The sequence below is a fragment of the Ictidomys tridecemlineatus genome, chromosome 8 (assembly GCF_052094955.1).
Source record: "Ictidomys tridecemlineatus isolate mIctTri1 chromosome 8, mIctTri1.hap1, whole genome shotgun sequence".
In the NCBI taxonomy this organism is placed as follows: Eukaryota; Metazoa; Chordata; class Mammalia; order Rodentia; family Sciuridae; genus Ictidomys; species Ictidomys tridecemlineatus.
Genome location: NC_135484.1, coordinates 73,328,347 through 73,400,435, shown reverse-complemented (window position 1 = coordinate 73,400,435; position 72,089 = coordinate 73,328,347). Strand labels below are relative to the sequence as shown.

Genomic DNA, 72,089 nt, shown 5'->3' with positions numbered 1-72,089 from the left:
CAAGCAACAATAAGTGTTGGCAAGGATGTGGGGGAAAAGGCACACTCATACATTGCTGGTGGGACTGCAAATTGGTACAACCAATCTGGAAAGCAGTATGGAGATCCCTTAGAAAACCTGGAATGGAACCACCATTTGACCCAGCTATCCCACTTCTCAGTCTATACCCAAAGGACTTAAAATCAGGATACTATAGTAATGCAGCCACATAAATGTACATACCAGCTCAATTCACAATAGCTAAACTGTGGAAGCAACCTAGATGCCCTTCAATAGATGAATGGATAAAGAAACTGTAGTATATATACACAATGATATATTACTGAGCATTAAAAGAGAATAAATTATGGCATTTTCAGATAAATGAATGGAGTTGGAGAATATCATGCTAAGTGAAGTAAGCCAATCCCAAAAAACCAAAAGCCAAATGTTCTCTCTGATAAGTGGATGCTAATCCATAATGGGGGACATGGGAAAAACGGAGGAATTTTGGTGGGGCAAAGGGAAGGCAGTGGCAAGGAGGGGGCATGGTGGTAGGAAAGATGGTGGAATGACATGGATATCATTACCCTAGGTACAGGTATGACTGCACTTATGGTGTGATGCTATGCTGAGAGCCACAGCCGAGTCGGGACCACATGCTTTGTAGCAGCTCGGTTATTTGTGCCCAGCCAGACTACGGCAACGCTACATTGTGTACAACCATAGAAATGTAAAGTTGTGCTATAATTGTATACAACGAATCAAAATGCATTCTGTTGTCATATATACCTAATTAAATTTTTTAAAAAGTTTTATGGAGTTCTAACCATGTCCCAGGCATTGTGACAGTACTTATCATGCACAATTCTCACTATAACTCTGTAAAGTTGGTATATAATAGATGCTCAATAGTTATATAAGTAAATTAATGAATGAATATTATTATTGTCTTCATTTTATAGATGATACAATGTAGACTTATAAAAATTAAGTAGCTTTCTCATGATCATAAAACCAGTAAGCAGCAGAGCAGGCACAAAGAGCTTCCTAACTACAAAGCCCACGCTCTTAGCCAACTCATGCACTGACACGCCTTGTGAACACCCCCAAGCCATCTGTTTCTCTGTCTCTCTAAGGGCTCAACCTTGAATGTTAGCTCATGATTCAAAGAGATAGGACAAGTGAAAAATATTCTATGACATTTAAAATCGAAATTCAACTACTAGATAGGTACATTACATAAAGTTTAAAAAGATACTCAAGACTGAATCACTTTATTGCTTGTGGAAGTTTTAAAGCATACTCTTCAAACTGCATGATACTACTTTAATCTCAGGACGAGGTCTATGTCCCCTTACTGTCAAGCTAGATGGGTTTATGACTACCTAGGCCAATAGAGTAGGATAAAATTATACTCTGATAGCCAAGTCTAGATCAGAAAAGAATCACCAGTGTTTTCCCTAATCCTCTCGGAATACTTGCCATGAAAGAGGTCTACCTACCGTAAGAGCACCATGCTGGAAAATACAAGTGTAAATGTTCTGATGGACAGCCCCAGATAAGCTCCCAGGTGACAGCCAGTATCTACTGCCATGAGCCCATTCAAATAAGGCCTTCAGAAGACTGCAGCTCCAACTTTTGATAGCAACTTTTGATAGCAAAAACTGCCTACCAAGGATGTTCTTAAAATGTTTTCCCACAAAACTGTAAGCCAATAAGTGGTTGTTATAAATGCATATGTTCTGGAGTAATTTCTTATGGGTCAATAGTAAACAGAATATCACTCCACCATGTTTTAATTCCTCTTGTTACTTCAAGCTGCTAACCTTGTTCCAGTTTCCTCAATACCAGAAAGCTCCAGCAATTAGATCCAACTATCATTTAGAAGTCTGTAGGATAAATTTCCAAATAAAGCACCTCTAAAAGATAAGAAACTCACAAAACTGAATCAGAAGAATATAGATATATTTCTGAAATTTAGGTAGATTGATTTTTACTTTCTGAAAAGGAATAAATGACACATTGTTTGGAATAAACATACAGAGGAGCATAAGTGGACTCAAGTCTTATGTACTCCATAGGAAAAAGGCTCCTTCTCAGACCATCCTCCTTCCCAAACATATGTCCCATTTGAAGGTGTCTTATTCCATTGTCACTATATTTCCCCAAACTCAGCTGTGAAAATTTCTCCAGAGGTACCCACGGACCACACCCTTAAGAAGGTACCCACACATATGCCCATCCAAGGATATTCCAACTTTAGGATGGTACACACAAGTAGGACACAGGACTCCACACACATAGAAATAGGCATCTTTTTACTCTCCCAGTCCCAGGAAATCCAACTTTTGAAGGTTAGAACACAATCTACTTCTCAAAGCAAAAGTTTTCACCCCAATCAAGAAAAAATGTATCCTAATTTCCTTGGAGAGTCTCTTGAAAACATGAAACCTCTCTTGGATTGTGTTCTTCAGGTGCCATGTTGCTGGAAATGTCTTCATTGATCTCTGACCCACAGAAAGACTAATATGTGCAACCCACAACTATTAATTTGTTACTCCCTTCCTGATGGCATGGAAATTCCAAAATTTAAAAATATAACAAGTCCCCAGTAACAATGTGGACATCAGTGCCCAGATCTTGGTTTCTAACATCATTCTCCAACAAAAGGAATGGATGCTCCTTAGAAAAATGGCTCATTCTAGAACTGGGGTAGAAAGTATACGAGATAAGTCTAAAGTATATTGCAGTTCCAGAAAACAGAGATATACTCAAAAACCACAATGTACATATGTCAAAATAACAAAGGAATTAATTAATAAAGCTCCCGATGGCCAAAGCCAGAATGATTTGAACAACAAAGTATATAATATAGTATTATATTAGAGCCCAAAATATAAAATAAATATCCATAAGTCTATAATGATATAAATAAATGCTGAAATAAATAAGTAGGGTTGAAGGGGAAAAATTTCATACAGAATTTCAAATAATCTATGTGGATACTGCCCCCGCAAAGACTCCCCACCTCTTCAGTGACTTTATTCCAAAGAGTATAGTATGAAAGTGGGAGAAAAGAGTAAGCATGAAAAAAACCTAATAAATACCACCTCAACTAGGCAATCAAGGTTAATGTCAACAGTGATAAGTCATGGTGACAGCATGTAGCTTTAATACGATGTGCTGAGAATAGTGTTCTTTGTCTCTATGGTATTCCTCCCAAAAAACCATATAATCATGAGAAAAATTCAGAAAGTTTGGATTATATGCTACAAAGTACTTGACCAGTACTCCCCAAACTGTCAAGGTCATCATAAACAAAGTCTGAGAAACTGTCACAGTCTAGAGGAGACTAAGGGGACCTGACGACCAAATGTAATATAATAAACTGAATGGGATCCTGGGACAAAAAACGAATATCAGGCTGAAAAGCAAGCAGATTTTAAAAAGAACAAGTTGAAACTGAGGAAATCTAAATAAAATGTTCACATTAGTTAATAGTTATATATCATTACTGCTGTACACATTATATATACATTAGTTGTGACAAATGTATGGTGCTGATATAAGATGAAAACAATAGACAGTATTGGGTCTGGTGTTCATGGGAACTATCTGTACTGTAGTTGCACTGTTTTGTAAATCTAAAACTATTCTAAAATTAAAATTTATTTAGAAAGAATAAAAAGAATACCTGTTGCCATTCTACCAATTTTTCACAATATTTAAAATAGTTTATTTCATTATTCACTTATATATTTAACTATAAACTCAGTTAACATATCATTATTCTTAGATGTGGTAATTAAACCCAAGAGTCAAGTGCTGCACTATTCATTGAACACTTTGTTAATGTGTATTGTCTAATGTTTCTTGTACTTTGTCATCCTGTATACATACCCTATAATGAACTCTCATAATAAAACAGGTGCCCCAAGATAGCATTTGGTGTACTTATTATCTCTACCTAACTGTCCCCAGTATCTCATACTGCAAAGCTTACAGTTATAAAGCATGTTTTCTATCTTAATTATAAGTTATTGATGGCTTAAATTTACTTTCATTTTGATAAATCCTATAACATTTCCCTCTCCTTCTTGATTCCTGTCATTCTTCTTATAATAGAATGCTAAATGGGACATTTACTAAACTCAGTTAAAATGAATAAGAAAAGATGTCCCCATGTGGCGAAAAACAGAACTGGTTAAGAATCATCCAAGAAATCAAAACTGCAATCCTTAGCACATCACCAGAAGGAGAGAAAGCTAATAAATCACTTAAGGTTACTGGTGAGTCCTCGAACAGAATGGTCAGATATTATACTTTCAAACCCCAATCCACATTAGCAGAAACCTATCCCCAGCACTAGGCCAAAAACAGGGCTTTCAAAGAGCAGTGATGTGTACAATGAAACAAGGAGTCCCTAGTTGAATGCTTGCTGAGCAGCAGATGTATGTTAGTCTTCCCTGGTGTCGCCACAGGAGTTTAACCTGTGTCCTCCAGACTTGGAACGTACACATCCTGGGGACTGCCTCTTATCTGGAAAAACTTAACATGAGAGGCTGGCTACAATGGCCTTTGACAGCAAGGAACTTCACAAACTTCAAGGGAATGTTGATAGCTTGAGCCAGGGAAGGGGACTTGATTTCTCTTAAGGGTTAAAATGTTCCATAAGGAAAAAAAAAAAAAATGAGCACTTGGGCAGGAGCCATACAGAGAGCACCAATTCCAAATTATAAGCCCACCAAGTGAGGCAGGATCACTCTGTTACAAATGACCAGAGTTGATCTTGAAACTACAGAAACTATCCTACCAACATAGATATTTTTTTTAAGTCTGAAAACAAAATATCTTAATAGATCCTGTTTGAATTAATATTAATAGTTTTCTTAAGGCAAAGAAATTAAAAACAGGTAGCATTTTAAAATAAAAAGAAGAAGGGAATGTTATTATCATTATTATTATGCATCCTGCAACACAAAATGGTTTCTGGAAGACCAACTTTAACCTTAGAATCATACCAATTGATTTTTAAGGAAATGGAAATCATAAAAGTGTTTTAGAAAAAAGGTAGAAATCACCTTTTAAAATCATATTACTTCTTCCTGGAAACCAACTATTATACAAATATAAGTTATAACACAAATTTATTCAGGAAAAATAGCTCATTGGTATAGATCAAACAATGTCCATCAACCAAATAATTTGCTTACTATGCAAATAAACGTGTCAGTCTGTGCCATTGTCTATACATCAGTCATTCACAAACTTCAGAGAGAGCCCATGAATCAATACCCTATTGACTTGCCCATGAACAAAATTTACAATAGTCCTTGCCAAGATATACCAAGGAACTATCCCCCAGAAACTTGGGAACTGTATGTACACCACAACGGCAAAGTCAAGATCTGGGATCCCACACCTTTTAAAGTAATTGCACTAGAAATCTGCAAACCCCTACACCTAGAATTTAGTTGTAAACAAGACACACTAAGTATCTATAAGCCACAGCCCATGTGCTCTAATGTTTTTCATTTTGATGGTCACTACATGAATTAGTCTGCTCAGTCTGCAGAACAAAGTACCACAGACTGAAACAACAGAAATTCATTTTCTCAGAGTTCAAAGCCTAAAAGTCCAAGATCAAGATGCTGGAAAATTCTGTTTCTGCTTAGGGCTCTCTACCTGGCTTGTTGACAACCAACTTTTCATTTAGTCTTCAGATAGCCCTTCCTCTGTGCTTAAATGAAGGGAGAGAGACAGAACTCTGGTGTCTCTTTCTCTTTTTATAAAGACATTAGTCTTATCAGATTAGAGACCCACCCTTATAATCTCATATAACCATGCAACTGCTTGGTTACTGAAGCTGTATTGCATCTGATATTTTTTTACAGATGAATCCTATCATCTTTCTCCCAAACTTCATGTGTTGGAAACAATCCTCAATGCAACAGTTGGGAGCTGGGGTTTAGTAAGAGATGATTAGGTCATGAGGGTTATGCCTTCATGAATGGATTAACCTCATTATCATAGGAGTGAATTAGTTACAGCAATGTTTGTTATAAATGTGAGTTTGGCTCCCCTCTCTTGCTCACTCATGTGCACTCTTTTGCTCTTCTGCATTTCACCATGGGATGATGTGACAAGTAGATTCTTATCAGATGTAGCCCCCCAGCCTTGGGCTTCCCAGCCTCTAGATCTATAAGAAATAAATCTCTGTTCTTTATAAATTAATCAGTCCCAGGTATTCTGTTAGAACAACACAAAACTGACTTAGACACTACACCTTTCCAAAAAATGAGGTATGAGGGTATTATGGTTTGAATCTGTCCCCCAAGACTCATGTGTTGAAGATTTGTTTCCCAAAGCAGCAATACTCAAAGATGGGGATTTTAGGAAGTGATTGGATCTTAATACTCTGACCTCATCAGTGAATTAATCCATTAAGGGATTCAAAGCTGAATTGATTTGGGGGAGTAGAAACTATAGGAGGTAGTGTGCAGTTGGAGGAAGTGGATCCTTGGGAGCGTGCCCTTGGGAGCTACATTATGTGTCTTCCACACACACTGCATTCTGGCTACCATGAGCTGAACAGCTTTCCACCACCATATCCTTCTGCCATCATATTTTGCTTCACCTCAGGCCCAAAACAATGAAGCCAGCCAACCATGGGCTGAAACCATGAGACAAAGGAAATCTTTCCTCTTCTAAGATGTTTTTCATGTATTTTCTCACAGCAATGAAAAGATAACTAAACTGACAGAGGATCATACTCTGGCCTTCCTCTAATATTAGGCAATGCTGAAAACTTTCCTTTCAGTTCTGTGAATTAACAATTCTCAACTCTATGGAATGCAATATCTTATTCCAACTTGCCTTTACAACTGCCACTCTATTAAAAGTCATCTATGATATAACTTTAGACACAGAAGGCTAGACAGTTTGCCCTGAATCGCCTAAGGTAACTATACTTGAATCTAGGCAGTGGTTCTTAGCACTTTCCAATCTGGACTTAGAGTAACAAAGCAGAAAGGCTGAATAGCACCCTCTGAACTCCATGAAGTCTAATAATCCAAACAGCATTCCCCAAAGTGACTCAATACAGTATTAATATTAGTAGAAGATAGCTATAATTTGCCATTGAGCCTTTCTTGGAGACAACTCTAAAATTTTAAAAACAATACTAAGTTTGGGTTGTGGCAAAATTATACAGCCAAGTATCCCCTGCTCAATTCAATGGCGATCTTAATAGACCATAAGCAGTAAGTTGAAAAATGACTATGTAGGCTTACTTTCCTTATATGTTTATCCTCCTTGTCATGTAGGTTTCAGTGACCTCAAACTTGACTCTGAAATTGGTCATGTGACAGGTTTTGACTAATTAGATGTTAGTAAACAAGATTCCAATGTGTTTTGTTTGTTTTGTAGTGCTGGGGATCAAGCCCAGAGCTTTGTGCCCACTAGGCAAGCACTGTCCCATTGAACTATATCCCCAACAAAACAATGTCTCTCTGACATTGGTAGACTACTACTACCACCACTACAACCAGAGGCCTGAACTTGTCTACTAGATGGTAAAGGGTCAACCCTACCACGAAAGCCAAGAACCACCAGACCCCTTTGAATCAAAGCTGACCAATAGTTGACATGAAATCCAGCCAAAACCAGAAAAATCATGTAGAGCACATCTCAGTCCAAACTGCTGATGCAACAAATTTTGAGCTAAATAAATGACTGTTGTTTAAAACCACAACATTTTTCAGAAGTTTGTTATTCATTAAAAACTAACCAACACATCATGAGAATTCAAATAATAGCAAGTCATTTCCCTCACCCCTTGACTTTAACACCTGTGATTTCTGGTATAAATTGGTCATCTCTAGGTCTTTGTTTTTCCTAAATTACATGGGATTATAGGACAGCAATCTGGAAACCAATTCAGAAATTTAAGAGACTGACCCATAAGTGGGATCTCAAGAGAATAATTAATTTTCACCATCTGGGTTTTACTAATACTCAGCTTTCCTAGCTCTGTAACAAATTCCGAATGTAAGCACCAAGGTCAAGCATCTTTTGCTTGCAAAGTCTTTTGAAATCCAGACAACAATAAATTTTTTTAGCAGAGTTAGAGTTTTTCTTTGTTCTAGTTGTTTTAATACATCAGGCAGGTGGGCATACTATATCCACAAAAAATAACATTCAAATTTCAATCCAGCTCAGTGGAAATATGTTGGACAGTTACTTTGCATAATCATGCACTAAAGTCCCCAAATAGCTCTAAATTTTACACTAGAGATTCCAAAATTGAACTAAGGCGGAATCATAAAACTAAGGGTAGTACATCCAAAATAAACATTCACTTATGTCACTGATGAAGTCATTATGTTTTAATGCTATTACAGATATAATTATTATTATTATAGCATTTGCTTTTTCTATCTCCTATCACACAATATAATGTTTTGGAATTTTTAATACTTTATAAATATCTTGCTCAACTTTAAGGACACTTGAATAGATTTCTCAAAAAAAAAATTCCTGGCTGGAATCCACTTCATAGCAAAAATTATACTGAGTGATTTTTCTCATCATCCAATGAAGATGCAAAAATTGACAATGTAAGTAGAGACTCATCAAACAAATATGCCGGGAAGGATCATTGTAGCATTTTCAAAGTTAAAATTCAGCCTTTATTAGTTTTTGAGTTTTATTTTCTGCCATTTTATGCTTGTTTCGGGGTGGAGGTGGGCATTAAAAGAGAAAGCTTTAGTATTCTCAGTGGAATCTGAACTGAGATCCTGGACAGCTCCTTCCTGAAGAATGCATTTCCACCAGCATTTCAGAAACTCTAGTCATTTAACACCAAACTGTAAGGAAGTAAGAAATGTCCCCTTTCAAACATAGGGGAAAGAAAGAAAGAAAGAAAGAAAGAAAGAGAGAGAGAGAGAGAGAGAGAGAGAGAGAGAGAGAGAGAGAGAGAGAGAGAGAGAAGAAAGAAAGAAAGAAAGAAAGAAAGAAAGAAAGAAAGAAAGAAAGAAAGAAAGAAAGAAAGAAAGAAAGAAAGAAAAGAAAGGATAGGGATCTAGTAGATAAGTGTCTTAGCTTTCCAGTAAGGTTTATTTTTGTTCACAGATCTAGAGATTTCAATCCAAGATTGGTTGGACCTGTGTCACTTTGGGCCTACAGCAGCACATAGGTGGAAGCACATGGCAAAGCAAAACCTCATGACTGGGATGCAAAAAAGAAGAAAAAGGAAGAGGTCAGGTCCCACAGTTCCCTTCAAGGGCACATCCCCAATGACCTAACACCTCCCACTAGGCCCCACCTCTTAAAGTCTCCACCACATCCCAATCGTGTCAAACCTCGGATCAAGCAAGCCCTTGGGCCTCTGGGGGAACATTCCAGATCCAAATGATAGACAGGTCACTAAAAGGTGGTAGGTTTCTAATTACAAGCCAGTCATTTGGTTTTTTAAACCCTAGAAACTTGATGGAATAAAGACAAAATTTATAATCTCAAGTCAAATTGATCCAAAACTTTGTATTAAAACACTAATCATTTTACTTGTGTGCTGAAGGAGGAGGAGGCACTAAGGGAAGAAAACAGAGAATATTTAAGGACATATACTTAATGAAAAATGAAAATTGAATAAATTGAATTCCTCTCTCCCTATCATCTAATCATTAGATATTATTTAACAGCTTATTAAATTCTGGGAGGAAATAGAGTAAGACTAATTTATATTAGAAAATGATACCGACAGTCCTAAGAGAACATTGTGAAAAGTGCACTCCAACTGATCTGCAGTTAAAATGCAGTAACTTCCTGTTGCTTCTATAGTGAATTGGTCCTGCCCTGGTCACAGATTTGAGATCATATTATACAGATAATCCAATGAATATCAACTCATGAGAGCATCTTTCAGAGCTGGTGGTAAAAGAGGCCTGGTCTGTTCAACCTGGAATTTCCATGGTTTTACATTATATATGGCTCTGCAATATTACATATTGCAACCTCAATCTCTCAGGATATTTAAGAGTGAATAATTATAACACTTTTATCCATAATCCAGTAATTAGGTAGATGGAAAACAACACAGTGAGACTTTTTGGTGGGTGTGAATTTATTACAGAAGATATAACCTCTTCTAAACTCTTAATAACCACCAACCATGTGCTCTGCGTGCCTTATCTCAATTCTCACAAACAATCCTATGAGGTAGATGAGACATTGAGGATAAAGATTGAAAATTACTCACCATGGTCACACAGATTATAAGTAATTGAACCGGGATTTAAGATGAAAAGAAATTTTGCCAACTACTACATTCTAACCAGTACCTTTCTCTTAATAAAAGAAATAGTAATGAGGGAACTAGAAGACCTTTGATTTTGTAGTTGTAACTCACAGTTAGATAATTTGCTTTAGAAAAGGCAATTTAAAAAAAAATAGTTGACTTGTATTACAAATAAACTCCTGTGTGGTATTAGAGTTGATCCCTAGAGATATTTTCCTATGTCCTCAGTCACCAAGCTTTGATGCTACTAATCAATGGAACCATATGTCAGCTGGGTTTATGGCATATGAAAACTACCCAAGAACAAACAGGAGAAATAATATGGTGTTTCCAGGAGCAAGTGAGAGATTATTGATCATCATGCATGAGAGTTCACACACCTGCTTTGCTGTAGATGAGTGGGTGGGAGAAAAGAAAAACAGGTTGGTAAAACAAAGCTCATGTAAGGAGGTGGCCACTCTCCATGCTTTGGGCAAACTCAATTTATGAGTATAAATTTGTGCCACAGAGCTTGCCACCTAGCAACTGTACAAAACCATCTGTACTTACCTAGTAACTGCCCAGAATAACTGAATTCTTCTGTTTTCAGAGTTAATAATATGAGACTACACTAAAGGAAAATATAGGAGAAATTGCAGTGAGATAGAAACTTTACTAATGCTGGACTTAGCATTCTGGCAAAGCTTACTCTAATTAGACAAAATCGTACCTCTAGTATATTTTCCAGGATAGTTTTGAATTTACTATTATTTTTAATAATCATCACTTATAACTCCATTAAGCAAAGAAGCTGAAATTGGCCCTACTTATGGGATTGTGTACAGTCTTTACGGCAATATTCTATTGTAACTGCCCCTTCTCAGAGTTCTTCACTGGCTCCTCTAATTCTTCCCCATTGAACAATTGGAACTCTCAAAGAATCTGTCCTTTACCCACCTTTCCTTTCCTGTTCCCCTGTTCTCTTGACTTCAGTCATCCCATCTCAGGATCAATTCTGAGTCTGTGCTGCCAGCTCAAATATCTTTCTTGAGCTCCAGGCAGCTATTTCCATCAGTGTGTTAGACATCTTCAGTTATTAACATGCTTACTTATCTATTTTCCAAGTTATTAAAATGACCTAGACTAACATACCAGGAATAATCCCACTGCCAGGCCTTTGTATCTGCTATTTCCTCTGTCTGAAGCACCATTTCTCTGTATGTGCATGGTTCCCTCCCTGAACTCCTTCACATCTTTATCTAATATCAGTAAGTTTGTCCCAATCTCTACCTTCCTCTTCTCCATAATACTTACCACTTCCAAAACATATATTTTGCTGATTTATTTTGTTTATTGCCTATCCATGCAAGCTTCATGATATCGGACTTAGTTTTTGTCTGTTTTGCTCAAGACTATATCCTTGGTGCCAAAAACAGTAACCGATCAAAAAAAAAAAATAGGCATCCTATTAAGTGGAATGAATGAATGAATGATTGAATGAATGAACAGACAACTGCCTATCTTCACCTCACATAAAACTCTTTCTTTGCCTCAAATCTGCTTCCCCTCCTTCTCATATTTTTTAGTAGCATCTGCCTTCTCCCAATCATCCAGACCAAAAATCTCAATCACTTTTAATAATCTCTCACTTTATCCCTTTATTCAATAAAGTGTCAAATTATTCTAAGTGTTTCTAAATCTCCCTCACCTATTACTTCCCACCTATTCCATTCTGCTTTTTAGCCCTTGACCCCTGACCTCAGATGCCTATCACAGACAGGCTGTATAACTGCAAGCTTTCCTTACCTCCAGCTCAGTCTCTATTTTTCAGTTCATCCCACACACTGACCTAGGCCAAGGTTTCTAGAATGCACATTAGGCTATGTTAGACCTCTGTTCTAAATCCTTAGCATGGAATCTAAAGCTGTTCATTATCTAACTTCAAACAGCCCCACAGTGCTCACCTGTCCGTGTGCTCTGTGCCAGTCACATCGTACAACACGTATCCCAACATATCCCAAAGACACCGTGCACCACTGTAACTCCACTGCTGTGTTGTTCCCTCAGCCGTCCTGGCTAGCTCCCTTGTCACTTCTAAAAGTGTTCCCAGATATTTTCCCACTCACCATATTGATATGTCTTCTCTGATACTTACTCGTTTAATCCTAAATGTTAAATGCTTGTCTCACACCACAAGCCAAAATCTCCTTCTGAACTAGGAGCAGCCATCATTCACTTTTATATGACACATAGTGCCTAGTCTCGCGTTTTGTACATGGTAGGTAATAAGGAAGTATGTACTGATCTGCTGAATGAGACTTGAGTACACACTGAAAATTCCAGATCATGTGATCAGATAGGATTCCCAAAAAGGACTCAGAAAAGAGGCACAGGTTTAATTGGGACACAGCAAGGATTAATTTCTGCTCACTGTTCAAACCAGATTATAGGACATCATGAAGGAAAGTCTGCCTCTAGATCAGCATGGCCTGTGCTTTTTTCAAACACTTGTCAAGATTATATGGGCTGAACGAGGCCCCCCAGCCTCATTCATAGTATTGCACCTATCCACTCTCATTCTGGCTTGGGCAACTACAAAGCTATGAAATAGAGGTGCTACTCACATAAGCAAACGGAAATAAAGAAAAGAGGCAGGAAATTGGTGTAAAGAGCTCAGGGGATGCAGGAGGGATATTTCCATACAGTCCATCAGATTTTATTTTATCCTTTTTTGTTTCATCTTATTTCATTTGTTACAAGTAAATATATAAAATAGTGTGTAAATGCAGAATGTAATTATATCAACAAGGCTTTTTTTTCTTCTTAGTGTTTTCCTTCTTTGCCTGGCTCCCCCTCCCTCTACTATTCTCTTTGCCCTAAGTAGCACATGCTACTAGCCTAGTATTGAGATCTACCATAATTTTCTTTTTTTCTCAAAAAATCATGTGAATTAACTATTAACCATACACACACAGTGGTTTGTGTCTGTTTTATAAAAACTGGATTAGTTAATGTGCTCACTGGCATCTTTGCTTACATGCTTCAAAGCAATTGGAAGGGATCTAGCTCATGCTTTTCAGTGGCTGTATAAAATTCCATGATCTGGCTGCTGCATGGTGGGTATTCACTTCAGCTCTAGATTTCTCTATTATAAACCATATTATGATAAACATGATAAGATACACACACACACACACACACATATACACACACACACACATACATATATACATATATATATACACACACACACACATACACACACACACACACACACACACACATATATTAGTGTAAAGGCTATAACAATGCATATTTTCACCTCTGTTAATGAGAACACCCTTCACTGTGTGTCTCCACCAGCACTGGGTGTTAATGAGCTTTTCCATTTCCATCTGTCTAAGAGTTGTAAAAATGACATCTTGGTGCTACTTTAACTTGTGACTCTGGATGGTTAGTGAGTTTGAGAATCTTTTCATATATTTGTTACCTATCTGAATTTTCTGTGGATTGCCAGTTTATGCTTTTCTCTCTCTTTCTATAGGAGACTTTTGGCAACTTCCTTCAATTGGTAAAAGCTCTCTGAATGCCCTCTATTGCAACAAAAATATTGTAAATATTTTCCTAGGGCCTTCATTTGCATTTTAACCTAATAGTATGATTTGCCATATTTATATAACCAAACAGTCTATCTTTTCTCTAACAGTGTCTAGGCTTCCTGTTATAGTTAAGATATCTCCAGATTTTCTTAAAAGATATTAGTATTTTTATATTAAATTATTAATCCATTTAAAATTTTTTGCAGACTAATATGGAGATAAAAGTGAGAGTGGAATTTTTCTTTTTCCATATAAAAAATTAGTTGGTTGAAGCTAGGGATATAGCTCAGTTGGTAGAGTGTTTGCCTCAGATGCACAAGATCCTGGGTTCTATCCCCAGCACCACCAAAAAAAAAAAAATTAGTTGGTCTAGTGCCATTTATTAAATAATAAGTAATTTGTACTTTCTGAATAAATTTGACATTCCTATCATTTTTTCATTTATTTAATTTTCACTTATAATGAGATGTAGTTTCCATTCTAATTCATTCTGTCCCATGAATATGTTTGCATTTTTCTAGATCAATAGCATTTTATATCCATTAAAGTAAGTCCTTTCTCACTATTTTTTCCCAATTTAATTTATTTTAGAGCTCAGTTCTCCATAATAATTTTAAATTGTTTTATCTAATTCTCTAATTCTCTTTCTCCTTAAGATTCTTTTTTTTAATTCTATTTGGAATTGCATTAAATTGATTTATTAGTTTTGTGACAATTGACATTTTATGATATTGTCTTTCAATCCAGTAAAATGTATAATAGTATCAATCAGGTAAGTAAAATTGTATGCATTTTCATTTATTCCAATCTTATTTAACTGTTTAATCTCTTCTCTCTAACAATAAAACCTTGAAAATACTTTTGCTTTCTCCCTTCCTCCCCCATGACATCCCCAATCCTCAATGATATTTGGAAAAAATTTGAATTTTTATGAAAATTTTAACATTTTCATTTTTGGAACATTATTAGCACTTACTTTGCTATACTCATTTATTTATTTGCTAGACATTTATTGAGCACCTACCATGTGGTATGCATCATTTGAAGGACTGAAAACACATCAAAGGGAAATTTTTCTGATTTCACAGAGTTTAGGTTCTAGTACGGGAGATACATACTAGATCAAATAAACAAGTATATTCCATACAACATTAGAAGGTGACAAATCCTCTGGAAAAACACAAAGCATGGAATAAGAATGGAATGCCACAGCACTGGGCATTGAGTGGAATGTGCATAAAATGTTGAACAGCTCACTTAGGGAAGGCTTGAAGGAGAAAGTGGCATTCAAGAGAAGACCTGAAAGTGGCAAGGGAGAGAGCCATGTGATGTCTGAGGACAAACAATCCCAGCAGAGGAACAACAAGTAAGAAGGCACTGAGGAGGGCTCATGCCCATCCTACTCAAGAGCACCAAGACCTGTGTGACTGTGTCAGAATACAGGAGCATCTCAAAGGAGGCCAGATTAGTTGGACTTGAAGCTACACAGAAACCGTGGAGGTCTGGTCAGATAAGGCCCAACCTGTTATCAGGACCAAAATCTCACTCTGAGGAAAACGGCAAAGCCACTGGACAGTTCTTAGAAGGAGCACCATGACTTGACTTAATGTCTAACAGGACAATTAATCAGTCTGACTGCTGAGTTAGGAGGAAAGCATAGAGAGAGCAAATGAGTTAAGAAGTGATTGCAATAATCTAGACAAGAGATGATCATCATATGGTCAAGGAGACTAGAGATTACCAGTAGTCAAAATAGGATATATTTTTAAGACAACAGAATCAGTGGGATTAGCTAAGTGATTAGATATGGTGCATGTAAGGGGTGGGGGGAGCTCAAGGATAACTGTTAGGATTTTTACCTGAGCAACTAGAAGAATGAAATTTTACTAATTAAAACAACAAAACTAAGAAAAACAAGGTTCTGAGGGGTAGGGGTTGGTAATGGACATACCTATTAGATTTCCAAATAGCTATGCTGAGATGATTATTGGATATACCAGATTGGTATTCAGAAGAGAGTTACAGACTAGAGATACAAATTTAGGAGTCATTAGCATATTATTGATACTTAAAAGTGTATAACTGAATAATAGTATCAATCAGGTGAGTAAAACTAATGAAGAGGGATTGGGGATATAAAAGTCAGTGATAGAACTTGTTCTTAGCATGTTTAAGGCCCTGGGCTCAATCCCCAGCATCCAAAAATAAAAGATAATTGAGCAGGGAAAGTTCAAGGATATTACCATGAGAAACATCAAAGTTAAAAGATGGGAGAAATTAGGAAAAGCCAGCAAATGAAAAGTAGCCAATGAAATAGAAAGAAAACCAGAAGAATGTGGTATCTTTAAAAGCCAAATGAAGAAAGTATTTCCAGGAGAGAGAAGGATCAACTGTTCCAAGTGCTGTTAACATAATGAAGACAAAATTGGCCAGTGGAATTAGCAGTACAGGCATCATTGATGATCTTAACAAGAGACACTTTGTTCATGTGAACGGTGCTGGGGAAGATTTTGCAACAACATGGATAGATCATTATATTATATGAAATAAGCCAGGCATAAAAAAGCAAATACTGCATGATCTCATTCAGATGTGGAATCTAAAAATGTTAACTTCCTAGAATCTAAAAGTGGAATAATAGTAACAAGAGGCAGGGGAGCATTGGGAGAAGGTTGGTCAACAGGTACTAAGTTACACTTAGGAAGGAAAAATAAGTGCTAGTGTTCTGTTATGTGGCAGGGTGATTAGATAACAATAATGTACTGTACATTTCTGAACAGCCAAAAAGGGTGTTGACTATTTTTCATCACAAATAAATAATAAATGTTTGAGGAGACAGATATGCTTACCCTTATACACATACACACACACACACACACACACACACACACACACACAGCAGAGATTTGGACAGCCTCTGAAAAAGAAAGTGATGTATTTATTGAAATTGGACATGCATTTATGTCTACATTGTTAACTATAATTTCATTTGTATCTGGTTTTTTTAAAATTGTTCATTAGCAAGATGTAAAGGACATCTTCATTTCATGTTGAACACTTTTTTCTCAGTAGCTGTCTACTGAATAAGTAGGTATGAGTTTCTCAATCTAACATTGGCTGGAACCTCACTGGATAACATACTACCAGAATGCTAAACCTAGTACACCCTTTGTCCTCCTCAAACCAATAAACCATATATTTTTGAGTGGAACATCAACAATTTCAATTGTTTCCTGCTAAATAATGAAATGAAATAGCATTAATTCTATTTCAGAGTCCTAACTGCAACTTAAAAAACATTTGCTAATTTCTAATTAATTAGAGAGTGAGGAAAATGTGCCACATATAACAGATGGCACTACTATATGATGTTGTTATCAAAGAACCAATAGACCTTTCAAACTCAGATTTCAAAATTGGTCTGTATATAAAAAGAACGGTAGCAGGGAAATAATGTAATCCAAATATACCAGGTTTTGGTAGAAATTGTTTTCATGACAGAACTGCATATGAGATGGAGATCAAACACAAAATAAAAAGAAGCAGAATAAATATTGGAGGAAAACGTGTTTATAGCTGATGGATTTTGTGAATAAAGAGAAAAATGTGAATTCTCTTTTGTATCTCTTGCCTCAAGCCATTATGAAGGACAAACAATATTGCTTTTCAAAAACGAGGATTAGAGTTTCACCAACCTTGCCGCATATTTAGTTCTTTGATTACAGGTTTAAATACCTCTATGTTTAGAGTAAATATTTTCACCTATTTAAATTTAAAAAACAATGAAATCTATCATGCAACACATTAGCTAAAAACTCACGTAGCAGAGTGTGTGCAAGGAGAGAAAATTCTATTGACTAAAGTGCAGAATATAATTAAGGTGCTTCCTTGACCCCTCAGTAATAAAAAGGTGTGGTGAAGGGGAGAAAACTTACCACTTATAAATCTGTGAGCTATCTGCTGGAAACCAGACAATTAAAAACAGAAACTACTGTTAGCAGACACTGTCCTTGAATCTTTGCAGGAAGATCATTTAACATTGAAAACAAGAGAAACTATAGATATGTTATTCTTCTCAGTTTTTCAGCCAATATCAGACAGATATTGTTTAAAAATCTCTCTCAGGCTTGATACTTGGCTTGGGTTACCTAGCATGTGCAAGGCCCTGCTAGGCAATCTCCAGCACCAGAAACGTGCATGCATGTGTGCAAACACACACACACACACACACACACACACACACACACACACACACACATACAAAAAGTATAAAGATTATAAAATGCCAACAAATGGCTTTTTTTTCCCCTTTCTGGTTGTCTGTATTTCTAATTTTGTTTTAAAGATGCTGAACTACTTGTACACTTCTTAGGGTTAAGTTTGCAAAAATGTTTATACGTAGAAGAGGAATGGGTTGCTAGCCAAATTTAGAGTATCTGTACTGAAAAATTAAAGATTATTTCATCCAATTTTCCCATGTTACACATAAAAAAACTAAGGTAGAGAAAAATTACTTGTCAGTTTTGTTGACATAAACTGAATACAAAGACCATGTAAAATGATAGTTCTCAACCCTGACTGACTTAAAGGATTAAAAAAAGAAAAATCCATGCCTAACTGGCCCCTACCTCAGACTGACTGATTTAGGATCAAAGTTTCTGTTCACTAGAAATTACTGATTGCCAACACTGTCATCAAAGAACCTTAGAAGAATGGAACGGGGGGAGGGGGCACTATTATGTAAAAAAATACAAGCCAGAAACTTCAGCAAACATCTCGGCTGAAAAATCCATTTAAACATCCATTTATCCGTTAAGTGTGTGCTTCAGTTCATTCCAAAGTAGATTGTCAATAGGGGCATTGTGTCTGTCTCTTTTGCTAAGGTTGCAAGTGCTCCTTTTTTGCATGCTTAGGTAATTTCTATTTCAGACTCTTCAAGGTATAACAAGAGTAATATTTATTGAATGCTTACTATGTGCCAGGCATTGTTCTACATGTTTTATTCATTTAATTATCTCAAGCCAACATAGGAAGACAGAATAAGTGCTCCTTGTCACAAGCTAATAAGAATAGTTATAAATGTAATAGATAAATGATTAAGTTTATACAAAGATAAGTTACATAGTAAACTGCACAGGTGAATTGAAGGTTTCAGAGTGGTTTGAATAAAGAATAGAGGTGCTAGAATTCAGGTTTCATATAGCTGCACTGAACATGTTGAACTAAAAAAACAACATTGTGACAGACTTATATTCACTTTCCTAGCAATATATATATATATATATATATATATATATATAATATATATATCAACTGAAACAGTTCATTAGGATAAATATAACAATCAATATCCACAAGTTTTTTGGCTGAAAAAAATTTTAATCTTCAATATTGGAATACACCATTAAATATATTAGTAGTTTAATATGAATTCATTTTTTAAAGGCACATCATAGGTGCTGGGTAAAGTGGCACACACTTGAAATCCCAGCAACTCAGGAGGCTAAAGCAGAAAGATTACAAGTTCAAAGCCAGCCTCAGCAACTTAGGCCCTAAACAACGCAACAAGACCCTGTCACAAGATTTAAAAAAAAAAAATTAAAAGGGGCTAGTGATGTGACTCAGTGGTTAAGCACCCCTGGGTTCAATCCTGATACTAAAAAACAAAAATCAAACAAAGAAGGTTGGGTATGTAGTAGAGTCCCTGCCCAGCATGCATGAAGGCCTGGGTTCAATCCTCAATTAAAAAAAAAAAAAAGGAAAAAGGCATAATCATATCAATTGTAATAAAGACTCAGATGATAGTTCACTATGTTCAGATCAAAAGAATCAGATTCACAAATGATATATAAAATCCAAATGTTGGTTGCATTTTATAATAAATTAAATGTTATACGTTTTGTTTTAGCAAAATATCACATCCCACTAAATTAATAAACAGTATTTGACATGCTTTTATACATGCAGACACTTAAATATTAAGATAATAAATGCTTTAAGTCAACACTGAGGATCTATAAAAATTTGCCCTTAAAGAGGGCTAATGTTTTATTCCAGTTTGAGAAACACTCAATGACACCTAAAATGTTTTCCTGTTGTACTTCTCTATGACTCTTTTTTCCATCACCAAGTACCACATTGCTAGCCAGGCATCTTGCACAAGCATTTTGATGGTGACCACAAGCAAAAAAAAAAAGAGGATGTGGTTTAATCTGGGCAAAGCTGTCATCACAAAGGAAATACTAACACAAAGCAATCAGTGCTGAGACACACAGGTCATTTTTAAAAAGGAAAGACAGCATGTGTACATATTGTATAGAATCTAATTCATCCACTGCATTCAAAAAATATTATTCTAAAAGAATTATTTCATGAATAAAAATGAACACAGTGAGTTTTCCTAAAATGAGATTGAATGGAAAGTTAATTAATACAGTCTGTTCATGATACCAGGCTGTTTATCAACGACCTGCCATTGGAAAGAAATGTCCAGATCTATCTTATCTAAAATTTTCAGGGAGCTCAAGGAAAGTGGCAGGAAGCCTTCTTGCTTTGCTAGACATGATTGCTCATGCTGGCTCTATTTTTCTTCTTGCTATAATAGCTAGCAGTCGATCTAATTAATGCACATTTCCAATGCTTCTTGCCTTTGAACCTCTTTGAAAGTCTCTGACAAGAGCTGAAATTTTTACTCTGAAATGCAAGAATGTTGCTGATAAGTCTCAATATGTAACTATTTGGGGGGATTCACATGAGCTTCTTTAAAAAGTTGTGGTTTTCTATTAATGCAAATAAATCAATAAATTTATCAAGCTCAGCAAGTAAGAAATATTGCATCCACTCTCTTGTCCTACTTGGGTTAAATGGAAATATTGTGCAGAGAAAGAAAAATTCACATGACTAAATTCAGGAGGAATCAGCTTATTTACAATTTCTAACTTTTTAAAACCAAAATAAACAACAGAACAAAAGTCTTGTGAACTACTGAGGCTGGCTTTGTTAGTCTGGTTGTATGCTGGAAATTAGAAGCACTGAACAGAGAGACAGGGGGAAGGGGAATGTCTTTTTTCTTCTTAGTTTTATTCTCAGCATAATAAGGTTTTCTCTTTTCTTCACAGAGATATTTGAAGAATCATTATGTATAATATGCAAGAAATGCCTGCCACAACTTCCTTTCTAACCTGTTTCTATTGCTGACTGATTAAGCAGGAAAGGAATTTTTAAATAAAAGAATTTGGGATAGTTCAAAAGTCATGGGAAGGCTAAAGAAACAGTCCCTGAGCTACATTTTCAGTGACATTAAAACTCTAGGGCTGGGGTTGTGGCTCAGTGGGCTAGGATTGTGGCTCAGTGGTAGAGTGCAGGGCCCTAGCAAGTGCAGGGCCCTGGGTTCAATCCTCAGCACCACATAAAAATGAATAAATAAAGGTATTGTGTCCAAATACAACTAAAAAAATAAATATTTAAAAAAATCCTACACTTCTCCGCAAAAGATCTTATTTGAAAAATACCAGAGCAATATTTCCAAAGGCCAATGTGAACGTGCATTTTTTTTAACCAAAACCCAAACAAAAAACTTTGTGTTTTGCTTTGTTTTATTTTGACTCACAGTTCAAATTTTGGCTAATCTTCAATCACAAAGATGGCTTTTTAGGTGACTAATCATCCCTAAGCACAGCACAAAGAGCCTTGTTCAGGGACCAGACTACAAGATAGGAAACATTGCTGCCAACTGGTGAGAGAAAGAGAGGAGGGTGAGAAAAAGAAAGGACTGGCTGGTGTGTGGCACAGAGCCAGGAGGGGAAAGGGACCACAGGCTTATGTGCATTCTGTGTTGTCTTAAGTTGGATTCAAAACTCACAAGAAAATTTACTGCTTAAGAGAGAAAGGAAGGCAAAGAACCAGGAACAGAAGGAGTCAGGTAAGTAGGTTTTTCTTTGTGGCATTGGTTCCAAGAGGAAAGAAGGAAGAAAGGGGACAGAGAGAGAAGGAAATGATGGGTGGGAACAGTAAACGAAGATAGAGAAAAAAGAAGAAAATTTAAGAATCAGGATAAAACACTTCAGGCAAACAAAAACAAAGAGACCAACCAACGTACTACCTCATTAAGGAAATTCCTTTATTCAAAATGAAAACTGTCAGATAAAAGATCTAAGGTGCAAAAGACAAAGAAGTGTTCTACCCACTGGGAAGGTTTTTTTTTTTTTTTTTTTTTTTATTGGTTGTTCACAACATTACAAAGCTCTTGACATATCATACTTCGAACAATAGTTTCAAGTGAGTTATGAACTCCCATTTTTACCCCAAATACAGATTGCAGAATCACATAGGTTACACATTCACATTTTTACATAATGCCATACTAGTGACTGATGTATTCTGCTACCTTTCCTATCCTCTACTATCCCCCTCCCCCCCCCATCTTTTCTTTCTATCCCATCTACTGTAATTCATTTCTCTCCTTATTTTTCTTCCAATTCCCCTCACAACCTCTTTGATATAATGAGAGCAACTAAGAATAGAGTAGGGAGGAAGAGCAGGAAGAAAAGATTGACATTAAACAGAGGCACAAGATGGGAGGGAAAGAGAGAGAAAAGTGGAATTGCATGGAAATGGAAAGAGACCCTCATTGTTATAAAAAACTACATTGGGAAGGTTTTTCAAGGTTATCTCTAATGTGGTTGTTGTCTGTTTTCAGTTTGCACCCGTATAAAATCCATACAAGCAAATTAATTACAGAGAAGATAGAAACTCCCTTTCCTACATCTTTTCTTTGATGGTGGCACCAACCCTAAAAAGTGATAATGTTTTTGTCTTACTATCTTGGCTCCTGGCTAAGGTGAGACAGGGAAGCAATTTCAGTGGTTTCCCCTGGGCTTTTCCTGTATGATAGTTCTTAACTCATAGGCCAACTCCCAATTTGGAAGACTGGAAATTGACCAGAAAGAGCCTCAAATAGAATTCTGATTCATAGAAAATCTTAGCCAGGCTGAGCTAAAGTTATTCATGAGAGGAATCCCACAAGAACAAAAATGACCCAGTTCTGGTACCCATTTTCTTCTGAGTCATTGATTGGGAACAGCTCATGGGAAACCTGTCCTGGCTTGATCCAAAGGTACAACAGTGAGAGTTTGTCAATCATCTATGCTGCTCAAAATTGATTCTCCCGAAGAACATTTGAGCAGACCACCTTCCTGTCCACCACAGAAAAGAAATGGCATATATGTTCTAAGAAATGTGTACAATAATATCTATAGTGTAGTGTTTATAACCACTCAAAGGAAAAAACACCTCAGATATCCAGGAGGAGGAATAAATACATGGTGGCCCACACACATAAACTGGAATATTTGGCAGTGAAGAGACTACAATGCATTGACATAAACTTATCTCACAATGTTATGCCATAAAATTCAAATACAGAGCCAAGCATGATAGCACATACGTAAAATCCCTGCACTCAGGAGGCTGAGAAAATCTCGGTTCAAATCCAGCCTAAGCAAAAGTGAGGTGCTAAGCAACTCAGTAAGACCCTATCTCTAAATAAAATACAAAATAGGGCTGGTTTTTCAGTGGCCAAGTGTCCCTGAGTTCAACCCCCAGTACCTTAAAAAAAAAAAGTACAGAAAAAAATAAATACTGTATATTTTAATTTATCAAATTCAATTATAGGTAAAAGTAAGTTAAAAATTCTTAATGATATACATCTGAGTCGTAAAACCATGAACAAAAGCAATCAATTAAAAATGTGAGAATAATAATTACTCCTGGAGAGAAAAAAAGAAGAATCACAAAGAGCTTCTAAGGAACTTATAATATACAGTAAAAGTATCTTTCTCTAGTTAATGAGTTCATATAAGGGTGTTCATTTTAATATTGTTCTTTAGACTATACTTATGTGTTTTATAGACTTTTCCCATATATATATATATATATATGGTTATATATATTATATATAAATACATATATATATAATCATATATATATATAATTTTACAAGAAAAACATTAATATAACCATTTCATTAAGCATGAAAAAAGCATTTGAATTTTTTAAAATCCTTTTAGTGAGCTAGATATAGAATGAAACCTTTTCATACTAAAAAGACTATCCAACAGAAACTTAAAGCAAGCATAAAACTTAAGAGTAGAACATTAAAACATCCTCCTTAGGGTCAGGAGAGAGGCAAGCATGTACTGTTATTACTAGTCCTATTCCTGTATGACAGGCATACATTTTGTTTATTAATTTGAAGACATTTAACTCATTAATGAGTAGCTGGTACTTAGCATTTCATGTGTCTTGTTGACAAAAAACAGACTTAAGTTCCCACCAAAATGTGACCATGCATATTTTTAGGAACAATTGTAAATATGTAGTGCCAAAATATTTGCAATTGTTCTTAGTGCAATTGATCCTAAATTGCTTTCTAGAGAGTAGTTCATGCCTCCAAAAGAGTGAAATAATGAAGTAATATGGGAACAGTGAAAAGAGTGTAAACTGTGAAATCTGTCAGATTTGTGTTCCATTTCAGCTCAAGCACCTCCAAGTTGATCTTGACCTTAGGCATATCACTTAATCTTTCCATTTTTATGGTTTTTGCATCTTTAAAAACTAGAATAACAATGCCTACTTTGCAACAATATTGTGAATCTTTGAATATGTCAAGGGCCTAGCTTAATGTCTGTATATAAAAATCATCAAAAATAGTCATGGAGACTGGGGTGTAACTCCAATGTAGACCACTTTCTCAGCATGTTCAAGGCTCTGGCACCATAAAAAACAAACAAGCAAAAAATAGTTATAGTTGTGGTTATTTTCCTAATTTCACAGAAACCAGCTAAATTCTTGAAACTGCTGATTCATGAAAGTGCTGATTGAACAGAGAATTCCACTGGGCCCTGTCCCATTCAACATGTTTATAATAGCGTAAGACATGGTTAAAATGATGATTAAATTTCTAAATAACATAAAACTGAACAAGATACAATGCTTCAGCTGTCACCCAAAACACTGGCACCAAAGCCTACAAGATGAAATTTGATGGGAGTTCAAGGAGGGGCCTGTGTTTGATCTTCCTGACACCTACACTTGAAACTGGATTAGCAGTGTGTCTCATCTAAAGGATCCTCTTGACTTGAGTGTGAGATGAGCTAAGAACATGCGAAGTCCTGTAACTAATGCTGACTTGGTTTCCTTGATGAGATGGCAGTGTCCCAAAGAACAAAACAGATAAGAAGGATATAGCAGGCCCCAGCTGCAATGGACAGAGAAGGCTACTCTCTCCTCATTAAAACACTATTACCCTTCTCTCATGAAGTGGGAGTGGGCACATGCAGATTTAGATTACATTGCTATTGGTCCAATTTTTAAGTTACCAAAATTTCTATAGCAACCTCAGGAAATAGGAACACTTATGAGTATTTTGTTTGTTTCTTTGTTTTTAAACAATTAAAATTAATTGTGGCAACAATTTAAAAACTACTCAAAGGAACAAAAAGTAAGGAAGAAGAAAAGGAAAGGGTTATAGTAATACTGATTACTACGACATGTTCATATTCTCATTTTTGAAGCACTAAAGTTTTCTATTTTATTTAAAAGGAAACTACTGATAATAGTCACTTCTGATATTTTCTTCCATCTCCAAACTAATTTTGTTTTATTTATAATTTTTTAAAAATTGGCTACATACTGCCACTGGGTGGTGCTCAAAGTCCACAAAATCATCTTACAAATGCAAAAAGCAAGCAAATAACAGCCAACCACTGACTGTTTTTCAGATACATTTAAAATATTTTTTCTTTCTTATTGATGCATATTCCTGTAAGAAGGCCCAGAGGCTGCCCTTGGGACCAGACAGTCCATATGGCTCCAGCAACTATCGCCTTGGGAAAATCAAATGCAAAATGCCACTCAGACAACCAATTATTACACTATTTTAGATAAGGCAACTTGCACTTTCCCCCCTTTGTCAAACTCCTGAAAGGAAAGGTTGCAAACCAGAGGAGAAAAGAATAATGAGCTTTTTCATTATCTATACAACATGGGCTGAAAGGTCTTTTGACAAAGAGAAGATGCAAATAGGGTGTGTCCCCACTGGCTCCAACTCTATTAGCATATTCTTTTGTAGTTTTACTCGAATTCTTTCCAATTTTCAGTATTCTTTTCCTGTGTTGATTTATTTAATACATGTGTAACAAAATATACTTAAGTAATAACAATAACTGGTGGTACTGAGTAATAACAAAATAGCTAACACTTCAAAGTCATTTATTATATGAACATCTTGCCTCCTCATCCCTTTTAATATAGCAACGCTATGAGAACAGAATCATTATCATCCCCATTTTGCAGGTATGGAAACAAAGGCTCAGCAAGATTTAGTAACTCTGCAAGGATTCACAGCTAGGAAATAGCAAGATCCAGCTCAGATGCCTTTATGCACCAAAATGTATGCTCTTCTTTATATAAGCACATTTCACTGAGATCCAGATCAGCAATATCCTTATTCAGCAAGAGAAGATGTTGGGGTTATGAACCATTTTGCCGACCCTGTACCATGAGCCCCTGGGTCTACAGAGCAGCAATGTAATCTGAAGTAAAGGAAGACAATGCCCTGGTCTTATGGAGGGGGAGGTTCCCCCACCCAAATTAAGCTCCAGTGCCCTCTGCTCCACGCAGAGAGGCTCAGCAGAGTCTAGATTCTACCACTGCCCTTGTAGGGAAGTTCAAACTCTCTCTGAAGTTTCAATAATTGAGTCAGCTGAAGCAAACCAACAACAGACAGATCAACAGGAGAAAAGGCACACAGACTTATTACCATGCACATGAGCACAGGAGCCACATAAAACATGAAACTCCAAGAAGGGCCAGTGGTTAAATGCTTCTTCCGAGGGGAAGGAACCAGAGACTGGAGACACTTTGAAAGGGGGGCAAACAATAATGGAGGGTGGAGATCAATGAGCCTGGAAGAGAAGACAATGGCCTGGGACAAAATTCCTCTGGGCTTGAGGTGTGGTGTTTGATTTCCAGTCCTCTCATCTGAGGTGAGTTTAACCTCCCCTGGTTAATGAAATTTCAGGAAGAAGATTGAAAACAGTTGTGGTCCTCTTAGGGTCCATCCAATATTTAGTTAGATAAGGGAACTTCAGAGAAAGCCCTCCTCTACATTTGTGGCTCTTTAACTGTTCTCAGTTGACTACAAAGTCACATATTTGGGAATGTCATTTTCTGAGCCCAGTGCCCTCCATTTCCAACCCGTGGCAGTAGCTGGAGAGCACCCCTAAATCTTAGTGGCTATGAGACCCTGGGTAGGTTACTTAACCTCACTTATACTTTTAAACCTTTTAAAATAACAATAATAACTAAATCCATAGGATATTATGTACATAATGTGCACAATGTTCCCAATGGCACTTGACACACTCTACAAGCTGATTAATGTTGACCATTATCATTATCATTGATTCAAGATCTCTAAATCTGCACCCTCTTCCCTCCTTATCTTCTCCTCCACACACGACCATTGTCTACCTACCATGTGAGCGCCCTGCCCTTCATCCGCATCTTTCCCCTTCTGAATCCTGCACCTGATTGATAGATCAGTGCAACTAAGATTATGATATTCTACATACTTGTCACAATTTGTAGTTATATACTTATTTTTTTTCATTTGTTTACTTGCTTATTTCCTATCTTTGCCTCCTAAATATAAACTTCTCAAGGGAAGGATTACATTATTTTATTTACTAATATATACCCAACACCTAGCACAGTGCCTATTATAAAGCAGATACTCAAAAAATATTTGTTGTTTAATGAATGAATGAATATGTGATGTGACGGAGTCTGACATGCATTAGAGAAAGTGAATCAAATCATTTTGTTAGGGGAAATCTAGTAAGGTATCACAGAGATGGAAACATGAACTGAGTCTTGGTTATGTGATAGGATTTTCCCAGGCAGTGAAGCAGGAGAACATTCTAGGCAGTGAGAACACCGAGGCAAGGGCCACAGGCATGAAAGGATAGTGTAGGTTGGGGCTGGGACTGGTGCTCAGTGGTAGAGTGCTTACCCAGCCTGCACTAAGTCTAGGTTTGATGCCCAGCACTGAAGGAGGAAAGGGGATATGTGGGGAAACAAGGTTTCAAGGTTGGAGTAGAGCTGATTGCGGACAGTCTTGTCATTTGATAAACAGGTCATTAGCATCCATAAAACGACTCAAAACAGTAGAGTAGGGGAAGCAGAAATTAGATTAGATGGAGGATTTTCAACTTTTTATTTTGAAATAATTTTAGACTTGCAGAAAAGTCACAAAAATATATACTCTTCACCCACTCCTCCCGTGGTTAACGTCTTGCAAAACCAAAGTATAATTTTCAAAATATAGAAATTAATGCTCGTACAATACTAGTGATTAAGGACAGACTTGGTGTGAATTTCACCATTTCCCACTGAGTTCTTTTGTGTCTTCTGGGACCCAAACCAAGAGTCCCACCTTGCCTTTAATGGTTGTGCCTCCTCCCCTCTGTGGCAGCTCCCCGTCTTTCCTAGTCTTTCATAAGCTTGACATTTTCAAGGAGTACTAGCCTGTCATTTTGTAGATCATCTCTCAATTTGGGTTTGCCTGATACTTTTTCATGATTAGATTGGGATTGGGCTCTTCTCAGGGCATCGTTCAGGGGGTTATGATGTGGAAAACACTTGATTACTGGTGATGTTAACTCTGGTCACTTCATTAAGATGGTGTCCACAAAATTTCCCCCCTGTAAAATTATGATTTTTCCCTTGGTGGTGAATATATATAGTGAAGTGCTTTTATAATTTTGTTGTGTATATTTAATGTATAAATATTATGTTACAGGATACATCTAGATGGGAAAATGATTAATTTTGTTAAATAAATGTTATGATGATCAGGCATGGTAGTACAAATCTATAATTCCACAGATTCAGAAGGCTGAGGCAGGAGAATTACAAATTCAAGGCCAGCCTCTATAAATTAGAGAGACATTGTCTCAAAATAAAATTTTAAAAAAAAATAAAACAGTTGGGATGCAGCTCAGTGGCAGAGGGCTCATGGGTTCAATCCACAGTACTGTAAATAAGTAAAGAAATAAATATCATTATGTGTATTTAAGGTATAAACATGATGTTATAAGACATATGGATAGTAAAATAGACACTATGATGAAGCAAATTAACATATCCATAATTTTACACATTTTCTGAAATAAATACTTGACCATGCAAATATTTTGTTCTCCTCAAAATTCTACCCACTAAGGTGAGCACCAACAGTGGATCTTGCCTACAACAATTGCTACTGTGGAAGTTCTATTTTCTTCATTCCTTTCACATCGATGGGAATTCTTCCATAAGGAAGAAGAAGTCTCCCTTCTCCCTATTTATGTAAATATTTTTCATTCATATTAGTATGGATTTGTGTATATCTATCTTCTGAGTTATAATCCATTACTATTTCTATTTTTTTTTTTTTGCTCAAAACAAAAAAACATTTTTGGCCATTGGAAGTTCTTTTAGGTCAGTGGCTGTGCCTTTTCAACAATCCTCTATCAGCAGAAGTTTCTAACTTGGAGATTTTATTTCATCTTTTAAAATGAAATCAACCTACTGGGTTGACCATACCTGTAGTCTCATGAACTCAGGAGACCTAGGAAGGAGGAAGACTTGAGCTGAGAAGTTCAGGTACAGCCTGGGCAACATAGTAAGAGCCTGTCTCAAAAAAGAAAACAAAATTAGCCTGTGCAAAGATTCTACTGCAATGTGCAATGCTGAAAAGACTTCTCACCCATTTCTTCTCCAATCCTTGGAACAGACTGATGAGGAGACTTAGAAAATACCAGAGGCTACTATCAAATGGACAGTATAATTCTGAATTATCTCCTGCCATCACAGGAGGGACTGTGAGGACAGGTGTGAGAAGAAATATGCTGTCCTTGGGACGGTACCTGAGTCACATGTGGAGCCCTGCAGATACCGTCTCCTTCAAAGCTACAATCAGTACCTGTTATTGGGTCTGTACAGAATCCTTCAAGTCAGCTCTATTGCAAAATGGGGGTAAAAAGAAAAAAAATAGAGTTTCCCCAGCACAGGAAGTTTGGGAAATAAAGTTTTTGGAAATGAAGCTTGCTAACCCTGCTTCTAAGCTGCCCTTGGCCATAGAGTCCTTGTCCTTTTGTAACAGAACTTCAATCTGCATCTCCCCTGAAGTTCCTGGCTTATCAACTTGCCCCTCAAGATACTTCTGGAAAAGAAAGCCAGTCATCTGGGCAATGTGGGTCTGTCTGGGCAGCTTACAGAGTTCAGGGAAAGCTAATGGGAAAGAAAGAGACTTGAATATCTCCAGTGTAGGGTAAGCAAGTAGATCACCTCTGACCCCCAAATTCCACCACAAATAGCTGCTTTCCATTCCTATGTTGTTATTGGAGTTGGGCCAAACTATAAGATGGAATTATGCCATTTCTATTCTAAAAGATAATCGAAGATTTACTGAGATTCTGACATCAGGAATGAAAGAGTCTGGAAACTTCAAAGGTTGATGCAACTGGTTGGCAGGCACCCTTGAAAACTGTGGACTCAGTGCTGAATACTTCCAAGACGTGGTACGGAATGGAGTATATGCAAGAGAGCCTGAGACCAGCCTAATGGGCCTGATTATCTACCACGACTCTGCCTCCTTTTCTCACTCCTTTCCTGCTCCTGAGGGAGTAGGAACCATGAAGTACAGCAGCAAAGAGGTCCAACTACAAACCCCTCGTGTGAATGAATTACCAGCACAATAGGCACAGCGAGGCGAAAAGAAACAATTTCCTTCAAAGGTCAGGAGTCACTGGTTTCATCCCAATTGGGCCAATAACTCTTTAAAACCTTATCAGCAAATTATTTTCACCATCCTATCCAAATTCAGATCTCAAGTTCACACAAAGGGACACATTAGTAAATAAGCCCATAGATACAAAAGTACTTGTATGTATTTACTTGTCCGTCTCCCAACCACAGGAGAGAAAATGGACTTGGCAGGAGATGCCTATGAAAGCACTTATAAACATCTTTATGCTCACTAATATAAAACAACAAAGAGAGTAAATCACATGAAAATAATGTTAATGGCATTCTACACATCTTAAATTAGCAATAACAAGTTACTATTGAATTAATTATATTTTCCGGCCTCTGTTTGCTAAATAATTCTTAGGATCTCCTTTCCTGATTGTTCTGTAGTTGCTTTTGTGTAGACTTTGTTTTGCTGCAGATGGCAACCTGTCTTTTCTCCCCGCCACCCCATATTTCTAGTCCCCAAGCCAACTGCTTCCCCCACCTTTCATGTGATGGCACACAGAAGAAAATACAGTGATCTAGAAGGCATTTGGGGGATGACCATATGTCCATATGGAGCTTGGTTTTCATTTTTTTAATTATAGGTATGAACAAAAACTATCAAATTTGTATAAAACTTTCAAATAAAATATTCTCAGAATTGTCACTGAGAAATTTGAACATTTTTTATCATTTTTATTAGATTTTATGGTGAATATGAAATTCATCAAGACTTTTCAGTGAAAATCAGCAAAAACCTTCATGCATGTAGGTAATAAAAAAAAACTTTTAAAGCCATTTGTTTCACATTTATTCAGAACTTTATCGTAGTTTAAACTTTACATTAAGGGGCTAATGGCTTTTCTTTTTCTTTCATGACAAATATGTCTAAACTCTTGTAATAACGTGAATTGATTTTGAAATTTAATTTAACTTATTAAATATTTCTAAATAATATTTAAAGGCGAGGGATGTATCTCAGTGGTAGGGTATAGCATGTGCAACACCCCAGCCTGTGTTCAATCCCCGGTACTGAAAATGGTAATGTTGTGGCTATAGAGACACATAGTGCATTATGTGTCTAATGCTCTATAGTGCATTAGAGCCGCCACTCCAAAGCTAGTTGAATGCCACTAAAAGAACACATCAGAGGCACACAAACATGAGAATCCCACAAATATGAAGACAAATGTGCCCAGCAAACTAGACCCACCTGCCAGGCCTTCCTAGAAAACACAGGCTCTCCCCAGCCTCCCGCTCCAGCTCTTCCAGAAGCACCACAAGCCATTTGTCCACAAGGGGCAGCCGTGAGCTCTGCAGCAACTGAAGAAATAGATCCCATTTGCTGTTCAGGAGAGCTACTCTTTGGTCCAGCTCATCTTCACTGTCCTGGGGTTCACTTGTGTCTTCAGCTTCAGGAACCACCCTCAGAGCCTACTCTGCTCATTCAAATGGTGAGTGCATCTCTGATGTTTTGACTCTTCCACAGCAGAGTGGCTCACGAAGACACACAGTCACTAGAATAACTGCAGTGATAACTATCATTTAATTTAGATAATTAATAAGTTATCTCCCTAATACCAAGGTGAAGGCTTTAGTTCCTCCTGACATAATAACTTCAACACAAGCACCTGCCTGCAGCCCTTCATACACAAAGCCTTTCCTCCATCTCCACAAAGATGTGGTGCATTTTTAGGTAAACCCCAGGCTCCGACTCTTCCTCCTCCTTTATCTTTCTGAAAAATTTTGGACAGACCACTACTTCTGCTCTGCCTCCCACTTATCTATGTTTACCCTCAACATAAGTTGCAATTGTGGAAAACTAGTATAGAAATAAATTGGCACATGCTGAAATTCTACTTAACTATTTTTGACAGACAATTTACAACTAAATGACTTTAATTCAAATGCACCTTCTGATCAAGAGCATTTGAAGGAATGGAAATGGTTTTAGGACTTTCCACTTTGCGCTCCTTCTTTCGCAAACATCCCATTAACAGAAATGGTCTTAAAACAGAATGTCTTTGTTGGAATCCTTTTTAGAAATTTTCAGTTTCTAAAATTGATGCTTCTTCAGAGATTCCTCTCCCAAACCCATTTTTCCTCTCTCTCCTTCCCCAATTCTGGGCTTGTGAGTCCTTGAGAGGAGTGAGGGCTGGAAGTCAGGGTCAATACCAACATACTTCTCAGAGCATGCACAGCTCTAGGGTTCGACAGGGAAATCATTAAAAAAAAAATCCACCATTATTTCCTTTTTATGCCTCCCATTTTGATGTTTGATGCAATAATTAACTTCTCTCTTTGCTCCAAGGAAGCTCAGACTCAGCTTCAGTTCTTTCTGAAAGCAATGTTTAATGTTTATAATTCCATATGCTACACAATTTTAAATAGGAGAATACAGAAATCCTACTAGCTTTCAGAACAGGGAGAGAGCTTTGTGTTTCTCCTCCTAAGGGCTGAAGTAAATTTGAGTTACTAATTAAGAGCAAAAAGAAAGTGTCAGAAGAGTCACTGAGTAACTCGAGTAGTGCAAGGAAGTCCAAGCTTCCAGACAAAACATCAGTAGACAATGCACAGTTGAGATTTCATTTCTTTTAATACAAGGGCACCTCATCCTGCACCAGTCTCCAAGAGCATTCTATTCAATGTCCAAGGAAAAATAGTTTCTTTGAAGGAAAATCAAAACCTTCATGTCTTTGGAAAGAAATAAGAGTTTCAAAGAAGCAGCACAAAGCTAGAGGTTTCTCAGTCTCTACACAACCAAACCTTTTTGTGTCTTCAGTCATTTATCCAGCTTTCAAATGGATATGGTGCCACATGCCCTGCTTCAAAGTCTGCAAGGGGTTGAGCAAGACTCGTTGACACATTAGTCGTGGAAAGCTCTGAGAAAGTAAAAGTGCTGTGCTAATGTCACATGGTTTAGTTTTGTTTAAATTTTTATCCGATTTAGCAGACCTCTGGTCTCACTGAGGGTTGTGGTTCTGAGCCATTTTTTTTCATGTTCATTTACACATGTATTTTTTGTTGTACTCTTCTTTTCTTTATCAGATTCTGGGCATCTCTTCTAATTTCCCCATAAATAGAAAAGCCAAACAAAACTGCACTTAGGACAATATTTTCTCCAGAAGAATAAGAATAAGTAAGACATCAGCAGTGGAACTGCAGGAAAAGTAGGAAGAGAAATAATGTTAACAAGAAGGAAGAACTCAGGTGTCAACTGAGATTTTTATCACTTGGAGATATTATCTCTCCAAAAATACAAGAGTCACATTAGGATAATGAGACTATTGGCAGAGTTGTCATGTAAGGTTGCACAGTTTGTGTAGTGCATGAGTACCCAGCCAGGGAATTAGGAATAATGAATATCCAGACCACTCTCTGCCTCTACCTGAAGGGAAAGGCTTTTGAAATTATGGAGCCATTATTCAAGATGCTGCACCTGCCCAAAGAGGCCATCTTCTTCCAATCTGTACAAAGGTTCCCTCTAAGCTAGACATCTTAACTATGGGTGATTATTAGATTCCAACAGTGAGGGACGAGTGCAGCAAGCAGGTAGAGGGATTTTGCCTTCTTCTTTAACCCCTTTCTGTCATCTCGGGAGCTACAGATTTTCCCAGCAGCCCTCCTCACCTCTCTCCCTTCCCACTAACATTTTTCTTCCCCCTACTTTTTATGCAATCTCATTCTTCTTTCTCTTCCTTCCCCTCATCTCTCCCTCTAATTTTTTCTTGCCCTTTACTTTTACGTCCAGGAGACAGACTGATGGACAAGAACTGTTCCTGTCTCATTGATCTCCTCCTTGAGTCATAAACATCGGTAATATCCCTGTAATCACCGGAGTTTCTGCTTGTGGTCAAATCTTGGATATCCAACTACATAGTAATAGAAATTTGCTTCCTTAATCTTTTTAATATTCTGCCAAAATGCCTGTTATGGTTTAGATATCCCCTTAAAAGCTCACATGTGAGACAATGCAAGAATGCTCAGTGGTGAAATTATTAGATTATGAGACATGTGACCTAATCGATGGATTAAAACAAAGATATGGATTAACTGGGCAGTTACTATAGGCAGATAGGGTGTGGTTGGAAGAAAGAGGTCACTGGGGGTGTTCCTGTGGGGTACATATTGTGTCACTGGTGAATAGAGTCCTCTCTCTTCCTCTCTTTCCTGGTTGCCTCATCCTGAGCTGCTTCCCTCTGCCACACCCTTCTGCCATGATGTTCTGCCTCTCTTTGGGCCCAGAGATGCAGAGTCTGCTGACCATGGACTGAACCTCTGAAGTCATGGGCCAAAAATTTTTTTTCATGTCTAGGTTGTTTTTGTCAGATCTTTTGTTCACAGCAATGAAAAAACTAAAGTACTACCCTGTCCCCAGTGACCAGAATCCAGAAACTGCCATACAGACAGAACCAGTGGCCTATTAAATTAACATAGCTTGTGACATTGATACCCACCTGCATCACTACAGACAGATATGTTGTCATTTAAAAGGAAGGTGCTTGGTATTCTGTGTCTTGGCCGCAAGGCCGGAATCTCACAGGGGAGCTATCTGGCTGAAATGAATCACAGGAAACTTTTTGACAGAAGCACCCCTCAAACATGTGCGTATTCTACCATTAGTACTTCTTTTAGATATTTTTCACAGAAGGGCTTGAGACAAAATTACCAGCCTCAAATTTCTGCCTCTCTTCTTCCTTGATGCTTATATACTTCAGATTTTTATGATCTTCTCTCTAGAGGGTTCATATCAGAGTTTTCAGATTGATGTCCCAAAAGTCATAACGACCATTTTCTCAGTATCAGACTCATCCAGAATCTACCCTTGGTGGCCCAGCATCTATTCTTCATGCCCTAAACCTTCCCAAGCAGTTCCTGCCATTTAATTCACCACTAATGACCCGCAAGACTGTCTCTCCAGTTTTTTTTTTCTTTTTTTTCTTTTCTTTTTTTTTTCATGGTACTGGGGATTGAACCCAGGAACACTTAACCACTGAGCTACATCCACAGCCCTATTTTCTTTTTTTCTTTCTTTGAGACCAGGCCTGACTAAATCACTGAGGCTAGCTTTGAACTTGCAATCCTCCTGCCTCAGCTTCCCAAGACACTGGGTTTACAGGCTTGCACTACCATGCCCGGCTGCAGTCTTTTCTTAAAACTCCACGTCCAGGCATATTCACACAGTGTTTCTCAAACACTTGGGAGTTTCCCAAACTGAATTTCCTATCTCGCCTCTCTGCTGCCCCAGACCACGTCCCAAGTGCCGACAAGTCATTGACCGTCTGGGAATCACACACACAATCATGTCTTCATTCCTCCTAATGCCTCCCAAGTCTGTCTTCCTACTGCACTCACTCTCACCAACTGTAGATAACAGTAGATCATCGCTGTCTTCTTTTTGCAAGACAGTCACAAAAGCCTCAAAGAGTAACCCTGGGTCCAGTATCTCACTTCTTCAAATCCTCCTTTGTTTGCTGCCAGAATGATTTTTCTAATCTGCAAAGCAGAGCGTATTTTTCCTTTAATAAAACTTCTCATACTCCTCCCTTAAGGACTCCTACTGCAAAGAGAACAAACAGGTGGTTTGGGAGGGGTCAGGAGATCAGGATCTGGAAAGCCCCACCCACAGCCTGAAGTTTCTTTTTAAGGCATTGCTGGTTTTTTTAATCCTAGTTTGGCAATTCTCTGTTATATTCTATGTAATGCATGATTTTTTTTTGCTGTTTTAAATGAAAATTCTATTTCCCCAAATATTCAAGCAAAATTGATCTGTAGAAAGGTACTTGTTTATTCTGTCTTATCAGAAAAACCTGAGGCCCTCCAGTTTGAGAAGACAGGATCCTAATTGAAATCCACATTACTTTGCATATGCTACAAGGACTTTCTTGACAGATGCCTGTTTGTCCCTACAGCTTCAGCCCTCCAGCATGCTTCCTGAAGTCCAGTTACACTGAACCTCTGACAATTCTGTGACTATCATACTGAGACATTCAGGAACCACCTTAGTGGAACGGAGGCTGAGACAGTGAAATAAACCCCCAAGTGTATTGAACTGTTACCCTTTGTGGTGTGACATGTTGCTTCTCTGTCCCAGTATTCTTCTCATGAAACCCTGATAAAACCACTGAAGCAGACTATTTACACATGATGAAATTGTTACCAGGGAAACCCTAAATAAACCCGCTAGCTTTACTTGTTCTTAGTTAACTTAGAAATCTAATTTTGGAGGTCATGCAGCTGGACAATACATTGTTAGTTTCCCACTAGCTTTACTGTACATAACACCTCTGATGTGTGGGTTAGGATGGTAATGGTTGCCTGGGTTACTTTTCAGGGACTTGAAACTAGAAACACTGACTCTTGGGTTTGCAGGTGTCTGATGAGTGACTAGAATGAGATCTCTGTCTTCATATTATGTCTGACCCCTTTGCTGCCTTAATAATTAAAGTCAGGTTCTACTTGTTGACATTTTTGCTTGCCCATTTAGAACTGGTATGTGTTTTCTTGTCCTTCAGCCCTACCATTAGGTCCAGATCAAGGTACAAGACCAGGATGTTTGCACAGGATGATGGTTGCAGCTACAAGAGTAACTCAGCAGTTCTAGAACAAGTTCACAGCCTGCCTGTCTCATGCAAGAAGAAATATCTTCTGGAACTGTGCTCCTGGCCAGTAGAAAATTACCAAGCTCTGGCCCATCCCAGCAAATCAATAGAAACTCACATGTCCCTTTTTTCAGGTAGCAGCCTTGTCCCTTGATGAGTGCTATCTCCCTCCAGCCGAAGACACAGTTACCTGCTTTGGCTGAAGCGCAATTAAAGCCTTGCCTGTATATTCATGCTCACTTGACTTGATTTTGTTTCTATCACCAAGTCAAAAGCTCCCGACTCCAATATTGGAAACAATGCTATTTCCCATTTCAGGATGTTTGCTTCTGCTGTTTTCTCAAACAAGAATGCACTCCTTCACCCATTTCTCTATTTATCTTCTAAACCCAGCTCAAGTATCACCTTGCCTTGTGAATTTTATCATAACAAACCCCAGCAGGCTGAATTAGCCATTCCTCCCTTTATACCACCTAAGTCCAGATCCCTCCCTTGACATGCACCTCACTAGATCATGATGTGTTGTTCACAGTACTCATCGGACTTTGCAATGCTTCAGGAAAGGGTCTGTGTCTTATTCATCTTGGCCTTCCCAAGACCAGTTCCATGTGAGACACATGGCAAAATGGGAGGTCCTATGGCTATGATATACTGTTCATTTGGGTTGATTTGGCTGATCTGGATGACCGTGGGGATATTCCTCCGTCTCTCCATACTCTTTTCGTGTCCCTCTGTCAAATAAGAGGAACTCAGACCAGCAAGGATACTCCAGTCAAGTATGTGTCAGGAGCTCTCCTCCAACCAATGAGCCCTCCAAGTATGTGTTGAGCCCTCCAGACTGGACACACAGTAGGTGCTCAATAAATACCTACCATACATTTGGGGTTTTTTAAATTTGCATTTTGGATTGTGTGTGTATGTGTGTGAGTGTCTGTGTTTTGTTTGTTTGTTTGTTTGCAGTACTGGGCATTGGACTTAAAGCCTCCACTCATGCTAAGCAAACACTCTACCACTGAGCTACCTTCTCAGCCACTCTGCTAGACATTTGAATGAACCAATGATCAGCACCAATGTTCTCTCAGGTTATGCCCCCTTATCTTTTTTTCAACATTACAAAGAATCTAGAAATCTCTGAATCCTCACAACCCAATTGAGTGTCAACATAATGCACTCAATAGGTGCATAATAAATAAATGAATGAACAAAAGAACTAACATCTTCATGTGCATTCCAAAGCTTCTTAAAAAGTACATGCACCCATTTTACCTTTTCACTTTGATATCAGGTGTTTTCCAGCATACCAAGGAACTGGTTTGCCACACAGAAATGGAATTTAACAAATCAGTGATGGTTGAAACTTTTTTGAAAACTTTATTTGCTACTAATGTTATATTCTAAAATTTCAGACTCATGTTTCAAAATTTTGATCTCCTACAGGAGAAGAGATTTTGGGGGGCTTTGATCTCCACCATGAATAATATGATTTAATGGATATGAAACTGTTGTCCCCAAGGCAAGGATAACCCTGTTTCTAGGTATACATGCTCAATAAAATATGAATTTGAGGGGTTGGGGTTGTGGATCAATGGAAGATCACTTGCTTGGCACATTTGAGGCACTGGGTTCCATTTTCAGCACCACATAAAAATAAATAAAATAAAGGTATTGTGTCTATCTAAAGCTAAAAAAATTTTTTAAACATGACTTGGAAGCATAGTACTACTCTGAAGCATTTTGCTAGAACTAAGTGAAGGTGCTGGTATTCTACCTAGCCCACTGGGAGTACTCAAAGGATGTCTTGCTCCTTACTTATTCATTTTCACTCAGCCCTGATCATGGAATATAAGATCTGATGCCTCTGAAATTTCAAAGTAATGCTGTTTTAGTGGAGAGCAATGAGAACTTTCTAGGACCACCATTTAGTTATAGCCTGGATGCTGAAAACTAACAGGATGCACTTTTTTGTGTGTTGTTCTGGACATAAACCAAGTAGATAGAAACTTCAGACTGGGATTATCCTTCCTAAATTCTAGAGCAATGGTCTCTTTTATTTATTTATTTTTTCTTCTGGTGTTGAATACCAAACTCAGGGCCTCACATGTACCAGGCAAGTGCTCTACTGAGCTCTACCCCAGCTGTGTATGTTTTGATTGCATACTTATACCAGTAAAAAGGTTCTGATCCAGTAACCTCACTATATGCATGATTATTTGTTTATAAATTGTATACATGTATTACCGTAGTAATGGATTTTTATGTTTTCATAAAATCAATCAAAATGGAAATTTAAAGGTTGGTTTAAAAGTGAATAGATATAGAAGATCTCATATTTTCTCCTCTGACCTCAGTGGACATTGTCATAATTGGCCCACTAGTTGAAAGGACTCACAGCAGCTTCTAGAAGGCTTGGTGGGAGCAAGAATTTCCAATGTCAACTCACTAAATAGGCCAGGTTCTAAATCACCCATTGGCTCACTCCTTTCCACAAATCATTTCAAAAGCAATTAGCTTTACTTTTATGAAAAAAAAAAGATAATTCAATGAATGATGATTTAAAAAGCTTTATTTCCAATGGAAGCAGCTTTTTATGGTCATGCTAAATGCTATAATTCATTCCAATTGAAAGAGCTAGGCTGCTGATTACACCACTGGATAAGGAGGCAAGCAATGAAGCGGCAGTGTGTCCTTGAAGCACGTCAGAATGGGCTGATGAGGGAAAGGAGGGCTTTATCTTGCAGGTTAAAATGCTGAACAACTTAATTTTCCTTTTCACCAAATCATCAGTCATCCGCACGGCACTTTAAAATATGTTTAAGATTTGTGATAATAACAAGTGCTGCAGTGACACTCAGTATGGTTCTCCACTCTGGCATGTCCCATTACCATGGCCTGAAGGGAAAGCAAAGAGGAGAGACAGACAATAAACCAGGATAAACAGGCAAAATTGGAAAATGTTAAATTGTAGCCAACTGAAGTAAATAGATAATGTTTGCATATTCTCCATTTCAGGATATATTTTCATTCTAAAAGGTCGAGTTCACATCATGTAAATAGGCTACAATTTCTCCCAACCTGTTCCCTATCATCCACACCCTGTTCTCATTCTGAATAAATCCAGCCCATATCCACAAGACAAATGATGTCTTTCTTTTTTCCTTCATTCCTTCCTTCCTCCTTTCTCCCTCCCTCTACTTTTTTTCCTTTCTTTTCTTCCTTCCAATGTTGGGGATCCAACTTTGCACCTTGTACATGCTAGACAAGCACTGTGACACTGAGCTACCTCCCTAACCCCTGTCCCACCCCCCACAAAAAAGCCCACCAATTTATTTTTATTTACTTATTTATTTTTCAGTAGCAAGGATTAAACCCAGGGCCTCATGCATGCTAGGCAAGCAGTCTCCCAATGTACTACATCCCAGCCCCCTGACTATTTTTTTTAACTTTTAACTTTTTTCTTAGCATAATAAATATTGCAGGTATTGATGGGTTACAATATGATAACTTGACACATGTACAATGTGTAATGATCATGTCCAGGTAACAGCATCTTCATCTTTTTAAACACTTGTCATTTTTTTGGTGTAGAAAAACTTTAATTCTTTTCTTCTAGTTCTTTATAAAAAAATATAACAAATTGTTGTGAACTATGGTCATCCTACTGTGCTGTAGAATGAAAGGATTTACTCTTCCTGTGTAACTATATTTTATTACCTAAACTCCAACCTCCTTACACCTTTCTTAGCCTTTGGAGGCTACTATTCTACTCTCTTCTTTTATGAAACCAACCTTCTTAAATTAGTTGACTTTTAAGTAAAGTGTACAAATGCAACCCCTGACTACAAATGACCAAGAAAAGATAGGTCATTAGATACCTTCAGCATTAAATGCCATGGATATGCTCTATAGCTATGACTCTGGTAGGCTATTAAAACTTTTCTAATGCCCTTGAAGTTCTTACCTTGGTAAAGGATTTGGCCACACAACATGTGGCCTCTGAGGTGATGTTCTTTGGTACCAGCATCGTCTTCTTGGATCTTGCTGGAGTGGGGTATGCCCGAGAGAAGCAGCAGCCCATGCACTGATAAATGGGGGCACCCAGCTTGGAGAAATATTTGTTTTCTTTTAGCTTACATTCTGGGCAACCTATCAGACAAGATAAAACAAAAAAAGAAGTCAAATAAACCAAAAAGGATTTGAAGAGAAACTATGAATTTTTCCTTATTATGGGATAGCAAATATTCTTTTTCTCCATGGAGAATACAGAATTAAGTAAATACTTTTGGCTGTATGCTGGTTTTCATATATAATATATATTTATACTGATTAGAGTTATCTTCCCAGGAAAACAATTTTTTGCAGAGCTGCATGGGAAATTTTAGTTGTAGTGGTTTCTCTCTCTTTAAGCATGGAATCTTTATCCTAAAGCTAATAGTATGCTTAGAGTGAACACAAAACTTGACAGATGAAAATACTATGTTTATCCGAAAGGAGAGTTTTGCCCAGAGGCAAAATATTTTCCCCTTTAGAATCTGCTATTGTTTTTTTCCCTGTAGAAACTCCAAATACTGACAGAGAAAAATATGTCAGAATTAAGACAGCTTGGTGAGTGTAGATAGAGAGCCTGATATTACAACAGGCATCTGCACTTGGGACCAAGGATTAAAATATTACCATTCATCTAGAGAAAAAAAAAGCATAACCAGCAGTAGCTTACAATTTCAAAGCTGATGGAATTATATCAGCCACTATATGAGATTCTCAAACAATACAGCCAAATTTACTGCATAAAATGGTTTTGTTTTTCTCACTTGTTAACTGATGTGAAAATTTATCCACAGAGGCAACGTTAAAATCTTCTCAAATCTTCTGAGAGAAATGGAAGGGTGGGGGACTGAGCTAACTGAGAGCATTTTCTTCTTGTAAAATCCTGATAAAGAATAATAAGAAATCTATTTCAGATGAAAATGTACAGGCTGCTATTTAAGTGGATGTGTAAGATATCATTTTCACTGTACATTTTCTGAACCTAATTTGATTTTATGTTCACTGTCTAAAAGTGCCTTGATATGTATCCAGCAGTGAAGATTTATCACATTTGAAAAGGAGGTAGAAATGTGATTAATGGAGTTATTGATGTACATCTAGAAATGCACGTTGTCCTTATTACTTCAAACACAAGTTTGGTCACGTACCCTGCATTGCAAACTCTCCATCAGGAAAGGAATGGAGAATATGCAGAAACACAGACAATGTGACCAGAATGACAGCTGCATATTTTCTGTAATAATCCATGGCTCTTCTGAAATAAAGACATGACAAAATCATCATCTTCATTATCACCATCATCGTCATATCATCATCATCATCATCATCATCATCATCATCATCTCAGATTACCAGTTGTAACAACAATCATCAGTTTTAACCTTATTATTTATAATAGTGACCAAAGGATGTTGCTTTCAGCTTTCAATATACTCTAAAGCCACATAAACAAAAAAAAGCAAATGTTCTTTTTTTACTTTTTAATAGTTGTAGATAGACAGCATACCTTTATTTTATTTATTTATTTTTTTAATGTGGTGCTGAGGATCAAACCTAGTGCCTCACACATGCTAGGCAAGCACTCTGCCACTGAGCTACAGGCTCAGCCTGCAAGTCTTCTTTAGGAAAGAGATAGGAAACTGAATCTTTCCATTTCTCGAATAAACAAGTGAATCGGGCTTAATAATAACAATAATAAATTCTCTTTTAAAATATGCCATCCCTTGGGCTGGGATTGTGGCTCAGTGGTAGAGCACACAGTGGTAGAGTGCGAGGCACTGAGTTTGATCCTCAGCCCCACAAAAAAAAATAAGTAGAATAAAAGTATTGTGTTCATCTACAACTAAAAATATTTTTAAATAAAATTAAATATGCCATCCCTTTAAGAAGCCTCAGTGTCCTCATTTGCAAAACAGAACTTAAACTAGATGATATCTAAGATGTTATATACATCTATATAAACTTACATATGATATATAAAATATACAAGCATTTGAACCTATCCTTCCCATTTCTATATCCCCAAGCTGGAGAATTGTGGGGGGGGGGGATATTAGTCCCTCCTGCATTTTATTCACTGATGGCAGGTGATCTGTAAGTCTCATCAATGACTAGATACCAACCTAGCTGTATGGCAAGGGCAGACAATAGAGAGTATTAATCAAAGATTTCTATTTAGAGCTGGGTGCAGTGGTGCACGCCTATAATCCAGCAATTTGGGAGGCTGAAGCAAGAGGTTAGAAAATTCAAAGTCAGCCTGGACAATTTAAAAAGACCTTGCCTCAAAATAAAATAAAAAAGGAAAAAGGTCTAGAGACTTAGCTCAGAAGTAGAAGCCTTCTGGGTTAAATTCCCAGTATTGGGAAAAAAAAAATTAGCACTCCTTGCCTTACACCTGTCAACCAGTTTTACCCAAGGATTCTGAGTGCATGAAGCAGGCTATCCAAGTCAGCTAAGGTATTGACCATATCCAGGCATTGACCTCACTGCCCCTGAAAATAAGGAGACAAAAAATTGGATTTTATCCCAAAATGTCTAGGGAACATCTCATGTGAGAGCAAAGGGGTGATTTTTTTTATCCGTGTTTTTAAGTGAAAGTGTTATGGATTATTCATGTCCAATCCATGAGAGATAAGAGGCAGAGTCATTTACTAACTAAAAAAAAAACAATTCAGAACATTTAAAGGCAAAAACAACACCAATTACAGTAGAAAATAGAAGAGGAAAGAACAGTTCCCAACTCATTTAATGAGGCAAGGATTAACCTGACACCAAAACCAAAGACAGTACAAAGAAAGAAAACTATAAACAGTATTTCTCATGAAATGAAATGCAAAAATCCCAAACAAAATATTAGTGAACTGAATCCAGCTATGTACGAAAGGAATTAGACTAACATGACCAACTGGGAATAGTCAAAGCATGCAAGGCTGATTTGGTATTTGAAAGTATAATCCACCATATCAACAGGATAAAGAAAAAAATTATGATTATTTCAACTGACCCAGTTAAAACATTTGACTATTTCTAATACTCTCATGGAAAAAACTTTCAGTAGAGGCCAGGGGTATAGCTCAGTGGTAAAGTGCATGGCTCTGGGTTCAATCAGCAGCATCCAAAAAAAAAAAATTTCCAGAAAATCAGAATTAAAGGATTTTTCTCAACTTGATGACTAACATTTACAAAAAATCTATAGCTAACATCATACTTAATATTGGGGAGAAAAAACTGCTTTCCCCCTAAGATTGTGAACATGGCAAGATATCTACTCTCACTTCTTATTCAACATGGTATTGAAAATTCTAGGCAGTAAAATTGGGCAAGAAAATTAAATTAAAAGCATACAGATAAGAAATAAAATTATCCATACTCATAAATGACATGCTTATCCATGTTTTTAAAAAATGAAACTCCAAGGAACCTATGAAAAAAGTTCCTGGAACTAGTTAGTAAGTTCAACATCATATGACACAGATCAATATATAAAACTCCACTGCATTTCTATACATAAAAAAATTGTGGAAATAAATTTAAAATACCATACCATTTACAACTTACCAAAGGAAATAAAATACTTAGTTATACATCAAACAAAATATATCTGGACTTGTATGCTGAAAATTACAAAATTCTGATGAAATAAATCAAAAGACCTAATAATAGGAAAATATCATTTTCATGGATTGAAAAAGTCATAATAGTTAAGATGCCAATTCTCACCAAATTAACCTGTGCCTTTAAATGAAATGCTATCAAAATCCCAACATTGGATCTGGGAATGTGGCTCAGTGGTAGAACACTTGGTCCAGTATGCATGAGGCTCTGGGTTTAATACTAGAACTGAAAGGAAAAAATTCCCAGAATAGTTTTTATAGATATAACTAAGATTATTATTATTACTTGATAATAATATTGAAAGGCAAGGGATATAGAATAGCTAAAACTATTTTTTAAAGTAAAAACAATCACTGTTTTCAGTGTAAAGACTTCTCAGGAATGCAAGTGTAGCTGAGTGATAAGAGTGCTTGTTTGCCTAGCAAGTGTGAGGCCCTGGATTTGATCCCCAGCACTGCACAAATAAATAGATAAATAAATAAATTGGACACATTATATAGCTAAAGTAATCACGGCAGAATGATTTTGGCAAAGGGATAGATACATAGACCAATTGGGCAAAGAAGAGAACTCAGAAACAGACCTACATAAATATACATATGCCCAGCTGGATGGATATATATATATATATAATATATATATATAGTTGTAGATAGACACAATATTTTTATTTTTGTTTATTTTTATGTGTTGCTGAGGATCTATCACTGAGCTACAACCCAGCCCCCCAGCTGGTTTTCTACAAAAACAACAAACAACTAAGTATTTCAACCTTTTCAACAACTGCTGCTAGAGCTGCTAAGCATACACAAAAGGAAAAAGAAGAAGATGAAGAAAACTTAAGTTAAACCTCACACTATATATAAAAACTAGAGCAAAATGGATCAGGACTTAGGGCTGAGTGAAGAGAGAGTTTTTAGATTTGGCAGCAAAATATGACCCATAGAAGGGAAAAATGACAAATTTTACTTCATCCAAATTAGGAGTTAATCCTCTTTTAAAAGGAAGAAAATACAAGTCACAGACTTGGAGTAAACATTTCTAAGCCACATATCCAACAAAGGAGTGGAATCTAAATCATATAAAAAACTCCTGAAACTTAGTAGAAAAAAAATATCCAGTTAAAAAATGAATATTGTGCTGGGCACAATGGTGTATGCCCATAATCCCACCAGCTCAGTAGGCTGAGGCAGGAGGATTGTGAGTTCAAAGCCAGCTTCAGCAATTTATAGAGGCCCTAACCAACTCAGTGAGATCTTGTCTCTAAATAAAGTATTAAAAAGGGGTGAGTATGTGGCTCAGTGGTTAAGTGCCTCTCAGTTCAATCCTCAATACAAAAGAAGAAGAAGAAGAAGAAGAAGAAGAAGAGGAGGAGGAGGAGGAGGAGGAGGAGGAGGAGGAGGAGGAGGGGGAGGAGGGGGAGGGCGTCGAAGGCGGCAATAAAGAGGATTTATAGATGAAAAACTAAGCATACACGTTCAGCATTTTCATCCATTAAGGAAATGCAAATTAAAACTGTAATTATCAGAGTGGCTAAAATTAAAAATATAACACCAAATGCTGGCATGGATACAGAGAAATAGGATAACTCAGACATTGCTGATAGGAATGTGAAATGTTACAGCTACTCTAGAAAACAGTTTGACAGTTTTTCATAAAACCAAACAGATACTTGCCTTATGACTCAACAGCTACACTCTTTTGGCATTTATCTCAGAGAAATGAAAAATGCGTTCGTACAAAACTTGTGTATAGATGTTCATAAAAACTATTTCTAATAGCCTAAAACTGAACACAACACATAAATACCCTTTAAGAGATGAACGGTTATACAAACAATGGTACATCCATACCATGGAATAATAGACAGCAACATAAAAGATACACACCGAAGCTTGCATGGACCTCAAGGGAAGTATGCTGAGTGGAGGTTGCATGCTATAGAGTTCCATTTATATAATGCTGTTGAAAAATAGATTAGCAGTTTTAAGAAGTTAATGTAGGAAAGAAGTTGAGGGAGTCTTGTGGTGATGGAACAATGTGCATCTTTATTGTAACATCAATCACACTAGTCTATACAAGGGACAAAATTGCATAGAACTACACACACACACACACACACACAAACACACTCACGAGCACGTGATACTAGGGAAACCTGAATAAGCTCTGTGGTTTGTAGCATTGTCAATTTTCTGGATTCACATTGTACTATAATTACATAATATAATTATTATTGGTAGAAATTGGCTGCAGGGTGTATAAATCTCCCTATATATTTTTAAATTTTTTTTGCAATTTCCTTTAAATCTATAATTATTCAAATTTAAAAGCTTTTTTATTTTTTAATGCAGAATGAGGTTTAAGATCACATATGATGTCAGGCACAGTGGCATACATCTGTCATCCCAACTACTCAGGAGGCTGAAATGGGATCACAAGTTCAAGGCCAGCCTGGGCAATCCTATAGACATATATGAATATAACACGGTGAATCTCACCATCATGTACATACACAAGACACTAATGAAAAAAAAACTATAAGTAAACAGCCGAAAGATCAGTAGAGCAGAAGGAAGGAAACAGGGAGGGAGAAGGGAGAAAAGGGAAATATTGAGGACTGAATTAAAAAAATTATATTCCATGCTTTTATAATTATGTCAAAATGAATCCTATTGTTATGTATAACTAAAAAGAAACAATGAAGAATAAATTTAACAAGTTAATCAGTGGAAAAATAATAAAATATTTTCTAAGAAGGGCTGGAGAGGTAGCTCCATGGTAGCGTACTTGACCAACATACATGAGGCCCTGGGTTCATTCCTCAGTCACACAAAACAAAACAAACAAAAAATGTGTGTGTGTGTATATGTGTGTGTGTGTGTATACGTGTGTGTGTGTGTCAAAAACTTCTAGTGATTTTTCACGTAGACTGATGTAATATGACCATGTTTTTGATAGATATTTATATTAACCCCTAAAACTAATTTTTAAGTATAATTTGTTGCCCACAATCCCAGCCACTTGGGAGACTGAGGCAGGACAAGGAAGGACAATCACAACTTAATGAAACCCTGTATCAAAATAAAAAAAATAAAAGGATTAGGAAAGTAGCTCTGAGGTAAAGTTCCCCTGGTTTAATCACCAGTACTAAAATAGTAGTAATAATAATAATAATTTGTCAGGCAGCACAGAACAGTTTATAATATAGAAATACAAACTTGTGATTATGGAAGTGAAAACATACATATGTCAGTATTTCCACCTGATATATATAACCCTAAGTGACTTATATATAACTAAAGTTTTATTTATATATACATGTATATTATATATCACTAACATTGAATAAACCCTGTGTTAAGTCAGTGTGATCTTTAGACCCCCAAATTCTTTCAATGGTTCTGAGGTCAAAATGATTTCATAATAATGCTAAAATGTTGTTTGATATTTTGCTTTTCATCCCCTTGAGTGTTCAGAGAAATTTTCTAGATGCGGTATGGCATGTGATGTTCTATCAGATTGAATAAAGAATCACACGAGTTCTCTTTCTGGGCCAGACATTAAAAAAAATTTGCACTCTTACCAATGCTTTTTGTTTTGCAAATCATTATTTTTAAATACACATATGTTATTTGTGTTAATGTACAATGAGTTTATTGTTTTTTAAATAAATAAATATTCTGAAACTTTTTCTACCATAATTCCAAAACTATTCAATACTAGTAGATACTACCTCATAAACCAAAGTCTTTTGGACTCAAAAGTCTGAGAATTACTGTCCTAAGGAATATAAAAGCCATAGGAAAAAATCATGGAATTAAAACTGATTTCCTTTTTAAACTAGTATCATTTACATGCTTTGATATTGCATCTCATATATTATGAAAATTCAGCCATTATGCAATGAACAAATATATCAAAATTAATTCAGAGAGAAACATTTATAACAAGATTGCAGAATGTAAAAACTTGAAGCCAATGCAGTTTTTTTTTTCAGTACTATAGATCAAACTCAGAGCCTTGCAGCATGCTAGGCAAGTACTTTACCACCGAGCTACATCTCAGCCCCAAGGAACATTTTAGAGTTTGCTTTATGATAAAGTAAAAAGGAGATTGAAAAAATGGAATCAAAGTTACTGTTGCTATGGCTTACAATAGCAGAAACTGCTATCTTTTTGTCTTTATTTTTAAAAAAGATGATTTAACCTAGCAGAAAGAGATTAATCCTCAAATTCTAGGTGTTTTGGAAAGTTTTGTTTATTTATTTAGCCATGTTGGGGATTAAATTTACAAGCTGGTAGATGCTAGGGAAATTCCCTACCACTGGGTCACACCTTCAGCCCTGAAAATATCTTAATAATTTTTATCATCCCTATCACCTTCAGGTATTTATGTTTTAGAATTTGGAAAAAATATTAAGAATGGAGCAGGAAAAATAATTACATTCAGGTGGAATTTATGATATTTTTCAAAAATATGCACAATGTAAAATCAGATTTACTAATCTTAGCCTCTTGTGATATTCCAAGAGAGTACCTTACGAAACATCATGGACCCTGTCTTCAATGTCCACTCAACATGTCCTTACCTCCTGCCACATATCTCATCAAAATAATGAGAATCCAAAAAAATGTGTGTTCTCAACTTGTACTGGAAGACCTTTCTCTCCCTTGTCAGTCTGTCCCCAGAGTTCTTTAAGGAGCTGCCCAATTGCCAGCTTCACTGTGAAGATTTCACCCAAGCTTAAAGCCAGAATAAATAAATGTGTCTACTGCATTCACATATCACTTTGCTTATAGTTCTTAAATGATGTCTCATGGTCCAGCCAGTTATGTACCTGTTATCTCTCCATCCACATGAAAGTTTCTTAAAGATAAATGCTATGACCTTTAATCCACCTCCTCACTAGCATAAGGCACAAAATAGATGCTCAATACAATTATGTTCACTTGGAGTTTTTGAATGGTAATAGCAATGTCAATCATAAGTTGCTAACACAGAGTTGTAATTCACTATAAGGAACAAGATAACCCTTGAATAACAACTTAAAATAAAGGTTCAATTAAATAAAATATTTTCACATAAATTCATTAGTAATGGTATGCTCTGGCTTATGTAGTTGGTAGCTGGCTAACATGAATTTTATGCCATAGGCATAAAATTTTTATTTTATCATTTTATGATAAGATATAGAAGTAATATTAATTTAAAATAAACCATTAACATAATCAGGATTTAAATTGGATGTCTCAGTTTCTAGCAAATTATGCATACTACTTTATGTTCTTGGAATAAAGTGGCAATGAGCAAAAGATAGCATTGTTGAAAATATAAGAGAATGTAATTATCATAAACCATTATTAGTTAGCATGTTTACATATTATTTATTGTGAGATATAATTAATGTATTAAGTGCTTTATGAAATAAACACTATACCAATGTACCATACACACACATACACATCTATATGTATATAAACATATGCATGTGTGTATGCGTATACATGTATGTGTATGTGCATATATGTAGTTTGGTGTGGTGGTTGTTTCATGGTAATAGGGATGGAACCCCTCACAACTACTAGGTAAACACTCATTGAGCTACACATCCCCAGCCCATATTATTCCAAGAAGGTTACAAGTGCTTCAAACAATGTGGCAGCCTGCCCTTCACTTGCAAATATGTTGCCATTGCTCCTCACTGTCAGAGAGTGGTGAAGTTTGTGGGTTTTCTAATGGTGATGATAGCTGGGGTGATTCATCTGTGCTCTGAACACCAGGAAACCCAAGTGACTCATAGCACATTTTTGAGATGACTAGCTAGGATTAAAGGTGTAGTCCTATGTTAACCCAACAGATTAAATCTAACTGACTTCTATAGGGTTGACCTATGGCTTCACCTCATTAACTTTGTCTGATCTCTCAAACTAAGGAGAGGAAAGTAAGCTGCCTTTGGTGATTGATCACTAATGAGAGGGAGACCCTTGAAGGAAAAGCCTTGAGCCCCAACTCATAGCCTGTCATGAGAAAGGTATTCAGTAATTATTTATCAAACAAAGTGTAGGCCTGCAAATGTCAGCATTTTGCATGGTCCAAAGAAGAGAGAAACTGTTCAGCTTAATGAAAACTTTGAAGGTGAAAAGTTAAGGAAAAGTGGAATGTTTAGATTCCATCCCACCAACTTCCACAGACCAAGCCTCTGAACTTCTGTAGGCTCTGACCTCTACCTCTGGCCAAACAACCACCTCTGACAGCATGTGGATAACTATAAAGACCCTGAGTCAGGGGTCAGGAAATTCACCTTGAAGTGGGTCTGACTACCAGTTTTCTTTCTTCATGTGCCCTAGGCCCAGGAAGTAGGTCTTTCCCTTACGGTTACATTCTGAACTCTCAAGTCAGCATTGAATGTCTTTCATAATCCAGTGCTCCACACCCCTAAGCTCAACAATCCTCCAGGTTCCCTTTTCTTCTGCACAGATGCTCACGTGTTGCTTTTGGGCATTAGTGACTGAGAGTTTTTTCCAAATGAGGTGACCAAGATTGGCTGGGAAATTGGGTGGAAGAAGACAGACTGGTTAATAATATCCCCCACAATCTACCTCATCCAATCTTTGATGTGGATAATGTCTCTCTTTTAAAAAGAGACGTTTTAGATACTTTGACAGGAGTTTGAATGCTATAAAGCACCAAATTTACAGGTCTAACTGTATGCTTAGAAGATGTAAAAAAAACTGTAAGAACCTCCTACATGCCAGGGAGTGACACAAGCATGGATAATACAAATATGAATAAGTTTCTTGCCATCTGAGGAACTCAAAAGCACAATGAAGGACTCAATACAAAGGCAAATAACTATGAATTGAAGCAATAACTGCTATAATGAAATTATTTGCAGACATTGAGACATTTGGTAGGCTGGGAACAAGAAAATGGACAGATAAAAAAACCATGAGAATGTGTTTAATGGAAAAAAGAAACATGACAGCAGAAAATGTATGTCTATTGTTTTGACATTCATATGGGAGCTTCATATACTCAACATATACTCAAGCAACTTCTCCAGGAGGTAAAGATATCCCCAAAATGCCCCAGTACCAAAGGAAAATAAGGCCAGTCTCACAACTTGGCAGCACTATTTAGAACAGGATTTCAGTTTACCAACCACTTAACAGTGTTTTCTGCTCACAAACTTTTTTAGAAAAAGCCAACTTGTTTTCCAAATGAAATGGACAGAAAATAACTTTAAAAGGGGGTGGTGTTACCATAGATAAGAATAATGTATAGAAGAGTTTATGAAGCTCTACAAAAATTAGGCCTACAAAAATTTAGTCAATTTGACTAAATTTAAGGACTTCTAACATTCTATTTTAATTGCTACTTTAAAATGTTTCACAGTGCTAACATAATTATGTAATTAAAATCTTGGGTTTTTTCCATTATCCTTCTGGTATTCTAGCACATCAGCATTTTCAAAAATTCTCGGCATACTAAATATATATTGCAAAAAATCAACAAGAATTTTGATGTGACAAACTCTATACCATAGAATATTGCTTTAAAGGAGAATTTCAGTCAACTGTGGCAGCATACACCTGTAGTCCAATTTAGTAGGAGGCTGAGGCAGAAGGACCACTTGAGCCCAGAGTTCAAGACCAGTGTGGGCAACATAATGAGACCCCCCCATCTCAAAAACAAATGTAAATAAAAATAAAGAAGAATTTAAAATATTTCTTATTTTAAAATCAATAGTATTTTAGTAATAAATACTATTAGGGTTAAAACAAGGTGTGATGTTAATTTATCTTTCAGAAAAGCAAAATATCCAAAAAAGTTATATGAAGCATTTTAGTAATATCAGAATCTTTCTTACTACTTTTTAACTTTTAAAATATTTTTTAATACCTTTGTTTATTTATTTATTATGTGATGCTGAGAATTGAACCCAGTGCCTCACATGTGCAAGGCAAGTACTCTGCCACTGAGCCAAAACCGCAGCCCACAACTTTTTAATTTTATGCATTATTTTTTGTGATGTTTATTTGAGCTGGTTTCATGTAATCTTTTAACACATTGTCATTCACATTTAAAAGCATAAAAACATTTAATCTGCCTAAGGCTTTTCAATAACAGGATAAATAGGACTTGATTGTTGTTTAATCAATCGCACACCTTACTTAACAAGGACTTTCTTCTGTGGTAAAACAGAGCAGAGGGGCTGTGAAGAGAAGTCCCTTTGTTCATTGTCCCAGTATTTTTGTCTCTATAGTAGTTTGTAACTGTCTCGAAAATCTCTCCCTGCAGAGTGACCTTGCCACTCCGTATCAAAAGGTGTTGCGTCTCCTTTTGCACCCCACTGGATCTATGCAGGCCCTATGACTGTGGAATATGCCAGGAGTGACACTGGTAAGTTGTAGATGTTTCCTTTAACTGGCCTGGCAGTTCTTGCTTCCTGTCTCTTAGAAACCAGTTGATACGTAAGAAATGCTACTAGCCAGGGACCACCATAGGATAAGAAGGCCAAGCCACATGGAGAGACTCAGGAGGAGAAAAGGCCACAAGGAGAGAGGGAAAAAAGTCCAAGAAGTAATGAGGTACCACACCAGTGAGTAAAGAAGCTGTCCCCAGTAAGCTGTGACATGACACTAGCCGCAGCCACTCTCTGACTGCACAGGAAATCCAAGTTAAGACCTGCCCACCTGAGCCTGATCTACCAATGGAACTTTGGGAGAGTACAATAATTGTTGTTTTATCCAAGTTTTTAGTACTTTCATGCATGGCAAGAGATACAACAACTCTTTAGTTTAGGTTTGGGAGTGCTAAGGTCAAACTCATGACCTCGTACATGCTAGGCAAGGTACTTGATCCAGCTCTTAGAACAATTTTTATGATAAAAATTTCTCCAAAATGTAAAAAATGTTGGAATTAGCATTCAATGTAGTATCTGTAACACTGTTTTGGTAAAATAATATCTTATATTTTAAAAATAAAACCTGGAACTGGGTATGTAACTTAGTGGTAGAGTGCTTGCCTAATAGTGTAAAGCCCTGCATTCAATCCCTAGTACCACAAAAAATAGAAAATAAAAATAACACCTACCACTAACTGCATATTAGATATTCTTTTGGAAATGTTGCACCCAAATATATAATGATCCTGTGTGGTATCACTCTCTTGGGTGTGTGTGTGTGTGTGTGTGTGTGTGTGTGTGTGTGTGTGTATGTGTGTGTCTATCCCTAGGGATCAAACCCAGGGCCTCATGCTAGGTAAATGCTCTACCACTAAGCTACATTTCCAGCCCTCATTCTCATTTTTACAGATAAAGATATTTGTAGAACAGTGATAGGACATTTGCCTAGCAGACATGAGGCCCTTCGATCAATTCCCAAAAAGAGCAGGAAGTGTATACTTAGAGGTGGAGTAACCTATAAAATTTTACATAATTAGCTACCGGCAGAACCAAGATTTTAAAATGTCTCTACAATTCCAAACTCCAAGCTCTGAACCACACTTCACTACATTGCCCTCAAATCATGATATTTTACAATGAGCATCTTAAATATTTTTTTTCAAACGACTTACCCCTAAATAAGATGCTAATGTCTGCTTTTACAGCAAGATTATTATGTGACAGCTTATATATAAGACCATGTAACTTTCAACTTAAGTTGACTTCAGTTTCTTCAAAACTTTTGCTTGGTTGTTTTGTCTGGGTTTTTTTTGTTGTTTTTTGTTTGTTTGTTTGTTTGTTTGATTTGAAGTGAGATCAAATCCAGGGCTTAGTACATGCTAAGCAAGCATACCACTGGGTTATATCCCAAGCCCTTTAAAAGTGAAAAAAAAAATATTTCATTTGGACAAAGAGGGATGGCTCAGGCATTTAATTACTGACATAGTTATGAGGACAACTGTCTGATTGGTGGGGAGCAGGGAAAGAAGAAGATTTGGCTTTGATATACATTCACTTGTATAATTCTCTTAACACTTCTGTGAGGAAGACATTATATAGCACCTATTTCATAAAGTAGAAAACTGCATGCCAGAGAATTTAAAAGGCTTTTCAGTCATCCAGAAAGTAATGTGGTCCTAAGATAGTATCCTTCCACTTGCACCACCCCTATAGCCTAGAAGTACACAGCTGATTTGTATCTCCCTCTGTTACTTCGATTCACACATGGATCATGACATTACAGTTGTCTTTTCTAATTGGATTTCCAATTTTTCTCAACTCCCCTGGTTCAGGCAAGCAACCCTTCTTAAGCCCCAGAGTATTAAGGATGCTAGAGAATTTCTATAATATTCCCTCTGAGCCCGATGAATAAAAAAATCACTGGATTACTTCCAACATTACAATAGTACTGCTGTAATGTTACACACCAAAACTAGAACTGGCAAGACCATAAATTAATGGCAAACTACTCTAGGCTTTATAATCTAGAAAACTGGAAGTTTGAGGCTTTCAGCCAACTGGCCTCAATGGAAATATTAATTGAATCCTGTAAATTTTCTTCTGTGAAAGCAAAATAATCTTGATCCACTTTGGGAAAAAAATGTATATTACCTTCTAATTTTGCCATTTCTGTTCCTAGCTATTTGAGTTTTCATGTAAATTTGAGTCTTACATTAAAAAGAAGCTTACAATGAAGCCAGGCATGGTGGCACAAACCTGTAATCCCAGCAGATCAGGAGACTGAGGCAGGAAGATCAAGAGTTCAAAGTCAGCCTCAGCAACAGAAAGATGCTGAGCAACTCAGTGAGAACCTGTCTCTAAATAAAATACAAAATAGGGCTGGGGATATGGCTCAGTGGGTGAGTGTCTCTGAGTTCAATTCCTGGTACCAAAAATACTAATACCAATACTAATACTACTAATACTACTACTAATAATAATATCATACAATGGAACTAAGAATCTGTGTGGAATATACTCATTTGCTCTTTTAATACTTCTTAGATGCTAATTTTTCAACAGGAAATAGTGAGAAATATGACTCACTTAAAATTTCAATGACTCTATCTGCAAAGAAATAATGAACTTAAGAAAACTAATGTTAAAATTGAAGTGAAAACACATAAACCATTCACAAATGGTGAGTACACTTTTTTTAAAGAATTAAACACTATAGTAAAGTGTTTAATTCTTTACAATGCAACTTGGGCAACCAATATTTCAAATAACTGCAATTTTTAAAACACTTTTGCTCTGAGATTGGTTGAATCAGAGGGTGCAGAATCTGCAGCTATGGAAGGTCAGCTATGAAGGTAGTTGGGAAAAAGTTTTCAGAAACTCATTGGAATGGCCAGTTAGACTCAGGAAAGTGATTTATCATTGCAAAGTCATCAGAAACAGTTGGAAGAATACTACTAAGTGTTCTTTTTTTTGGGGGGGGGCAGCATTTTACAAAAGAAGAAAATGGAAACAATGTTGAAGAAATTCCAATGTTACTATTCGAAGTCTGCATGAGAACCTTTATTCAAAATGTAATCAGAAACTATGGTCATTCTGCTGAACAAGTTAACTACTTTATCACTAGGTCAACTTGCCAGATGTAGTTATCCATCATTTAAAAATTGATAATAAAACAATATCAGCAGCTTACATAATGTTTACTTGCCCTCTGCCTGGCTTCTGAAAGCTAAGGGAAAGAATGCCTTTCAAATGACATACAATAATTCTTGAGGAAAATTTTAGATACTGACAGGCACTATAGCAGCTCAGCAGGAGACATTTGGTTTCTGGCTTCTGATAATATCTTAGTCTATGGTCACCAGCCACAGTTTCACAGACTTCCTCCCAAATCAATCATGAGTGCAAAAAAAAAGAATGATTAAATGCCTAATTTTCTTCTTACTCTGTTTATGCACATTATTCTCAAATTCTCTGTATTTATAGTCCTCTGTATTCTCAAATATTTTACTCCTCAATTAAAATACCCCAAATTATTTTATTCATATTACCTTTTTCTGGACTTTTTGCAGAATGTGTTCAGGGCAGTTGCTGGTGGATCTGAAGAGGAATTTTAATTTCGTCTGGTGATTTCTCTGTAACTGCAGTTAATAAAGTCCTCACCTGTCTTTTATACCAGCAGAGTAATAAAAACTGCATGTTCCCACCTGCTTCTAAGCCCAGGGATTACGGTAAATTCCATCCAATGATTGAATGGTACTTGGTGTAATTACTATGACATCAATTTGATCTTATCTTGTTTCAATCCTTAGATCATTTTTGTTTTGAGCCATTTTCAGGCAGTGGTGACCGCAAGGTCAGCTTATGAAAAAAAGAGTGTTCGGTCATTTTCTACGTAATTTTATCAAGACATGCACACAACATCCTGAAAGCTGACACTTTCCTATAAACAAAACTCTAAGACTATCACATTTAATTAGCTAAGTACCTGATGTTTTCTTAAAACCAGGAGAAGAGCTATAAATCTCAGATAACATATATGCAATGTTTCCAGACTTGCTACATTATTCCAGAAGGAAACAGAAAAATAAAACACACCTATTTAGACTTTTCTAAAATTAATGTGCATCTGGATTGAATAAAGGCAGAAGGCAGTTCTGAGAAGGACTGAATGGTCCTCAATATATGTGCCTCTTTTTTTCTCATTTTGCTTTTGTAAAGCTCAGTTCCTGCCTGAACAGAAAACACATGTGTTATGATCAGCCACTTAGAACGCTTAACTACAAGGTTCTCCTAAGTCTAGTGTGTCCCTAAAACCTACACAGCTCCCCAGGCTGCAATGTGGTTGTGGCTGCTTTATCCCTGAGTTGTGACCTTTCAAAGGTTCCTGCCTCCATGTACTCTGCTTAGTGCTACTTCTGTAGGAACTGGCTAGATATGAACTACCAAGCACCTCCCCAGGAAGAAGCTTAGGAGATTCATGTGATATAAAATGCAACTCTTTGTTTAATGTAAACTGACCAAAGAAAGCAAATTTGTTCTGTTATTTGTTTTCAGGACTAAATGATTTGTTTCCATTCTTAGACCTTTTCAAATTTCCATTATCTACTTCTGGTATCCACCCCACCTTTTTCTGGTGATGATTGCTGTTCCTTTTATTCATGAATTTTCATCACTGAAATCTCAAAGGTTTAGCCAGATATTTTCAACATAGCCCATCTCTTTGGGAAATCTGGAGACTTCATAATTTCAAGGAAAGGGAATCTTTCAAGTCCTTTGGAAAGATCCCTTCCTCCCTCACTTTCACTCAGGAATTTTATTCTTTATTCTGTCCTTTCTCCTTCATTTGTGCCTTCTTTTAATCCTTCTTTTTTATTCCCCTTTTTAAATTTTTTATTTGTTCTTTTTAGGTATAGTAAAATGTATTTTGACATATCATACATACATAAAGTATAACTTCCCATTCTTATGTTTGTGCATTATGTGAAGTCACACTGGTCATGGATTTATATATGAACATAGGTAAGTTATGTCTGATTCCTTCTACTGTCTTTCCCATTTCCATCATCCCTCTCTTCTTCCCATATCTCCCTATCCAATCTGGTGAACCTCCACTCCTCCCTAACCACTACCTGTTGTGAATCAGCATCTGCATATCAGAGATCACATTTGGCCTTTGGTTTGGGGGGAATTGGCTTATTTCACTTAGCATGATAGTCTCCAGTTCCATCCATCTCCTGGAAAATGCTATAAGTTCATTCTTCTTTATGGTTGAGTAATATTCCTTTGTGTATATATACCACATTTTCTTTTTTTTTAAATGTTTATTTTTCAGTTGTAGTTAGACACAATATCTTTGTTTTATTTATTTATATGTGGTGCTGAGGATTGAACCCAGGGCCTCACACATGCTAGACGAGTGCCACAACCCCAGGCCAATACCACATTTTCTTTATCCATTTATCTGTTGAAGGGCACCTAAGTTGGTTCCATAGTTTAGCTATTGTGAATTGAGCTGCTATAAACATTGATGTGGTGGCATCACTATAGTATGCTGATTTTAACTCATTTGGATATAAGCTGAGGAGCGGGATAACTGGGCCAATTGATTTTTCCCATTCCAAGTTTTCTAAGGAATCTCCACACTGCTTTCCAGAGTGGTTGCACCAATCTGCGGTCCCACTAGGAATATGTAAGTGTACCTATTTCCCCACCTCCTCACCTATCACAAGGCTGCCAGCGGCTTTGCAGGGGTAATTTCTTCTTTCCAGGAGGGATAAGCCCCCTGAGAAAATAGAGTCTGAAATAATTAGTGAAGAAATAATTTAGTGAAGAAATAAAAGATGAGTCAAAGAATAGGTTTTCTTTGACCTGATATGTCCAGCCCACATAGGAGCTGGAGCTGAACAATTAGAAAATGGCTCCTTTGGTTTTATTTAAGGGGGTATCTCAGAAACAGGGATAAGGTTTCGGGAGTCTTGCTTCATGATGACGTGCAGTCAACAAGTTGACTGGTATCTTGGCAGGCCACACCCATCCCTGAGAGGCTGTGTGGCTATATGGCTGCAGCAAGTCACCGCCATCTCCGTTGTTATGTGAGACCTTTTTGGCAGAGCTGAATAGAAATTCACATGTATTTGGTCAATCTTAACCAGTGGGCTTGCCACTGGAATTTCCTAAATACCAGTTTTTCCTATTCAGTGGGCTTCCACACAGATTTGGTTCACACATAGTCCACGGATGGCTCTCGACTCTCTCCAACATTTATTGTTCCTTGTATTCTTGATAATTACCATTGTGGCTGGAGTGGGATGAAATCTCACTGTAGTTTTAAGTTGCTTTCTCTAAGTGCTAGTGATGTTGAACATTTTCTTCATATATTTGTTGACCAATTGTATTTCTTCTCTGAAGTGTCTGTTCTGTTCCTTTGCCCATTTATTGATTGAGTTATTTGTTTTTTGGTGTTAAGCTTTTTGAGGTTTTTTTTATATATTTTCAGAGATTTTTCCAATGTCCTGTTCCATATCCCCTGAGCTCTGTCTGATGTGTGTATGTGTGTGGTAAAGATTTTCTCCCATTTTGTAGGCTCTCTCTCTTTGTATTCTTGATTGTTTCCTTTGCTATGAAAAAGCTGTTTATTTTGTTTATCCCCCTTTTATCTGGGTGATTAAGTAAAAATGATATTTCTGTGTGCTCTTATTAAATTATTGTAATTGATTTATGATTTATTAGTGGATTTTATTTTTACTTCACACTTCTATTTAGAAATTATGAACACTAAGGATTTCATATGAAAGTTTTTATAGTTTTTATATATTTTTAAATTAAGCTAAATAAATAGTTTAAAAGTGTTGTAAAAATGGCTCCTTCCACACTTGATCACTTTCCCCAGATTTCCAATTTCCCTACTCAAGAGTAATGTTTCCAGTGTTTTATGGGGTGTACATCTAAGCAAATCATACATAAGTCTCTACCCTGTCCAAATTTACCTTAAAATAATGGGCAGAATACAAATTTGGAAAAAAAATGTATTTGTACTATGGTTTAGAGAATTTCTTTCTGTTAATATAGTCTAGATTATACTTCTCTGTGCTTTCTAAAATAAACACATATTACTTTTATAACAGGGTCTTAGAGGCTGCTTTTGCTAAAAATACTCTTCACTTGGGCAACTAAAGCAGGGTAAAAGTTTAGTATGTTTTTGTTCTGTTTTGTTTTATCATGCTAGAGATTGAACCCAGAGTATCACTCACAGTTGGAAAGCACCCTATCAGGGTTATATCCCCAACCCTTTTCATTTTATTTTGAGATAGGTTCTCACTAAGTTGCCCAGTTGATTTGAGGCTGGCCTCAAATTTGTGTTTCTCCTGCCTCAGCTTCCAAGTATGCACCACCAAGACTGGCTGTCTCCTTTCTTCCTTAAACTTGGTCAGATTTATGCTCAACTCTGCATAGACATGCCAATCACTTAAGGAGTGTTCATCTAAAAAGCAATAGTCCAAGATGGATTAGCCTAAATTTACCTAAACTTTCTCATCCTTCTTCATGGTTAAAAGCACCAAGATAAGAACAAACAAGGTCTTTTAAAGATTTTCAGAGATTTTCCAACGTCCTGTTCCATATCCTCTGAGCAACTAATGTCTAGAAATCTCTTCAGTCATTGCCCCAAATCTGCCAGGAACAGTGAACCTTGTGGGTAGATCACCCCATAATGAAGCTGCCCACCTAAGCAAGAGAAATCTTATGGAAAACAGATTGCCTGATCAAGTAACAACTTCTCCAGGATCTCAAAGAATCAAAACTGAGATAATGATAAGTGAGAATACAGTTTGGTCAAGACTGTTTAATTATGCATACCTCTTGCCCCTGTCTCAATTCTTCTCCTATTTAAATCTGATGCTCCTACTAGTACCCCAGAAAGACAGGGCTGAAGACACTTGTTCCCCCTCTTTTTCCTGGTGTACCTTACTGAGTAAAATTCCTTTCCTACTTCACCATTGCTTCTTTTCTGTTTGTCATTTGGGGCAAGTGGCCAGACCTGGATTGTTGAGACTCCCCAAAAGTAAGCCCCACTCACCCCAACCTAGAACTCCAGCAACTTTTATAATTGGAGAAAGGACGGTTATCAAAAATTTGCTCTTAGGTTTTACTGTTTTGTTTGGCTACTTCGTCATACTTTGACAGTTCTATCCCACACCTGTTCACTCTATTTCTCTGGATATCAGCAGGATTGATGGGTGAAACATATAAACACCACTCCTCATTCATCTCCCAGAGGCTAAAATATGAAGTACCCTTTACCAAAAAGATAAACCCACTGAAGATACTGGTGTGGCTCAGGGCAACTCACCACCTTCTCTAGATGAAGTCCTGAAAGCGCATCGTTTACAGAGAACAGGTCAAGAACTTCCTTATAAAGCACTATGACACAGTAATTAAGTACATAGAAGCCATGCTAAACACACGAATTTTTCCCTAATGAAGAATTGTCATTTATACACTGAATTTAAAAAAAATAAGTACCTTTGTAAATGTTTTATATGCTTACTAGATTTTTTTATTAAATGTAATTTGATCTTTCTAATAGTGAAACATGATTATCACAAACATTATGCTATAATTAGAACAGCTGAGGAATATAAAATCCTTGCTTTTTAAAGTTCTTTTTTTCTCAGTAATTTCAATGATACATGATACAATTTAAAACTTTCGAGCAATAGAAGAGCACACAATGAAAATAAATCTTCCTCCTACTCTAAAATCTTCAGTTCCATTCTCAAAGTATCCATTTTAATTTCTTAATGTTTCTAAAAATTTTCTATGTATAGACACACATGTTCTGAAGTTCTGCTGTATAAGAAGGAAACATAAGGTACACATTGTTCAGTACCTTGCCTTCTTCTTTTTAAACCTAACAATATCTTGATACTTTTTTCTATATCCAAATGTGCATATCTAACCCACACTTTTTAATAGCACAAAGTTATTATGGATCATTAAATATTCAACCAGGGGTTAAGGATGTAGCTTAGTGGGAGAGCATTTGCCTAGCATGCATGAGACCCCAGGTTCATTCTCTCTGTGTGCGCGCACACACACACACACAAAGGAGGAAAAGATAGAAGGTTAATTTTCAGCCAGCCACATACTAATGATCATTTGCTGCTGAGGATATAGATTGGTGGTAGAGTGCTTGCATCATTTCCAGTTTTTCATGATTGTAAACAATACTATAATTATCATCGTATTATGGTAATATGTATAATTATAGTTTTAGGAGAAATTGGTTTTTGTTTTTTTAATTTTTGTATTTTGGATGATAGGGATTGAATCCAGGGCCTTGAACACTAGCAAGGCAAGATTTTAGAGATAGAATTACTGGATCAAAGAATGAGTAGTTTAAACTTGAATGGAGACTTCTAGAGTGCTCATCTTCATCCCTCCTCAAAAGTGATGTCCTGAAATATGTTAATTTTTATGAAATTAATAATTAAATTAAATAATTAAATTTAAGGGGCTGGGGATGTGGCTCAAGTGGTAGCACGCTTGCCTGGCATGCGTGCGGCCCGGGTTCGATTCTCAGCACCACATACAAACAAAGATGTTGTGTCCACCAATAACTAAAAAAATAAATATTAAAATTCTCTCTCTCTCTTTCTCTCTCTCCCTCTCTCACTCTCTTTAAAAAAAATTTTAAAAGGTATCTTATTTTTATTTGGATTTACTTAATTTTGAGCTGGGGCAAACATTTCACTAATTGTAGGTCATTCATGGACATTTTTTTCTGTGAATTGTCTTTGAAAAATCTCAAAGTTTTAAATTTCAATCTTTAAGTTTGATTTTTGGCTTTTCTAAGGTCTTTTTATAACAGTCTTATGTAGTCATATTTATCTATCTTTTGCTTGTTAGACTTGCAGTTTTTAAGTAATGCAGATTTTTTTAAGTGCCCATGTTTTATCCTAGAAAGTTACAGTTTTATGTATTCAGATTTTTAATTCATCTATAATTTACTTTGGGATGAGGATCAAAGTAGAAATCAATCCTTTCTTCACCACTATTTTTTTTTTTTGTACCTGGAATTGAACTCAGGGATACTCAACCACTGAGCCACATCCCCAGCCCTATTTTGTATTTTTTCTGGAGACAGGGTCTCACTGAGTTGCTTAGTGCCTTGCTCTTGCTGACGCTGGCTTTGAACTCTTGATCCCCCTGCCTTAGCCTCCTGAGCCACTGCAATTACAAGTGTGTGACACCACACCCAGCCTCACCTTTAATTTTGAATTCTACTAAATTACCAAATATTTGGGTGTCTATTAATAAAAAATGTTCAATAGATGAAATTAAATGTTTTAAATTTGTTAATATGATTACAGATTTGATTATCTAGTGCCTATTTACCAGCGTGCATTATCAAAGAGAAATTAGACAAAAGTCACATCTGTTAAGTTGCACTGGGATTTTCCATCAATGATTTTTTGCCTTGTCATGAGCCAATAACATCCTGATATCCTTATATTCACTGCACTCTTCACTGTCACGCAGCTTTTTGTTTCTGGAAATGTGTTCCACGTTTCATCTAAAATAATACTTACCAGGGTGTTTGTTTAAAATACAGATTGCTGGGGCTGGCATTGTGGCTCAGTGGTAGCGCGCTTGCCTAGCAAGCGCGAGGCCCTGGGTTCAATCCTCAGCACCACATAAAAACAAATAAAGGTATTGTGTCCAACTATAACTAAAAAATAAATACTTAAAAAAAATACAGATTGCTGGGTTTCATCTTGTACCTACTGCATCAGAATCTAAGTTGATCCCAGAAATTTGTATTTTATTTGGCAGTTTGAGAACCATGATTGCATCTCTTAGTAAGCCAGAAATGTAGGTAAGGAGCAATATGGTTTGTTTTCATCTTCGAATGCCCCTGTGGCATAACTAAATTGAAAATGGTAAAGCCATTTGTTCAGCTATGTGAGCTTCACTCTGCACAAATAGCTGAGACATCCAGCAAAGGAATCTGCCCTAAAGATAGCCCAAAGCACCAAAACAACTATCCCCTAGTTACAGACACAGAAACAGGCAGCAGACAGTTTCTTGTTTGAGATAAGCTTTTTAATCAGCTGCAGCAGCAGCAGGTAAGATGACTGACAGTCAGAAAGGATAACCTGAGACGTGATGTCTAACACACACAGAGCAACAAAATCTCCCCAGAACTGATGGACAAGAAGCAGGCTCACTTGACACATGCAAAGCAGCCAAGAATATTCTCTGCTCTTTCAGTCAAAACAGTGTGGCTAATCAATAATGCAAACATCCTGTTTTTCAGGCTAACAACCTCTGTCACTTGAACCCTCAGAGAGATAAAGAAGCTGCTGGAACAATTATATGTAATCTTCCTTTGGTCTGAAATGTCAATAGACTAGGCAAATAATGCAAAGATAGGAAGGAAAATCTCACAGGTGAAAAGTAATTCGTTTAACATTTTCCCATTTCTTTTTGCTTTGCACATGTCTCCTCCCACTTCCATTTCAGAAAGATTTCAGTAATGGGCTATCAATGAAAGGCTTCAGAGAAGAAACAAGTTTTATGCAAGATTGGAAAAAGAAGCAATTGTGTCAATAGAGTGGATCAGTTATATTTATAGCACAGTATGGATGGATGAGGGAATGATTCCCAAAAGAACTTCTTCCCCCAATTTTGCAGGGGAAATCTTTGGATATAGTGGATGTGGTAGGGGTTTGTCTAAAAATCTACATCCCCTTGGATTGGCCAATTTTGCTGTGAAGAGTAAGGACACAGCAACCTGTGCATTCTCCTGTGTGTCTGTATAAATGACCATGTGCAGCTTTAAGAGAAGTGAAGAACTTAGTCATAGGGAATCAGTACCACTTTTATTAAAGAAAGGAGATTTTCTTTGGATAATGATTTTAGTATGAATAACAGGAATCTTATGATTATGATTTGGAAAGTCCAGCAGTACCAGTTGGTCCAGCTTAAAGCTATTCAATGGAAAATATGTTTAAGGGGAAAGAGGGAGACCCAGTCATAAACATTATCCAGACAGGCCTCCTTAGTCATTCCACAATTGTCCTCATTCCTGAACTCTGGCTGAATCCAAGGATAGGCAGATTCATTGTACTCTCAGCCTCTAATAATTGCCTGGACCTCTCTGGGGCAGATGCAGACATCCTTCAACAGTGGGAGCCTCTACCTCTCTCAAAGCAAGGTGGCTCCAAACTTCTCCAAACATTTTAGAGGCAGGATGAATCAGCTACTATCCAACAGACCTTCTGCATACTCACACATTCCCCATACTCACATTTCCAGGGAAAAGAGGGAATACAGGTTTTCCAACTTTATCTTTCTTGATGTTTGAGCAGATTGAAAGGACCCTTGTGCCATACTTTTCTCTCCAAGCCCATTCTTCACCAGAGTTGTTTTAACTTGGGTCATTCTTTGAAACATTAAAGTGGGTTCCAAAAGAAAATGAAGTGAGGAGTAAGGGAAGGGAAGCAAAGAATTTGTGTATACCAGAAAATTGCCAAAGGAATAGAATATCATAAAATGTAGAATAGGAGATGTTGATAAAGAGAAGGGGAGAAACCATTGTGTACACTGACTCCTAGATTTCAGAGAATTGAGACATCACTATCTTTATTTTAATATAATATAATCCTCCTCCTCCCCCCCAAAATACCATATTTTTAAAATCAATTTTGAGAATTGCTCATATTGTTTGAGATAATTAGAGACATTCTGGATATAGTTCCAGAAATGAGGTTGCTGTGGCCTAATGCACAAAGCACACAAAATAGACCCTCAAGCTTCATGCCAGTATCTTAGTTTGATGTACTTGCTGTTTATTGCTCTGCAACCAATTACTCCAGATTTAGCAGATTAAAACAAAAAGCATGTTATTTCATACAGTTTCTGAGAGTCATAAATCTAGGGCCATCTTAGCTAGGTGACTCTGCAATAAGATCTCTTATGAGGCTGCAGCAAAGTTGTCATATGGGGTTGCAGTCATCTCAAAGCTCAACTGATACTGAAGAATCCACTTTCTATCAAGCCTCAGTTCCTTGCTGGCTATTGGTCAGAGACTTCCGTTCCTAACCTCATAGGCCTCTCTGTAAGGCTGCTAACAACATTAGTGGTTGGCTTTGCTAGCAAGGATACAGAGTAACTGGAACTTTCATACTTTATATGAATATGAATAGTACATTCACTTTAGAAAACAGTTTGACAGTTGGTTATAGATGTAAACATAGCATACATTCATATGTGTGCATATACACACTTATATTATGATCCAGCAATCTCATTGCTAGGGATTTATCCAAAAGAAACTAAAACACATGTCAACAGGAAGACCTGTACATGAATGTGTACAGTCACTCTATGTATAATAACCAAACGCTGAAAATGATTCAATTGTTCCAACTCGTGAATGTGCATAAAAGCATAGCATATCCATGCAAGGGAATGCTGTTCAGCACTAAAAAGAAAACAAGTTATTGACACATGCAATTCCATGGATGAATCTCAAATTTATATGTCAAGCAAAAAAAGCCAAACACAAAAGACTAATAGTACAATTCCATTTATATGACATTCTGAAAAGGGCAAAACTATAGGCACAGAGTCTGGATTAGTGGTTAGGGGTAGGATGAGAGGGTTGACAAAGAGGAACAAAAGAAAATCTTTCTGTCTTCAATGAGTGGTAATTACATGCCTGTACATTTTAGTCTATACTCAAGCCTATATCCATGTGGAGAAAGAACATATTTTACTATACATAGATTATATATCAGTAGACTTAACTTTAAAAAAAGAAAGAAAGACTGGAAGTGTGAGGACTAAGTGTGTAGCTCAGTGGCAGAACACGTGCTCCGCATGTACAAGGTCCTGGATTTAATCCCAGCATCTGGTGGTGGTAATAATAATAATAATAATAGAATTCTACTCAGAAGTAACAGCAAGAGAAAGGCATGGAAGTATAAGAGTGTAGTATGTTCAAGAGATTGCCAATAGTTCCATGTTATAAGGTCAGGACATTCAAAGCAAGAGCAAGCAATGGAATCCTGAACTTTTCACTTTCATTTCCAGCTTTTGCCCTGAACTCAACATATGCCACCCAAAAGACTGCATGCATCCTCCTCTCCCTGAAGAGTACCATCATGGCTTGTCATTTTCTTAACTCCAAAGTTTCCCAAATTCTGAAAACTGGAGCATTCTTGACTGCTCTCTTTACCTGTCCCACCAAATTCATGAGGCTGTCTTGCGGTACCATGGTTTTGGTGCTTCTGGGGCATGATGATGACACTAGTGGTTTTCTTTTTCCTTCTTATCCCTCTGCTCACATAAAGTTCAGGCTTTTATCTCCTCACCAGGTTTGGCATGCCAGCCCTCTAACTGGTTTTACTTTTTCTGGAGTTTGAACCTGGAGTTTTGTGCATGCTTAACTAGTGTCCTTCAACTGAGCTACATGTATATCCCTAGCCCCTCTAACTCGTCTTGGTGTCTTTGGTCTCTCTCCCTTCTGCAAGATTATTCTTCTGAAAATACCAACCCCATCCCACTACACCCTAATCAAAAATCAACTCTAGGTCCTTCTCAATGAAAAGACTCCCTCTGTCTGATCCTAATCTACTTTTTAAATCAGGTTGCTCACTGCCAGCTAGTTTGATTCATTCATTCTCCTCTGTATGCATTTCCTTTAAGATATATCTTATAATTCTGGGATGCCCTCTCTCTTTATATATTTGTTTGGTGTTTTTCTTTCTGTTTAATATGGGGTCTTGCCATGTTCCCCAGGCTGATCTCAAATCCATGGGCTCAAGTGATCCCTCTTCCTCAGCTTCCTGACTAACTAGAACTACCAGATGTGCAGCCGTGCCTGCATTCCTCTCCATATACTTAAATCCCCCTCTCTGAGGGGAGGAAAAGAGAGAAAGGAGAAATACCAAGCCAAATTATATTGTTATTCTGTTTGCATGCACAAATATGTAACAATGGATCTCACCATTATATATAATTACAATCTAGCAATAAAAAATATGGAGGGAAAAGACCCTTTTGTGAAGGAAGACCCAGCTCAAGTCCTACCTCACACTTTCATTCTCAGTATAATTCTTCAAGTCACACTTTCTTCCTTCTCCAAACTTTACAGCACTTATTTTTCCTCCTGTTTTCGTGTTTATATTGATAATAAAGCCCTTGAAAGAGTTCAAGCACTTTCCTCTTCATCATCTGGTTTGAAGTCTTCTCAACAAATCTGTGGGGCTATTTCTAGTCCACAGATAAGGAAGCTGGGGCTCTATAATTTACAGTGGTTTGTGTAAGCTTACATGGCTAAGTAGTAGGATTTAATACATTTTTTTAATTTTTATTATTGGTTGTCCAAAACATTACATAATTCTTGACATATCATATTTCATACATTTGATTCAAGTGGGTTATGAACTCCCATTTTTACCCCGTATACAGATTGCAGAATCACATCGGTTACACATCCACTGTTTTACATATTGCCATACTAGTGTCTGATGTGTTCTGCTGCCTTTCCTATTCTCTACTATCCCCCCTCCCCTCCCCTCCCCTCCCATCTTCTCTCTCTACCCCATCCACTGTAATTCATTTCTCCCCCTTGTTAATACATTTTTTAAATGAAGACAGAGTCAGAAAGTAGACTTAAGAATCAAAAGGAAGTTCAAGACTGTTTTTAATGGGGAAAAAATTACTTAAAATCAGAATTTGGCCGTAATTATATTCATATAGACCACCCTGTCTATATGTCTAGTAGGTTACATTAAACATAGAGTTTAATCTAAACAGGTCAACAAATACATTTAAAAAAAAAAAAAAAGCTTAAAGCCTGGAAACGGTACCCTCAGTAAGCACTTATTTCTGCTTTTCCAACTCTGGAGCGGTGTGGGAGAATTAACTGCTGCATAAAATGTGGAATTAAAATTAAAAAGCTCTTACGTATATTTTTAGAGAACAGAAACAATTAAAATTAAATGTAACTCAAAATCCAGTTAGTAGCATTGGCATTTAAATTGGCTGTTTAATTAGCAAAATTCTATATGATTAAAGTAGTCACTTGAAAATGTCTTTTATATGCTCCAGTTCTTAGATGATCTACATAACTTGATCTTTGTGTTCCCCTCTGGAATTGACTTGTTCTGCAGTTTGAGTTAACGAGCATCTGGACTAATGCTTTAGAAGGGAGCTTATCAGAATGAAAGCAGAAAGTGAATCTTACTTGACAATAAAATATACTAGGCCTCAAAACATTGTTGCTTATTTCCAGTGTGTAAAGGAATATAAGAGAGAAATCTTTATCTTCCTGTTGAAGTCTCAGGACCCTCTCTTACATTCTGAGTCATTGGGTAGGTTGATGTCTTTCATGATGTTAATGAATCTTGAGAGTTCTTGAGGTTGTGCTCCTGACCTAAAACATTTTAGAAATAAAAATCACTTTTTTTTTTTTAGGTACTGAGGATTGAACACAATCATTTTCTACCTCTAGGCTATATCCAAAGCCCTTTATTTATTTATTCTTTTGAAACAAGCTCTCACAAAAATGACAAAGCTAGCCTCAAACTTGCAATCCACCTGCCTTAGCCTCCCAAGTAGCTGAGATGAGAGGCATGTATCACTGTTTTGCAGGTTTAAAAGACACACTTTAAAAAAAAACTCCCTTACACACAACCACAGGAAAATCTTTGAGAAAGGATATCTAGTTCAATCCTTTTTTTTTTCTTTTTGTTTAGAACTAGACTAAAACAGATAAGATTCCAACCCGTTTTTTTTTGTTGTTGTTGTTATGCTAGGAATCAAACCCAGGACCCCATGCATGCTAGGCAAACACTCTACCACAGAATGCCTATAGTTTTAAAATTCCCATGGCAGAGCCACCTAGATACTACCCAAATACATTTTTTTCCCTCCTGTACATCTAGAGGACTACAATTCCCAACTCCCTTGTACCTAAAAGTGGAACCATATCATCAGTTCTTACAAATGAAATGTGAGAAGGGATGTGTCACTCCCCTATAGAGGCATTTAAGAGTGGTATGCCTTCCCAGAATGCTCTCTGCTTTCCTCTATGGGCTACTTGGGGATGCCAGGGTGCACCTGAGTTACGTTTGAAGGTGGCAGAGCCTGATCTTCAAAAACTGCATACAGACCCTTCTACACATTGTGCTACACAGCCTCACACCTCCGAACCCTCACTTCTGAATGCCTTGATCTTCAAAGTGAACAAGAAATAAACCATTATAATCACAAGCTCCTAGTTTTTTTAAGAATTCTTACTAAGCTATTTCTTGAGTATTGTCCTACCTACTAACTCTCCCACTATGACTACAATCCATAGTGGGGTGTCTAAACAGTGTTGCCCCTTTATCCTTATCATCTAGTTGCCTATAACAGAGACCGAGAGATTTTGTCCCTGTTAAGGAGCAAGAATATTTTTTGTTCAAATCTAAGAAAAATTAAAATCCCATCTCCCTAGGAAAATAAGCAAACACACAACGTGCTCAAAATTTCACCTAAAATTTCAAGATGTTTTCAGAACTTCAGATAGGCCCCAGACTAAGAACCCTGATTTTAGCAGTTATTGTGCCAGCAATTTAGAAGAGCCCTGAGAAAGCAATAAATACATACTAGGCCCAAGTTTTCCAATTTTACTTATCTTCCTTTTCACATATAGTTGCCCATTTCTATTCTTGCTTTTGATCTTTGAACTTAAAAACAGAAAATTTAGGCCTTCAAATTGATTTTTCTCTCTCAAAGCAGAGATGTCAGTATAATAGTCCCAATGCCAAACATCGATTCTGTGACTATTCTTTTTGATTTCTTTATTGATTGTGAGCAGTCTCTGCTTGAAAACTCACAGCAATGGGATAAGTCGATATTCTCTGCCAGGCACTGTGCAATGGTTTTTGGAAACAGAATCTTAACTCTCTAGCCTGACCCTAAGACCTTTTTCATTTTTTGTCCTTGTCAATCTCTCTAACCTCACCTCTCATCTGACTCCTACATAAAGTTTTTGTTCCAATAATATCACACTGCTCACAATGCACTGAGTCTACCATGTTCTTTGATAAATTTGTGACCTTTCCTGGAATGTCTTTTCCCTTGACTATACGAAAACTCACCTCTAAGATGCAGCTTAAACATCACCTTCATGGGAATCACCCTGGTTGGCTCACTCTTTCTGAGTGAAGCATCTCCTAAGGTCTTGTGCAGGCTCCTGCCACGAGATGCATCACACACAACTAGGATTTACTGCTCTTCCTCCCATTGAACTGCTGCTCCTTTAGGTTAAATACTGTCTTTTACTGCATATTCTGTATTAGCCCAGTACCTGACATAGATTGAAGCATGTCACATTCTCAAAAAACTCACCTTCAAGGCAGGTAGTTAGGGATACACGAAGGAAAACAACCCATGTACAATATCATGTGTTAAACATGCCAATGGAAGAATACGTATGTATTCTGGGAACCCATGGGGTAGAACAATTAGTTCTGGCAGAGAAGAAAGTGACAGAGAAGGATCATTGATCACCCTGACCCAGGAATGTAGCCTAGAAAGTCTTCTTTGTGAACATGACAGACATACAAATTTGATTTCTGTGACCTTGGTTTGAAAACACTGGAGTGATTTGCCCCAAGTGTAGCAAGAGCTTAACTGAATTCTGAGAGTATTTTATTAGTTAGGTC

General features: G+C 36.9%; 1 protein-coding gene and 1 long non-coding RNA gene across 2 annotated transcripts; both read right to left on the bottom strand.

Annotated features, from left to right (window-relative positions):
• Window positions 1-28,120: 28,120 nt before the first annotated feature.
• LOC144365872 (uncharacterized) lies at window positions 28,121-29,635 on the bottom strand. Its single transcript, XR_013424603.1, has 2 exons — window positions 29,506-29,635; window positions 28,121-28,954 (listed from the first exon to the last, which is right to left on the bottom strand). It is a non-coding gene; the product is annotated as an uncharacterized LOC144365872 (long non-coding RNA).
• A 10,208-nt stretch (window positions 29,636-39,843) lies between these two features.
• On the bottom strand, window positions 39,844-57,030 carry Cga (glycoprotein hormones, alpha polypeptide). The gene is made up of 4 exons (XM_005324733.4): window positions 56,916-57,030; window positions 42,491-42,597; window positions 41,257-41,441; window positions 39,844-40,187 (listed from the first exon to the last, which is right to left on the bottom strand). The coding sequence occupies exons 2-4, from the start codon at window positions 42,588-42,590 to the stop codon at window positions 40,110-40,112; spliced, it is 363 nt and encodes a 120-aa protein (XP_005324790.2). The 5' UTR covers window positions 42,591-42,597; window positions 56,916-57,030; the 3' UTR covers window positions 39,844-40,109.
• Window positions 57,031-72,089: the final 15,059 nt, after the last annotated feature.

Coding starts and splice junctions, on each gene's coding strand:
- Cga (XM_005324733.4), bottom strand. CDS start 42,590: ATGGATTATTACAGAAAATATGCAGCTGTCATTCTGGTCACATTGTCT. Junction 41,442..42,490: donor TGGAGAGTTTGCAATGCAGG/GTACGTGACCAA, acceptor CTTGTCTGATAG/GTTGCCCAGAATGTAAGCTA. Junction 40,188..41,256: donor TGGCCAAATCCTTTACCAAG/GTAAGAACTTCA, acceptor CTTTCCCTTCAG/GCCATGGTAATGGGACATGC.